This window comes from Mchenga conophoros, linkage group LG3 (genome assembly GCF_057382185.1).
Source record: "Mchenga conophoros isolate Kocher_MC1m ecotype Shallow Benthic linkage group LG3, M_conophoros_male_GT1.1, whole genome shotgun sequence".
NCBI lineage: Eukaryota > Metazoa > Chordata > Actinopteri > Cichliformes > Cichlidae > Mchenga > Mchenga conophoros.
This window is the reverse complement of record NC_140528.1, coordinates 539,715-610,268: the sequence shown is the minus strand read 5'-3', so window position 1 is coordinate 610,268 and position 70,554 is coordinate 539,715. Positions and strand designations below refer to the sequence as shown.

The following is a 70,554-nucleotide window of genomic DNA, read 5'->3' as shown; positions in this document are numbered from 1 at the left end:
AGAGAGATTTGAGTGTATGAAAGACTGCGTTCTTCCATTTGCGCAACATCTCTAAAGTTAGAAATATCCTGTCTCAGAGTGACGCTGAAAAACTAGTTCATGCATTATTACTCCCAGGCTGGACTACTGTAATTCATTATTGTCAGAATGTCCAAAAACTCACTGACAAGCCTTCAGCTAATCCAAAATTCTGCAGCAAGAGTCCTGACAGGGACTAGAAAGAGAGAGCATATTTCTCCTGTTTTGGCTTCCCTTCATTGGCTTCCTGTTAAATCCAGAATTGAATTCAAAATCCTGCTCCTCACATACAAGGTCTTAAATAATCAGGCCCCATCTTATCTTAATGACCTTGTAGTACCATATCACCCTATTAGAGCACTTCGCTCTCACACTGCAGGCCTACTTGTTGTTCCTAGAGTATTTAAAAGTAGAATGGCAGGAAGAGTCCTTCAGTTTTTCAGGCCCCTCTTCTGTGGAACCAGCTTCCAGTTTGGATTCGGGAGACAGACACTATCTCTACTTGTAAGATTAGGCTTCAAACTTTCCTTTTTGCTAAAGCATATAGTTAGGGCTGGACCAGGTGACCCTGAATCCTCCCTTAGTTATGCTGCAATAGACGTAGGCTGCCGGGGATTCCCATGATGCATTGAGTTTTTCCTTTCCAGTCACCTTTCTCACTCACTATGTATTAATAGACCTCTCTGCATTGAATCATATCTGTTATTAACCTCTGTCTCTCTTCCACAGCATGTCTTTATCCTGTCTTCCTTCTCTCACCCCAACCAATCACTGCAGATGGCCCCGCCCCTCTCTTCGCCTGGTTCTGTCTGAGGTTTCTTCCTGTTAAAAGGGAGTTTTCCTTCCCACTGATGCCAAAGTGCTGCTCATAGGGGTCATATGATTGTTGGGTTTTTCTCTGTATCTATGAAGCGCCTTGAGGTGACTTTTGTTGTTGATTTGGCGCTATATAAATAAATTGAATTGAATTAATCAGTGTGGTTTGTTCAGTAGTTGTTGATCAATGGTCATGACAATTTTTATATTAATTATAAAAGGAACTGACCTCACAGTCCATTGTTCATTCATTGGGTTGGTTTCAATTATTGTGCAAATGTACTGTTTATAAGATTGGGGAAACCTGCAGTCAGCTGAGACTGAAGAAGTCACTTTGGATGAGTGACAAAACTGTTACTCGTTACTCAACTGTTACTGAAAATGTTACGTCAAGATGAACAGAATCAGCCTTTGGGATCTATTTACCTGGATGATTGAGCATTCATCAAGACATATTTCATTTCAATGGAGTGTGCTGACAGATCCAGGATCAGTCATGAGCAGTTTGATCTACATACGGATTCAAGTGAAATTGTGAGAATATTGGCCTGTTCCTTTATCAGTGTGTAACAGTGTGTGTATGAGAGCCATGTAATGTCATGTGTGCATGCTGACTGTGCTGCTCTGACCCCCTCCTCCTTTCAGGGTGGAGCCTGCTGGAGTCCGATGGTTGAGACCAAGTCTGAGGAAGTGTAAGTGTGTTTTTAATGGGATTCATGAAAACAAAAGCAGCACACATTCAACCATCTTCATCATGTCAGGAGTCATCATCAAAGTGTCAATCAATGAACAGATGATGGATCAATAACTGCAGCTGGATTGTGTTTGTTCTCTCCATCAGATTCCTGTCAACTCACAATCGACACAAACACAGTGAACACAAACCTCCAACTGTCTGACAACAACACAAAGGTGACATATATGGAGGAGGTTCAGTCATATCCTGATCATCCAGACAGATTTGGTTTTCATCCTCAGCTGCTGTGTAGAAATGGTCTGACTGGTCGCTGTTACTGGGAGGTCGAGTGGAGAGGAGACATTTGTATATCAGTGAGTTACAGAAGCATCAGAAGGAAAGGAGGCAGTGACTGTGTGTTTGGACTCAATGATCAGTCCTGGAGTCTTGAGTTCTCTGATGATGGTCTTTGCTATGTCTGGCATAATAAAAGACAAACATCCATCTCCTCCTCCTCCTCCTCTGTCTCTAACAGAGCAGCAGTGTATGTGGACTGTCCTGCTGGCACTCTGTCCTTCTACAGAGTCTCCTCTGACACTCTAATCCACCTCCACACCTTCAACACCACATTCACTCAAACTCTTTATCCTGGGTTTACAGTCTACCGAGGTTCCTCAGTGTCCCTGTGCTGAGTGGAGTGTAAAGAGTGTCCTCCTGTTAGATAAACACTCTGACTGTTGAACAGATAGTTCAGTCTGTACATGTCTGTCTCTTTTTTTTTTTTTTGTCTCTTGGTTCTCAGCTAAGACGGTCGCACTTTTCTCCTCTCCTTGCCCTTAACTTCCCTGCTTAGCTTCTTATGTCCTTGTCTTGTCTTGTGTTTTTACTTACTTTTCCCTGGAACACTCTCTCACAGTCTGTTCTCTAAAACCTAAAATAGGAATTATGGATTTGTTCAACTGGTCTCTGAATGCAATTGACACCCCTTGTCAACGAGAAGTCTGGGCTCGGGTGAGCCTGACTGCTGAAGATATCTACCTATTCAGACCATTGTAACAGGGTTCTGCTGATCGGAGCTGGCTTGGCCCTGGCTTATCGAAGAATTAAGAAAGCGGAACCCCACAAGGCTGCCCGCTGGGATTGAAATGATGGAACGAGGCGTGAGTTTCTTAATATGGGCTCATTGAGTGCAGCACGGAGAAGATCTTGGAGAGGCTACAGCTGCTGTAAATACTCAGAACAAGACTCTGAGTGAAAAAACTGGATTGCATCTAGCTAGCTCGAATAACACCTTTGAGCGCAAATTCGACCACATCTTGGGGAAGTGCACTGTGGTCGTGAGTTCTCAGAATCGGCTCTTTGAGCAAAAAGAAACGACAACATCACGGAACATAAGTTTGGATAACATCATAGAAAGCTCACGGCTCTCCAACGGGAGATTGAGAGACCAGTGTTGGACTGTTAGAACAGCTTTGAAATTCATATGAGTTGTTCGCACTAAAGTAAAAACCACAATCACTTCATGCGGATACCCCTTTGGCGCCAGCTGCGGCCTCAAGGCTGGAGCTGAACAAAACACCCTGATAACGACTGTGTTTAGACTGTTCCCCCCCATTCCATGCAAGGCCACCTGGGTTGGCTGGAAGACTGTTTACTTTGCCTGGCGGGGCGAAGGACACTGTCTCAGCTGAACTCTGGACACACACACACACACACACACATACACTGATATGCACACACTGATCCCCCTCCTTTCCAAACGCCTTCGATGCTTGTGCCCTACCGGGGAAGATGGCGGTCGACTGGACCAGCACAGATGCTGCAGGACCGGATGCGCTGTCTACACCGGCTCTCTCTTACCCTTTACCTGCCCTGTTGCTTGTCTTGTGTTCTATGGTGTATTGATAGTCATGTGATTTTTGTGCTGAGGTGTTTTTTTTTTCTGTTATCAAAAATGTTCTCCCACTAGGAGCTCAGTCTGAGTGGAGTTTTTTTTCTCTCCTCCTCTTACCTCATGTTATGTATTTTCGTTGTTTTTTTTCCTATCAGCCTACCTCTCTGACATGTCTCCCTAATGTGATGTTTCTGTAAAGTTGGTCAGAAGGTTCCTTTGTAAGTGCGCATGCGCCATTAGCGTGCTGCCTGCTGTAACACTAATTTTCCTTCGGGATTAATAAAGTATTCTGATTCTGATTCTGATTTCACTCACAAACACGTTTTCAGATTCATGGATTCAATCAGTTGATGTTTGCACCACTGATTGCTGGTCAGCTGTTCTCTGATGATCTGATTGATACTGTGAATAACGGGACTCACTGAACTCTGTGACACAGTGAAGATTACAGAGTTTAACTTCAACATCTGACTGACGTCACACAGACAGAAGGATGAACCAGTGAGGCACAGAACACAGTTACTGGAGATACTGGATCAGCTCCATGTGAACCTCTGATGGAGAAGCTGCTGAGCCAGAGAAACATCAGGACATGACAGCAGCTGCACTTATCTAACAACATGTAGCAGAGCTGATCTATGTTAGAGGATCTAATCACAGCAGCTGAAGCCAAAGTCCAACACTGGATACCAGCTGAGCCTGTGCTGAGTGTAGTGTTACAGGAAAAGGGCAGAAACACTGGTAGCTCCCAGTGATGCTGACTGGGGCACAGAGCTGAATGATGCAGCATCAGGACACTGTTTCAGTCTGACTGACAGAGAAACCTGTAGCTGTATCTACATGTGAGGCAGAGGCCACACAAGCAGCTTTCTATGTTTCACAGTGACTGAGATCTTCAGTGGGGGTGGACATGCTCCTGTACAGACCTCTGAGGAGAACCAAGGTGCAGTCAAAGAGTCCAGTCTGTCCTCACAGATGTGAACATGTGCTTTCATCAGGTCTGCTGTCAGCTAGCAGGCTCACATCAGAATCACTGTTCCTGAAAAACACAGTCTGTGTGACATCATCAGTCAGCTGATGGTCCCAGATCTGAATGGTTTCTGTCTCTACTGAGGAAGTCAGAGAATATCACTGAGGTGTGGATCAGGTCTGAGTGAGCTGTGGAGGGACAAGCTTTAAACAGTCCACAGGTCTCACGTCCTGCTCAGTCTGGTAGCAGATACCTCGTATTGTTCCAGATGTGCTGACATCAGCAGCAGCACAGCTGTGTGATACCATGAATCTCAGTTATTGATCCAACACACAGTAAATACAAAGATCAGGATTTCTGGGCGTAATCATTATGAGTCTGAACACATGATCACTGAATGTTAGTCTCCACAATAATAAGCTAACACAAGCAAACACAGCTTTCAGCTCTTATTTTGAAACTGGCTTATTTAGAGAGCTGTGATGTGAGCGTGCCTGGCTCTGAGGCACTTGGGTCAGCCTCTGTTGTTTAGAAGTGTTACAGACTGTGAATGACACAGACCTGTCAGTTTCCATGTTTGTCTGTAACACAGCTCAGGGGCTCCCATGCTGAACGCATCCATCCAGTGTTATTGATCCAGGACTGATACCAGCATTGGGATCAATACTACAACACACAATCACATGTGTCCACGTGATGCAGTTTGAAGAGCAATCAGATGTCTCTGTATGAGGAGGCGGGTCACAGGAGGTTCACAGAAACTCTGCAGCAGCATCATCAGCTCACATGGAAACTTTGATGATTCACTTCTGTGGTGTTTTTACAGAAACACGTCACAAATTAGCTCCACCTGTTTGTGAGCTTTGAGTTTCTTGTCTTCATCCTGGATTCTTGTGTTGCTGTTTTTACACACAGCAGATATTTCCTGGTTGCTTCCTTGATGACCACATGAAGCTTTCTGAAGCTTGGATTGAAAACGCTTCATTACTCAAAGCTTTCCAACACAGGCCTCTGTGCTGCCATCTGGTGGACAAACATGTGAAGTGCAGCGTGAAGCTACAAATGAAACTGCTTCAGCTACGTTTATATATAACATACTATAACCTATATAATGTGGAGATCAGGGAAATTATTTTGTTGCTACTGTTAGTAATCATCATCATTACCATTGCATTAATAATATAATCTACAGCATTGATATTGCATTCAGATGTTAAACATTTTGGTACCCAATTAGCCTTTACTACAGGTGCAGTTATAACCACTTTAAACTGTTGAGTTGAATCTATGATCTTAAATGCTTTTGAATGCTTGTTATAATCTTAAGTGTGTATGGGCTGATTCTGTTGATTCTGAGTCCACTCTGTGCAAAGTCTTGACAGGAAACTGCAGGTTTGCAGAGCGTGCTTTTGCAAAGTGAAACTAAAAGCAGAGTGTAAGTGCAGCTGATTCTGAGGAGCTGTTTGGATGATGCTATTTGAATAACCAGGTTGTTCATTATTATCTTTTATTACTTTTATATTCTTTTATTAAGCTTCTAGTAGAGGTTCTTGATTAAAACATTTATTCAATATACTACATATATAGTTTTAGTAAACTGCTAACACATGTGAGAGTGGCCTCTGTGACTGCGAGCGTTAGTAGGTGAGAGGTGACACAGAGTGCCAAGTGAGGTCGTGACACACACACACACACATAGTAGATACATTCAGTTATAGGTGAGAGGTTAATCATGTTTGCTTGCAACTGCGGGCGTGCAGAAGTGGTATCTTACTGCAGAGCATGGTCTGTGGTTTTGGAGAAGCGGCAGTCAAAAGGTTGACAGGAAACATCTGCATGAAGATAGAGATAATGTTCTTTTCAAACTGTGTTAAAAGTCATTGTGGTTTTGATTTGACGTATGTATGTATGTATCTGTGTGACGTTGAAGGGCGTCATTAAATTCAAACCCCGATGGTATAAAATATCTGTTTATGCTTTGATTAGTCGGAGATCAGCGCTGTCTGCGTACGGCGCTGGTCCCCCCACGCGTGTGTTCATTAAAATCAATTGTTTGACCAAGCTCTTCTTGAACCTTAACAATAACTATATGTATAGTGTATTATGTAGGTTTTAGAGCTGGGGGTAGAACTGCTGATGGCCTGGTTGTTATTTATGTTCCCCATGGTTCACCAGCTCTCACACAACATCAGCACCAATGATCCACGTCCTTATAAACCTCTGAATCAGGTCCTGAAGCAGTGACGTCCTGAGTGAAGACCTCACTGATCACATGACTCTGGTCACCTGGACTCAGTGTTTCTGAAGCAGTGTGCTGGGTTTTTAAAAATACGTGGCTGCTGCCTGATGTTGGGCCCACAGAGGAAGACGACTCACTCGCTCTTCTTCACTTCCTCCTTAAACATGTGGAAGGAGAGCAAAGTGCTGCCAGACTCTTATTTCTGACAGGAACAGAAGAAACCACAGCAACTGGTCCAGTTTCTTCATCTTCATCACAATCTGTTTTATTTCTGATGGTGTCTTCAGTCTGAGGTTTGAAGTTTCCATGTCTGTGTGATGTGTGGTGTGAAGGCTGCTGGTTAAACTGGGACTCACTGTTTAAAGCACTGAGTGCTCATAGAGAGATGCTCCATGAGTCCCAGTACAGACTACAAACATGGTGGAAACTTAGCTTTGATATCCACACACTCTGCACGTCTGTGAGTAACTGTGATGAGATGTGCAGAGATCTGTGTCCAAAAAGGAGAAAGACTGTAAAGACTCTGTGCTTCTAACAGCCTCTGTTAACATATGTGAGGCTGTTTGTTGTTGTTGCCATGGAGCTTTGCACTGTTTGGGTCAGCAGGTCATGTGATCAGGTTTGTTCTGCTGGACGATGGTTCAGTGTCAGGTTTGTTTGCATTCATCAATAAATATCTAAATAAATCAAAGACTCCATGTTTGTTCTTTCATCATGTGACCTCTGCTCATCCATCTCTGTGTGTATCAGGATACATTTGGTTCATAATACACAGAAAAATCAGAGTTATTACCTGTAATAAATGTGAAAAGATTCCTGCAGTGATAACCAGGCAGGACTGAAACACATCCAAGCTGTCACCACGGTAACAGCACCGCCCATCCACAGGTGAGGGGAGGAGCAAAAAGAGGACTTTGACCATTTTATACTAAAAACACTCAACTAATGTTTCTAATATGAAACAAATAAGCCCACATTAATGTGAGCGTTTATTAAATAATAATAATGATGATTTCCTCCTGATCTCATTTCCACAGCAGAGAAAACTGTGTGTATATTGAGGTGGAGGGTGTGGTCTGTGGCTCAGGTGTAGAGTGAGGGTGGGTGCACCACAGCAGCATGCTGGGACTGCTGAGGGTGGAGGAGGGAGTGATGATGACATCAGAGCTGCAGCACAGAGACCAGTGAACACACAGTCTGTTCATCTTTGCATAGATACAATATACAGCACAATATTGAATGACAGACACGCTGTGGGAGCTTCCACAGATACACTGACGTCAGCATCCAGAGTCCTCCTGCTGCTCCCCCTCAGAGCCCCGTGATCAGCACCAACACATTCAGTTAGATGACAGAGTCCAGCTGCAGCTAGAATCAGCTCCCCTCTGTGAACAACAGCACAGCGTCAGTGTTTTCACACTCAGTGAAAGGAGGAAACAGCAGAAGAACACCATGTGTGCTACGTTTCCCAGGACACACTACAAACTGCAACAAATACAGAGCAGCACGTGGAAGGACCTGGAGCTGCATTTACAGAGCTGCAGACAGCGTGATGTCCTGTATGGACAGGTGGAAGGAACCAAGTCCTCAGCTGGAACACTCGTGTTTGTCCACAGACAGGAAACACAGCAGGGAAACTTCCTCACAGAAGTGCAGCTCATGGATAACACACTTCCTGTCAGTCAGAATGAGGCTGCAGCCAAACACAGAAAGGTGTTTTGTCCAGATGAGCCCAGAGAAGAAACACGAGTGTTCACAGACATCAGAAGCTCAGAGAGGTGAAACATGAGGTTGGAGTCCTCGTCAGCATCCAGAAGAGCTGCTGTGAAACCCTGAGTACTCATGACAGACTCTGATGGCACAAACACATCATGATTCAAACAGAAAGACAAACATGGAGCTCCTGATCCTCCTGCATGAGAACAAGCTGACATGAGCGCTGTGTCTGAGAGTGTCTCCCTGTCACAGTGACAATAACACAGCTGCTGCTCACAGTCATTAAACTGACCTGAGGTCAGCTGTGCTCCTTACATATGAACCATGTGACCTCACATCAGTGCTGTGGATGACTGTAGTCATAGAAGAGTAGAGCTGTAGCAGGTGGTGTGAGGAGGAGGTGGTGTATTCTAGTTAACGCAGTACTGAAACACTCCAGCAGAGGGCGCTGTTAAGTCCTTATTGTTTACACAGTTACTGTGTGCAGTTAGACTTCATACATAATCTGCACTTATTCCATCAGACATGCTGTCAGTAAAGGATTGGTTTCTATACATTTCTAACACAAAACCTCTTTCACACTTCTAACATGCACATTTACACAACTAAATGGCAGTATTGATGAAAAGAAACACATTCAACAAATCCATTTAAACCTTAAAACAAACAAAAGGAAGCAATCTCTATGGAACAAACAAACCCCTCCACTTGGTTTGACCTGCTGATGTCATGTGTGACATCAGCAGGACTTTAAAATGAGGAAATGCCGGGCGGGCGTTTCCCCACACCTGACCCTCATGAAGACTGAAAAGACAAACAAAGTAAGAACAAATGACTTAATCTGTAACATAATAAAATGTAAAGAAACATGTAACTGAGTATTCAGCTTCATTTGCAGAATGTTTGATTTGCCAGCAACTGAATGCTTCCACACACAATCCCGGCATAGTGAGTGAAGCAATGTTACTTAACAAATAGCAAAATCATAGCAAATACATAGAAACAGAATAATGTGTTTAATATGCAAAAGAAGAAGAAGTAAACACATATGGGACAAATGGAGACCATTGCAGCTCATCCACCAGTGGGGTAAAAAGAGCAACCAAGAAAGTGGCAGCCTGCACGGCCACAGATGTGCTGGAGGAGCTAGAAGCTCTACCCATGGAGAAACTCCTGGAGAACCTTGCTAAGCCTAACAGGGGACAGGTACTTCTGCCCAACCTGGCAGCCCACAAAGTGAACTCATTTAGGTAAAGATAACCACATGCACCTAACCAGCCTGCACCAGCCTGACATTTCTTCCTCCTAAGTAAAACCAATGGATGGATTGAACTTAGAGTCTCAGCTCAGTTTTCTATTTTTGACCACCTACACCCCAAGATACTCTTTTAAAAAGTGTTGTTTTTCAGATCCCTTTGAAGTTCATAAAGGGCCTGTTCATTTTCATTCAGATGTTTTATTACATAAATGTTACTGTTTTCTTTTGATCTATGCTCCCACTACACTGCACCTCTACAAACAACAATGCCACGGACTGTCAGCTGCTTTTACATGCTGTGAACATGAGTAGGTTTGATCAGAGTTTCAATTATCAAAGAAAAGACAAACTGAGCAAAAAGAAGGAAAAAAGACCAACTTCTTCCCAACTGACAAGAAAAATACTCGTCATGTTTCAATAATAAAGGATCAGGCTCCCCATTTATGACAGCTTGGACCAATAATGTATGTTACACTGATGCTACTGTAGAGACAGGGTCAACATCTCTATTTAAATATAATTAATATACAAAACACAATAAAAGTTATACATGAATTATTCATTATTTTTACTATTGATAAAATTCATGTATACTAATCAAAGTTATACATGAGTAACGACATTATTAATAATGATTAATAATAATAATAATTCTAATGCCAACATGATGACTGTTCATAGCTCCTGCTTTGAAATACTGAACTTAAACATTGACCTGATGAAAGATCACAATTCACAGTGGCCCACTGTCAGAATCATTCTGAATATAAACTCATCGAGTTAATCTGAACCTTTCTCAAATGTGCTGTGAATAAATGCTGCTGCAAGCCACTGTGGGAAAGCTGTGTTATTATCATGGAAACATCTGTGACACATTCACAGAGGACGAGGACACAAAGGGACAACACGCAGAGGCTGTGTTCAAGTCAAAAATCCAAATCTTTAGTCCTAAACAGGCAGTGGTTACAAACAGGAAGACGAGCAGTCCATTAAACAGTCTACAGGGTCAAAACATACAGAGAATTCAAACAGCTATTAAAAACAAATAACTGGACACTGAAAAACTTCAGTGATGTGTGAGGCACCAAAGGGAAGCAGCTGAGTATATTCAATGAATTCTCTTCAAATACAAAGACAGAAACTCCTACAGCAGCATGCAAACTGAGCAGGATACACAAAGATCAGAGATTACAAAAGAAATCAGAAAAGGATTTCAAACTTACTGAGAGCAAGGCCTCTGTTACAAATCTGTCTAATAGAAAACATGCTGTACAGATACAATACGCTCAGTGTTCATGGTCATTTAAAAACTGGCTCTACCTGAACCACTTCAATATTTTATGAAGTCACTGAGTCGACCATTTCTACAGTTTGTTTCCTTCATTGCAGTTAGAGTGCGGCTGGTAAGGATGAAAAACACACACAGAGCGTAAATTGTCTTTGTTAGTAACAAACGTCAGCAAAGAAAAGACAAACACACAAACACTCTCATGATATTCATGAATCATTAGAAAGCATCCAAACATTCTGCTCGTGGACTTTTACCAGTCTTATTTGCACTCGCTCATCTTCATAATCATCCTGATCAATACATGACAGGGGAGGCTTTGAGGTAGGCGGGGCTCTCTGCTGATGTCAGCATGAAAGGCAGGACCAGCGTCTGCCACATGTTGGTGAAACATCACAGTACACTGGCGTGGTTTCCTTTCCAGATGTTGGACGTTTGACACTTCAAACGTTGAGGCCAACAAGAAGACACAGTTTTGGGTCGGGTTGCTGCAGGGTTTCTAACTGAGCAAAAGCAGAAGCACACAGACCAACAGGGATCAGATGCTGAGTGTTAGAGGAACATCTGTGCTGATCACTGAATGCTGCTGTGGTCTTCTTGTTGAAGTTGGCTGGTGGGACAGTCTAATAGTGATATCCTGCCCATCGGAGGAACACTTTTAAAACACATGCAATACTTTGTTTGTATTACAGTCACAGTTTATGTATTTTTGTCCTTTAAAAGTGTTGCTGTACTATAAAGTCCTATAATTTGAGGCTAAAATGGCTCAGAGAGTCTCTCTCTCAGAGGATCTCCTTTGAAAGTGGAGACGGCTTTATCCGCTGATCCACGTCACTTTACCTGGATGTTTTCTTTGAAGCTGGATGAAGACTCCTCTCCCTCACTCCTGCTGCAGCTGTGTGGTCCAGTTGGCCTCTGAGGTCACAGTCAACATCTGTAGCAGAAGAGGGGAAATAAAAGTCCCAGGTCACCAAAACTGGGAGCTTTTCCAAAATAGAGCGTAACTGGACTTTTTCAGCTTACAGGCAGATAGTCGTCTGAAGCTGCAGCTTTTTAGCTTTTTCCAATCTCTGCTCTCGGCTTCTTTGAGAACATGTCTGCTTTCTTGGCATGGGTCTGTCTGCTGTTGGTGAAGAGACTAAATCCACATACTCGCTACTAAGATCTCCTCAAGTAGTCTCAACCAGATTACAGTTTAAGAGTAAATGTCTCCTGAGAGTTTCACCTTGGGGAGATGCTGTCTGGCTAACATGCAATCATGAGCATTAATCTATGAGGTGAAAAAAGTCATTTTAAAAGCTCCAGCCACAAGTTTTTATTTCATCTGTGTTTTGGTCAGAGTCCCATCAGACCTCCAGAATGGTGTCAGAGTGTTTTCTATCCACGTGATGAGCACAGGCCTCAGGTCCAGACCTCCACGGCACCATAGCCTCTTTGAGCTAATAGGTGCAAGAAGGTTTTGTTGGGATAGGAACTGAAGAGGAAACTGACGAGGAAGGCAAGGATCTTCTTCAGCTCCTCCGAGCCGGGACCTCTTTGTGTAGGCCAGCATTGGCCAGGTAGCCCTCCAGCATCGCTGGATGGCCGGACAGTGGAAAACCTAGAGGAGTAGGAGAGAAACAGCAGCTTGGAGCATGTCTTTATACTGTTTAGTTTTTAGAGCCACAGACTTTCTTTTAATGTCATTGTTCAGGATCTATGACTGATTATGTATTTATTGTATTCCTCCATGACTGTGTGACAGCAAGTGGAAAAACCAGCTTCACCTTTGTTGATATGCTTGTAATTTTAATATTGATTAAATGGCCCATGAAATAATAGAAAGCTCATATATGAAAATGTATTTTAAGAAGTAAAATGTTAATCTGAGTACAAAGGAGTACACTCACCTTCTGGTAGATGGAGGTGTAGCGAGCGCTGGTGAACATCCAGGCCTCCTCGTAGAACTGATCACTGATTGGATCCAAAACATCGATGGAGGATCTGTGTAAGCGCTGAGGATCGTCCTGATGGACAGAACAGAAGGAGAGTGAGACAAGTGAAGATATACTAAAACAACACTGTGACATGAACTGAGCCACACACAGTTTGATTCACAGCTGATTGACACATTATTTGACCACGAGCAATCTTTTCTGGTTTGACGCCGTCTTTGTAGCCAGAAACCAGCTCTCTCCTCGGCTTCCTCCACTACACGCTTCCCCCACGCCAGTCTCCTCCGTCACTATAAAGGGGAGAGTCATGAGCTCCATCACCCTCACCTGTGCCGTCCAACGTCCCGCCACCAGCCTCCACTGCAGCAGGCCAGAGACCACACCCCTGCCACAATAAGTAAAAGTATATCCTTGCTGTACCCTTAATGCTAAATGTGCTAAATTAACCGCTGCCTTTGCCCCTTTGGGATTATTCTTATGTCACTGGATGTTGACCTTTGACCTTCACATTAGAGAGATGGGCAGACATAATTAGTGTATGAATTTTAAAGTAACAGGTAATAAAGAGTGTAGCAAATGTAGTCAGGTTTATTACTCTGTATCACACATGAGTGCCCGAGGGAGGCGGGGCTGACTGGGGAGACACAGGAAACAGAGAGACAGGGCTGACTCGACATGAAACGATGAAACGTGGGACACGGGAACAGAAACTAAACACAGGCTGAAATGAACACTGAGGGAGGGAGAACTAAGATTACCGAGAGCCTGATAAATAAGAAGAACAAAAACCAAGAAAAACAAGAGTCAAAGAAAACCAAAAACACAAAGCATTGGGCCAGGACCCACTGCTGTGACATTTATATGTGATAAAAACATTAAAAACTGCTCAGATGTTGAAATCTTTCTACGTATACTTTAGGTTCAGCTCTCCAGCCTGGCATTTGGTTAAGCATGATTCAAACATTTGATTTTGTTTAACTGGTTTTAATTATAGTTACTTTTTGTGAACATTTGTTGCAGCATTTAAAAATACATCATTTATTTTCAAACTTTTATTTGATTTAGAGCATCATATTTGACCAACGTAAATGTTTTAATTTCATATAAAATAACTGAAACAGTGAACTAAATATCTGAAATCTTTCCTTCCTTAAAAGTTATAATCCTACTTAAGTTATAGTGCAAACGCTTAAGCAACAAATATACTTGATGCTAATTAATTAATATTTCCCTTTGATGTTGCAACTATGCGGTCACTTCTGTCTTTAAACAAAATAATATTTTCCAGTTACAGAAATCATAAAGTCCAAACTAAAGTGCTACTGTTGCTATATGCATTTTATATAAATCATGGATGATGGTCCTGACATGAAGGAAGAGAAAGTTACAGGTTGCATCCTTTGACTTTGTCTCCGTGCCTTTGGGCGATTTTCAGAAGGACAGATGTTTCTGTTCAATTCTTAAATCAATTTTTTCAAACACAAACACTATTTTAAAGCTTCTAGAGAGTAAAATATTAATGATAATTATAATAACAATAATAAAAACAAAAGCTCTCAGATCCATCAAACCAAGCAGCAGAAAGAACAATAACTGAAGAGAAAACTTTAACCTTGTAGACTTCATTATGTTCCAGCTGCTCTACAGACGCTGTGACCTCGAACTTAAGCAGGTCGTAACGTATGTGCAGCTCAATAACTTCATAATCAGACCCTGTGGTATTTAGGCAGCAGAACAACTAAGAATAACAACTACAAATAATGTTTTTAGGTTTCTGTTGTACTGCAAGGTTCTGTACAGGAGAACCAAACCAAGAGCAAATATTACGTCTCATTTACACCTGAGCACGAAGAGCCATCAACATTTAGCAAATTGAATCATCTTTGTTTAGATGCAAGAAGAATCATATAGAAATGAAAAAGTAGAAATAGAAATCCAGAGCAAAGATATCCTCTAATTCAGCGTAGCACATGTGCAGCTGCTGCGATTCACGTAAGCATTCGGCTCGTCGCTGTTGCAGATTTTTCTCTCGCTGTTCTGGCTCACAGCGCTGCAAACACAAAAATAAATATCCCCAAAGGTGTGAAAGAGAGCTAATTAGTAAGAGTATTGTTACTCTCCACAGGAGTAGTCCAGCAGTAGAAATCAGTCCAATAACAAGGTGTGTAACATCTAGCAGGGTGACAGAAAAACCCAGGGTAACTTCTAAGGACCTCAACGTCTCTCTCACATTGTGTTTTTAAACATGCTTCCATTTGTCACTTCAGTCTTTACTCTGAAATACAGGAAGAGAAATCATGGCTGAAACATTTTCTCATGAAACCAGGGGTGTGGTCCAACAGTCAGTTTGGTGAGGAAGGTTCCTAACTGAGAGAAGTGACCCAGAAGTATCTGTGTAGCAGCCACAATGAATCCAGATCATGAGCTTTATTAACTGATCAAAGTCTCTTCTTTCATCTTCTGTATCATTCAGTTTGCATTGGTAATGCCCATTATTGTAATGCTTTTTTAAGACCAGCAAAACTTTATTTCACTTTGGGTTAGCTGGGATAAGTGATGGATGGAGGGAATTTTACTTCAGCCACAGAAATCCTAAACAGGAAGGAGGAGCAGAGTTACAGTGGATCACTATCCAGCAGGGAAACAAGGTTTATTTCAATTTCTTGGCCATGAGTGAGATTTACTGAGTGGGCAAATTAGGGAGACGACACCATCAGATCCCGAGCCCTCCATGTGTTAATCAAGAGACGGCTGCTGTGCTACATCCATAAATAATGAATAAATTAGGAGCTAAAGCTGAAAGGACAGTTTATTTGTACCATCTTCACGTGAACACATTCAAGAACATCACAGATGAAGAAACATTAAAAACTTCCACACTACATTGAAGGAAAGTGGGCACCAATAAGCAGAGTTCATCCTTTAACATATAACAAAATTAAAATATTCTCATGCATGATCAACGGTTAATCACGGTACCGGCCGGAGTACCGGGAGCAGTTTGGAAGAACAAGAAGACGCGGAGACTGTTCTAGGTTGTCATTCCAAACTGACTCAAAGTTTATTCTCTGTGCAACAGTTTTATAGGCAGAAGGGTTCGTGTGTCAGCAAGTTTCAAGTTACAAGTTACAACCATATAAGGAAGTTCCCCCTAGCTCTGAAAGGGGCCTTCTATAATCTCAACATACTTTTGACAGGTCCATTAAACACTAGACAGTTAGAATCCTTTAGTGATATAAGTTTGCACATGGTAGAATACTACATGTAGTTATTTGCATTAGGAAATGTTTAACCATATATACCTAAAGGCACGTAATCAATGGTGTGTGATCTTTTAGCAGGCTGCACTGAAGAATGCACTGTCCCACGGCAGGATCAATGCAGCTATGCCTGTTCCAGTTTAAGTGCCTTCTTTACATATAGATGAACTGTTGGATTTTCCAGACTAGCAGGCCAAAGGAAGTTGCCGTGGGGTCACAAGAAGAGGGAATGAAGTTTAAAACAAAGGGCATTGCAGAAACAGGGTCCTTTGTATAATATCATCAAAAACAATATCCTGTAAATGCTAACCGTAGTGCTAAAATTCACAACATACATAAAGCAAGAAAAATAGTTTTTCTTTCAGGTGGTTTCAGAAAAACAGAAACATCAAACATCTCCAAGACTCTCTTTGAAAGAACTAAAAACCTTTGTTCTCATGGTCCAATCATGAGTGAACTCCCCGATGAAGCCTTGTGTGCTAAAACATGTCAGAGTTTCAAAGGTTAAACATGAGTTTCCAAAACGTTTTGCTGGAGAACAATGAACTATTTGACTGAGTTTCAATCATTTACAGATGAGCAAAACCAGGACAGAGAAAAAAGGACAAAACTGACTCAGTAAAACAACAGAAAAGAAGATCCCATGTAGATCTGTATTATGTAGAAGTTCAGCCCAGCAACCAGTTCAGTTCAACACAAGTTTAAATGATTCTATCTGAACTCTGTGGAGCCTGATCTCAAGCTTTTTGAGTCTGACACAGAAACCAGAGGATCTTTCTGTGTCTTCAGATTCACTGTGATCCAGTGATGGGAGTGATTTCAGCCCTGAGTGATCGCGCTGATGTTTGCACAGAGCAGACAATGAGGTGAATGTTTGGGCACATTGGTAACAGTGAAACAGTTTATTAGTAACGTGGGATCGTTTGTGTGCAGAGTATGAACTGAGATTCCTGAAGCTCTTGTCACACTGGTCACAGCTGTAGTTTCCTTCCATGTGTGCACGTTCATGCCTGTTACAAGTACTTGAATGTGAGAAGCTTCTCTCACAGTGTCTGCACTTGTGTGGTTTCTCTCCTGTGTGGACTCGTTTGTGTGTTTTAAGCTGACCTTCAGTGGTGAAGGATGACCCACACTGATCACAGAGGTGCTTTTTAACCCCACTGTGAATCAGTTCATGTCGTTTTAACTCACTTGATGTGGTGAAGCTTCTCCCACATTCTTTGCAGTATTTCCGTTGGTCTCCAGTGTGTCTACGTTGATGTAGTTTTAGGGTCTTTTGCCGACTGAAAGTTTTTCCACAGAGGTCACAATGAAAGTCTTTCCCACCACCACAGTGATGACAGGGTTGAGAACTGGATCCATCTGTGTCGCTCTGCTTCTAAACAAAGACACAAAGACAGTGTAAGTCAGTCCTTCAACATTTGTATCCTGAACGTCGCCTGAAATAAAGAGCATCTCTGCAGACGTCCAACTACATTTGACTGTTTCAGTTAACACACTCAGTTTACTGGCTGCAATAACTACAATACTACCACCATAATACTACAGTAATACTAAAATCATAACTGAAAGGAAAATCTGAATAATCACTCAGAGCTGCTTTTCCATGCAGTAGAATTGCTAACATGCTAACACAGTTTAATGAGCAGAGTTGTTCCAAACAGTCAGGCTAAAATGACAAGATAACAATATAAATACATACCTCACAGTAGCTGCACTTGTAGAGTCTCTTTCTGGTGTGGATCTGTTGGTGTCGTCTCAGGTGATGTGGAGCTTTAAAAGTCTTCTCACACAGGTCACATTGATAAGGTCTCTCCTCAGTGTGGGTAAACATGTGTCGTTGTAAGTCTGCGTCTGTTGTAAAGTATTTGCCACACTGTTCACAGCAGTACACATCATGTCTGGTGTGAATGCGTAGGTGTTCATTTCGGTGCCCTCTCTGGCTGAAAGTTTTTCCACAGATGTCACAGCTGTATGGCTTAATTCCAGAGTGGGTAACTAGATGCCTCTGTAAGCTGCTACTGTGAGGAAAAGCTCTGCCACACTGATCACAGCTGTATGCCTTAATTCCAGAGTGGGTAACTAGATGACTCTGTAAGTGGCTACTTTGAGTAAAAGCTCTGCCACACTGATCACAGCTGTACGCTTTAACTCCACTGTGGATGAGTTGGTGTTTTTTTAGGGAAACCTTGAAGGAAAAAGACTTTCCACACAAGTCACAGCTGAACGGTCTCTCTCCAGTGTGGATGACCTGATGCTGTTTTAGTGAAGCCTTCAGAGTAAACTCCATCCCACACTCGTCACAGCTGTATGCCTTAATTCCAGAGTGGGTAACTAGATGACTCTGTAAGCTGCTACTTTGAGTAAAAGCTCTGCCACACTGATCACAGCTGTATGGCTTAATTCCAGAGTGGGTAACTAGATGCCTCTGTAAGCTGCTACTTTGAGTAAAAGCTCTGCCACACTGATCACAGCTGTATGGCTTAATTCCAGAGTGGGTAACTAGATGACTCTGTAAGTGGCTACTGCGAGTAAAAGCTCTGCCACACTGATCACAGCTGTATGGCTTAATTCCAGAGTGGGTAACTAGATGCCTCTGTAAGTTGCTACTGTGAGTAAAAGCTCTGCCACACTGATCACAGCTGTACGCTTTAACTCCACTGTGGATGAGTTGGTGTTTTTTTAGGGAATCCTTCATGGAAAAAGACTTTCCACACAAGTCACAGCTGAACGGGCTCTCTCCAGTGTGGATGACCTGATGCTGTTTTAGTGAAGCCTTCACAGTAAACTCCATCCCACACTCGTCACAGCTGTATGCCTTAATTCCAGAGTGGGTAACTAGATGACTCTGTAAGTGGCTACTTTGAGTAAAAGCTCTGCCACACTGATCACAGCTGTACGCTTTAACTCCACTGTGGATGAGTTGGTGTGTTTTTAGGGAACCCTTCAAGGAAAAAGACTTTCCACACAAGTCACAGCTGAACGGTCTCTCTCCAGTGTGGATGACCTGATGCTGTTTTAGTTTAGCCCTCACAGTAAAACCCTTCCCACACTCGTCACAGGTGTGTTTTTTCTCTCCCTTTCTTCTGTGAGGTTTGTCGGCCTCCTGAGAGCGCTGACTTCTGGCTCCATGTTGGTCCTGCAGTGACAGAGATACAAACAGAGGCAGTGAGTGAAATGCAGTCGTGGAACAAACTCAACCTTCAAACTCCATTAACACTAGTTTTAAACCTGAAGGTGGAGCGTGGCACCAAACACCTTAAAGGTCTCTTATCCCCACCTGCTGGTAGTTCTAACACATTACATCCAACCTGCTGTTAAAGATAATTCATGACTGTTCAAACACTAAAATCATGCACACACACACACACACACACACACACACAATTTTATAATTTAGATTATTTTGTTGTTTCCTATTACATATTTCTATAATTTGTATAGATTTATACAGAATTATTCAGTGATAATAAATCCTATGTTTGTTTATTCTAAAGGAACCCCGTTAGCTTCCACAACAGATGTTGCTCGTCTTCCGTCAACAGTGTTGGGGAGTAACGGAATACATGTACCGCCGTTACGTATTTAAAATACAAAATATGAGTAACTGTATTCCATTACAGTTACCGATTAAAAAGGTGGTATTCAGAATACAGTTACATGGTTGAAATAAATTGATTACACTGCGGTACTTTCCTGTTTCATTTTGTCGCGGGTCAGGACTGTTTGGGTTTTGTTTGACAGCTGTTGTTCCAGGCGGCAGCGTTACGGTTGCCATGGTTACAGGGCAACGCTCTCTCTCTCTGCGACTGTGTGTTTCCTGGGTGAGAGAGCACCTTTTCGTTGTTGTTGTTGTTGTGCTAAGCTAAAAGGCAGAATGCTACAAGCATAGCTCTAAAGAATGTAGCATCATGGGCAGTGTAGTCCGTGTTGCAGGGAGAATGGACTGCCATACACGTTATGGGTCTGTGAGCGAGGAGGGAGAAAAAGGGGAGTGGAAAGGTACGAGTTGTCATTGAGGAAAAATGGGAGCTGGAGGCATGTAAATATAATAATAACCACTGCAGCCAAGAAGAGTGCCTGACGAGCCCAGCTGTAAGTAAGCTATTAAGACTCGACTGTAAACCGTGTTCGTGTTTTCCTCCGAAACAATAAGTTCCGTTGGAGCAGTCTTTCAACGCCTCTCTCTGTCTCTCGCAAGAAAAGTTGACCCACACAACAAAGTAAAGCTATTTTTCGGCTACGAGCCGACAGGGACCCCGCCGTATTAGTCAGAGGTCCCTTTACTACAGTTCGGAGTCGCGGACCTTCAGTAATAGTAATAAATCACACAGCAATAGTACATTCACGTTGTTGTAAAAAGCATGATAATATATTAAGTAATCCAAAGTATTCAGAATACGTTACTGTCATTGAGTAACGTAACGGAATACATTTTGGGGCATGTAATCTGTATTCTGTAATGGAATACATTTTAAAAGTAACCTTCCCAACACTGTCCGTCAAATACTCACATAAAATATTACACAATAAAGTGGATTCAAGATATCCACATAATTTCACTCTTACATCCACAGTGAGGTTTCACAATTGTTCAAATATAAGCAATCAATAATAATAATAATAATAATAATAATATCAATAACATTGAGGCACATTACACAAATTTCAAAAACAAATCATGTCTTACAATATTTACAACAACTAAAGCTCTGTAAATCGGCTTTTAAGTGTTCATTGAAGTTTTGAATAATTCTCTAATTTTTTAAGGCAACTTATTCCACTTAAAAGTTGCTCTAAATGTAACAGTTTTACAAAACGTTACTTTTAACTCGAGCATTTACTAAGTTGCAGTTTGTTGAAAACTGTGTAATATGATGATGTATTTCATCTGGATACTGCAGCTGAGCAGAATAAATGTGGTGTGTTTAACAGAATTGCTTTCTTTAGAACTACAAGTAAGCCATAGAATATTTTAGCCTGTACAGGAAGCCAAGAAAGGTTATTATGCATTTTATCAATATTAGTATAGTATGAACATCTTCACACTAATCTGGACGCCTTATTCTGGACTAACTGAAGTCTGTTAAGATCTGCCTTATTAGCTGCTGACCAAATGATTGAACAATACTCCAGATGAGACATTACTAGTGCATTAATGACATCTTTCATAATGAAGAAGTGATACACAAAGAGCATTTCATAGCCATAGCTATGCCTTGTCGGCAGAGTTATGTGACATTAGTGATGTTTGTACTTTCAGCGTTAACTTGGTTTTAAAGCCTTTAAAATATACGCCGTTCAATAGTCGACCTTCATCTGACAGAGAATGTGATGATTTTGTGGATAATTAAAGTCAGTCATATATCCACAAACACAACAAGCTGAAAGTCAGTGATGCTGCTCGGTTTGCAGTCCTGAACATCACGGCACAAGCAGGATCCACTGCACTGTTAATGTTAGCTGTGTTATATTGCTGCCTCTGTTCGGCGCACTTTAACGTGTGTTTGAACGAGCTGACGGTTCACTCGTTAAGCTGAAAGAAAGATGCTTTAATCACAGCAGTCACACATGTGTCCACTGCACCATCTGGAACTCTTCTTGTTTACACTCGTAATAACACAAACACTAAATCCTGCTTCTCTGGTGCTGTTGTGTAGCAGTGTGTACACCTGAGACTGTCACCTGTCTGTCTGTCCTGCACTCTCTCTCTGTTTCTTTCTCTCTGATTGTGGAATAAAAGTATGAACATGTGTTTATAAGTTACACTTGTGTTTGAATCCTGCAGCTTATCACGCATTTGATTTCCATGTGTGACGACTGCAAGTGTCCAGAGTGAGGACAGACTGAGGGACCCACTGCTGCACATCATCTGTGAGGCTTTGCAGCCCTGATGATCCACCAGGACAAACTCAGCAGTGTGTGAGGAAGAGGAGGAGGAAGAGCCAGCAGCAGCTGACAGATGGAGAGAATAGACAGACTGTTCCCTGTTTGTGAAGGACTGCTAGGAAAGTTTAACATAACTGTCTGTGCTGAATCAGTCTTATTAGGTAATGTTCAAATAATGTGATCATCCCAGTGTTTTCAGTGTGGGAGAAAGTACTCAGGGCCTTCAAGTTACACACTATGAAAGGCAGCAACAAGTTTAATGTTCAGAAACCTAAAGTCTGTATCAGCAGCAGAATGGAGCTAAAAATAAATGTTGGTTTCAGTTCTATGAAGCTTTGAGTATTTTGGATCAGTAGCTGCTGTGTTTGTTGCATCATATTGCTGTAACTGTTTATATGCTTTATATATTCTGAGCTAAGTTGATCTATAGTGTTACATCATATTCTATAAGGATGTTATGTGTTTGTAGACTTTCTGCCCAGTTTGACCCATTTAGCAGAAGTCAGCCTGTTTAAGGCTCTGATATCTATTCTGTGTGACTTAAACCAGGTATGACATGGTCTGATTTTCTCACCCAATAAAGGAATATTTCATATATCAGTCTACTCTTCATTCTATCAGACACAGTTATCACATGTTACGTTTCGGTGTTGTCAGTGTGTTGTTTTTGGCGTGACTGTTATGTGTTTCCTGCTTTACTTTGAAAGTCTGTGTTATCTTAGGGTGTTCAGTTTACTTTTCCTTGTCTTGTCAGGTCTAATTTGCCCCAGCTGTGTTTCCCTCCTGTGGTCCATCCCTGATTGCTCCTTCTATGTATTTAAGCCTTGTGTTTCAGTGTGTCATGGTCGCGATCTCCCCCGTGTTGTAAATAGTTTGGTGTTTTGTTGTAAATAAATAGTTTGTTGTAAATAGATTTGTCGATACTTTCGTTTCGGGATTTTGGTGGTGAGCTTTAGTGGGTTTTTTTTGTGTGTGTGTTTTTTTTTTCTTTATTTTTACTTTTTTCGTGTTGCACTCCGGTTGCCTAGGCCGGGGTGTAACATATGGGGGCTCGTCCGGGATTGCCTTCGCTGGGGGGTCCGGGGACCGCCCCAGCCTTTGTCGTCGCTGGAGGGTCCGTGGGACCGCTCCAGCCTTCATCCGCCTTTGCTGGAGGGTCAGTGGGACCGCTCCAGCCTTCATCATCTTCGTCTGCCTTCGCTTCAGCTGTCCGTCTCCGCTGGAGGGTCCGAGGGACCGCTCCAGCCTTCATCCGCCTTCGCTGGAGGGTCCGTGGGACCGCTCAAGCCTTCGTCGTCTGCTGGAGGGTCAGTGGGACCGCTCCAGCCTTCATCGGCTTCGTCTGTCTGGATCAAACTTTTCACTTGGTGTTAAATGTTTGATTTTTGGGTGGGGGGAACTGTTACGTTTCGGTGTTGTCAGTGTGTTGTTTTTGGCGTGACTGTTATGCGTTTCCTGCTTTACTTTGAAAGTCTGTGTTATCTTAGTGTGTTCAGTTTACTTTTCCTTGTCTCGTCAGGTCTAATTTGCCCCAGCTGTGTTTCCCTCCTGTGGTCCATCCCCTGATTGCTCCTTCTATGTATTTAAGCCTTGTGTTTCAGTGTGTCATGGTCGCGATCTCCCCCGTGTTGTAAATAGTTTGGTGTTTTGTTGTAAATAAATAGTTTGTTGTAAATAGATTTGTCGATACTTTCATTTCGGGATTTTGGTGGTGAGCTTTAGTGGGGTTTTTTTGTGTGTTTTTTTTTTTCTTTATTTTTACTTTTTTCGTGTTGCACTCCGGTTGCCTAGGCCGGGGTGTAACATCACAGCTCGTACATTTGCTTTTTACACATGTATGTAAGCACTGAGCCAAATTTAGTAATGCCAACAATATAATAACTATAATATTGAACATATTATATTTACATTACCACAGTGAGATGACTTTAGTCTCATGAACAACATCAGCTAATTGTTATTTACAGCTAATCTTAAACGACTGTTCAGCACAGAAATGAAGCCCAACAGTCCTGTGGTCTCAGCCTCAGATACTCATCAAATCACACAGAGCTCATGTAGAAACAAATGAACTAAATATGTTCTCCTTCATTTCTGTCAAACAAAGCTGTATGAAACGTTCCAGCTGTTAGTATCATGGTTGCTAGGCAACCTGGGCAGCGCGACGGAGGCTAGACGTCCCATTTCACGAGCCTACGAGCCTCGCACTTCGGCCTTAGCGTCTTTGAGTACGCGGCCCTTGAGGACTTTTAAGCTGCAGAACCTGAATCGGGATACAGCCATGATGATCTCAGCCTCGTGCTCGCCAACATTCTCACCTGAGTTAAGAAGACGATCACTGAAATGGTCTCAGCAGGTCCTTTGATGACAGCAATGAAATGCAGTGGTAAGGCTTTTTGGGGATTAAGTTCGTTTTCATGGCAAAGAAGGACGATGCAGTTCATCTGATCACTCCTCATAACATTCTGGAGTGCAGGCAAAATGCTATTATAAAAACTTAAGCAGCAACTTCTCCAGGTTCCAATATTTATGCAATTCTCAAACCTTTTGGCCACGACTCTATAACCTCTTCTGAAGTTTAGTGGATATTATACATGGTTATGCTCAGGATGTGTCGGCCAGTTTCCACTGGAAACGCCTTTTGGTTAAACTGTCAGCGAGGAATTTGCATTTGCACTGTTACATTTTTATATAACTTTAATGCACATAAACAACAGCTGCTTGTTTCAGTGAAAATACATTGATGGGTTTTTAATAAAGTTGTGCAGCTGTAAAGTATTTTGTCTGGTGTCAATTCTATCGTCAGCTACATCGTTATGGCAAATGTTCAAATGTATATGGTGATAAATATCTTTGGTCATATGGTCCTGCTCTGTCTGTCACCTTCTGTGTTGAGCTCATTGTTTCCTCTGTAGTGACTGAGCTGAGTCCAAGTAGCTGAAAATGTTCCTCTGCTGCTCCGTCAGACTCTCCTCCTCCTGCTGATCAGCTGGGACACAAAACAGATCTTTGTTAGGCTCCACACTGCACTGAAGAGTCAAAGTGTCTCATATGTTCATCTGACAAGTAAAAGAACACATTTTTGTTTCCCGAGGTGGGCAACTTGTTGGAAACAAACACAAAAGGTTTGAGCACTGATACCTGCCATTGCTGCCATTGAAAGATGCAACGCCAGCAATGTGGATTGTCAAGACTCAAACCAATCATCAAGCAAAGACAACAGGGATCATTTGTTTCCGTTATTTAGCATTCACAGCATTTGTAGTTGCCTTCTGTGCAGGGGAAGTCCACGCACACTGTGTGGTACCGCCATCCGCAGAAGGTGCACTCAACCTCTGTAAGAGAAACGAGATTGTCTGAGACTGAAATGATATTCACTAAAGAAGTGGTGATTTGTAAAACTTCACATTTTGATCCGGGACGTACTCTGCATGAAAACAAGCGCTCACTCTTCCTGCTCAACAAATGACAAGGGCGGAGCCTTATACCACGTGATACAGAAGCTGTGCCGTGTGATGCTAAAATTAGCAGGGAAACAACAACGGAGAGCACGTCAGGGATGACGAGAAAGTGACAGGAGAAAATCCGTCCCGGTCAACCACCCAAACATCAATAACGGGAACCTTATACAGCGCTTCCCTATACACGTCGAACTCCCGCAGGCACAAAGACATTACGGAGGCTATCACTTATCACCTGACCAAAGATATGGCTCCATTAACACTGTGCAAAACGAGGGATTTAGGAAAACCGATCAACACCCTAGACAAACGCTACACAGTGCCGTCCCGCAACTATTTTTCTATTGTTGCACTACCTGCTCTGTACACGCAGCGTCGAGCAACGGTGGAGACGGAATTTCAAGCAGGACAACATTTTGCTGCAACAACAAAACGTGAGACATTTGTTGTTTTATGTTTATTTATTGTTATGAGAGAATCATGATCTCAATTCTAAGCCAAAAAATCATGATTCTCATTTTATGCAAAATCGTGCAGCCCTAACATTAACACAAAACTATTGTTTCACCAGAGAAACACACATGAAGAGAGAGAGAGAGAGACAATAACAGCTACCAAACAGTCGTCATAATTCGTCACACAATGAGAAAAGGACAAATCAACAAGTAACAATGACTAATTAATATTAAAATCTGTAACATAATGTATTGTTTGGAGTTTAGTCTGATTGGTTCAGGATGAGCTGCCATTATCCAATCACACGTCTGCTTACCTGCATCTTTTCTCTTTTTTCTAACCTGAGCACCTGATGGCTTTGAACTTTTGTTGTCCATCTTCCATTGGTTTGAATTTTGCGCTCCAGTACAAACCCGAGGATCAGCACAATTAACCTAACAGATCTACACCTTAGTTCACAGATTCACTTTGTCTAAGGTTGATTTCTGGGATTTCACACAACCCAGGATTCAGATCGTGAATCCATGATGGGCTTGGATTTACATCATCATAAATGAAATGTGCTCTACTTGGAAGCAGCCGGCCCCGCCCCTTTTGACGGGTTGTGTGAGACTTTAAATCATCAAACTGTAAATTATAAATTTAAATTGTTATTGATCCTTTACCCAGAGTCCTAAAGTGTAGATTTATTTCTTACTCTTCTTATATTTATTGTTTGTTTACTTGCACCGCTGTAACTGCAGCCTCGTCGTCTCGTCTCTCTATATGCTGGACTGTCTGTAGCGGAGATGACAATAAAGTTTACTTTGACTTCAGCAGTGCGCAGGCGCACCGAGGGCTCTCGCGCTCACTTTATAGAATTTAGAAAAAACATCGGTGCAGATTATAAGTCTGTATCATAATATCTGTTTGTTGTGTTGTTTTTATTTTGTTTTGCGAGTTGGTTATTAGATGCCGCTCCAGCCAGCCAGAGACTCCCCGCCGCCCCGCCCTCTCCTCCCTGTGCCGCCAGCAGCAGGCGCACCTCGCAAACGGAGGGCGCCCTTACTCCCAGCAAATGGCTGATAGAAAACCGATCGGTGCCTACGAATTTCCCAGTATGCGCTGGCATGACGTCGGGGAAGCATGGGTACGACCGATTCTTTTATTTTTTTCTTGCCCGTGATGCCCCCCCCCCACCACGATGCATTCTATTGGTTTGCACACTTACACACACCCAGCTGTGGTTTCCTGTTTTGCTGGACTCTGGAGAGCCCCGCCTTTAACGCTCTTCTCTCACAGGAGAGCAACAGAAAACTTGGAAAAACTCCAGATTGACTGAACTCAGTTCAAAGTTACCTTGACACCTTTAGATGTGAGAGGTAGTGATGGTCCGCTTGAAGCTGACGTGTGTCAGAAAGATCAACGCGCTGCTTCAGAAGCACCGTGTCGAGGCTTGATTCGTTTGGCCAGAGTCACGTGATCAGTGACGTATGAAGCTTCGTTTAGAACGTACCTTTTTAAAATCGAACTTTATTGAAACACAATGAGTATACAACATACAAACAGATGAAGTTTACAAAAGAACAGAACATGAACATACAGAACCAGGAGTAAAAAAATGATGATATGAGTAGGCGAAAAAAATCAACATATTGTAACATGCAGTGGAGATGAAGCCAGCCGCAGAGGTGTGCAGGTGGATAGCGAATGAGCAACAGCTTCTGACTTTCCAAAAAGTACTCATTTATTTACAATATCAAAAATAAAAGTGCTACCTCTACCACACATTACTAAAGAGCACACTAGTCCGCGTACACACGGGAGCATCCATTACAAGAGGAGTGCGAAGAAGAACAAAAAGGGGGTGACACCAGTTGTGAGACAGGAGGCGCCGCCATGTGGTGATACACTGCATTACAATAGCAACTGTTACATAGTCCCCCCCTGGTGAGAAAAAGGCTGTCCTCAGCCGTACACAGCTGAAAAAGCACACACCACACCTAACAGTACCCTATACATAGAGGTTACAGCTAAGATTGGTGCACACACACACAGGGCAAAAGACCATTTAAAAATGAAATTGGTGAAAATAAGACAAATATGTACAGTGGAAAATCAGTTTTCTTAGTTTTTTTCACTTTTTTCTTTTGTTCTTTTTTTTTTCTAAGTAAATGCCAAGAATGAACCTTAACGCACGAAAGAGCCATAAAACTGGATTAAGTAGAGCAAACAGAAACATCTACATATCATGACTCAAAGTAGCAATGCAACAAGACAGCATCAAACAGATTTAACCAAAACATTTCACTTCAGATCAAGCCTGGTTGTGTGAAAATCATTAGTCCATCTTTTGTTGCTCCAGCCAGACGTAACTCTGGGGCAACGTCTGGGCCTGAGATTGTAATGTCCACCAGCAGCTGGGTGCTGGACAGATCTGGGTGAAACACTCTCTGGAACAGCGCCCACACCAGAAGAAGAGTCAATGTCCGGTAAATCAAAGGGGAATGGCTTAGAGTCAATGTCAGTGTCTGCAGGGGGGCCAGGGTGGGCCTGAGAGTCAGAGTTCCGACCCTCTGCGGTCTCTCTCTCAGCAGGCAATGAAACAGAATGTTCTTTGGAAGTGAGAGAGTCCCAGGTATGGAACGGTTGCATGTTCACAACATGATAAACACCTGCATCCACACCGGAGTCCACCCAAGTGAGCCTGTAATTAACATCACTGAGTCTCTGAGATACACACAATGGTCCCTGAAACAGTGGTGCAAGTTTAGCAGTAAAGTTAGACTGAGCGTCTGACCTGGGGTGCGTCTTAACTCTCACAAGGTCACCAACACGAAACGTGGCATGTCGATGTCTCAAGTCATAGTAATGTTTTTGTCTGTCATGGCTATAGTCCAAAGCTGCTTTGGCGTGGTTGTGAGCTTCCTGCAGGGAGGCTCTCAAAGTCTCAGGGTAAGGCACACCCGGTTCATCAACACCTGCTGTAGAAGGCTGAGTGATAAGGTCAAGCGGGGTGTCTAACTCACGACTATAAAGCATCATGGCAGGAGTCATACCTGTACTGTCATGGGGGGCGGTGCGCAGAGCAAAGCAAATCTGAGGGAGAAACTTGTCCCATGATGTGTGCTTATCACCTACATAAGCGCGGATTGCAGTTTTCAGAGTCCGGTTGACGCGTTCAGTAGCATTTGTCTGAGGGTGATATGCCGTAGTGAGTCTGTGCACCGAGCCTAAGGCAGAAACAACCTGTTCAAAAAGCTCACTCACAAAAGGAGACCCTCTGTCAGAAATGAGGTAAGTGGGTGTACCACGCCTAGCAAAAATGTCAGTGACGAATTTACCAGCTGCTACCTGAGATGTAGCTTCTTTGACAGCACTGGCTTCAACCCATTTAGTCAAATAGTCAACAAACACGATCAAATAAGCATTACCAGTGGGGGTGCGGGGAAGTGGCCCAACAAAATCCACACCCACATACTCCCAGGAGTTCTGGGGGACAATGGGAACCAAAAGACCGGCTGCTTTTTCTGACTTGGCTTGGTGAGTTGGCACACTGAGCATGAAATCACATAGCGTTTCACATCAGCTGCCATTTTGGGCCAGAAAAACCTAAAACGCAGTCTAGCCAATGTCTTAGAAACACCCAAGTGACCTGCTGTGGGGTGGTCATGGTAATAGTCCAGCAAGGTGCCTCTCATGGAAGTAGGGGCAAACAGTTTCAGCTCTTTCAAAGGGTGCAAAGCACATGTGAACTTGGGTTCTCTGTGATACAAAAGAGTCATACACAACATACTGTAACAAGGTGGCATTGTCCGAGCTGTTCAGAGAGTCTGCTTCAATGTCTCTGAGGAGTGGACCTGTGACATGATCGTCTAACTGCAGCTGTCTCAATTGTGAACGGTCAGCCAGAATGACGGGGGGCAGAGTACGAATGTCCAGGCTGCCCATAACAGCATGATCTGGTAAAAGATCAGTTGGCCTGTCACAGGTCAGAGGCAAAGGGTTGCGTGACAGTGCGTCGGGAACTTTGTTCTGTGCACCAGGTTTGTGCACTATTGTGAAATCAAAGTCCTGCAAACGAAGTGACCAGCGGGCGAGTCGGCCCGTTGGGTTTTGACGAGACATGAGCCACCTGAGACTGTTGTGGTCAGTGAAGATAGTAACATGAACACCTTCAACATATGGGCGGAAGTGTTCCACAGCCCATATCACAGCGAGGCACTCCTTATCTGAAGTGCAGTAGGGGAGTTAAGCTTTGTGAAGGGAGCGACTAGCAAAAGCCACAACGTACTCACGACCCTTGTCATCCTTTTGCATCAACACTGCCCCAAGACCAATGTCACATGCATCGGCGTGAATGGAAAAGGGACGGTTGAAGTCTGGAAATGACAGGATCGGGGCTGATGTGACATGATCCTTCAAAGTGTCCATGGCCCTTCGACAGCTGTCGTCCCAGTGGAAAGCATTGTCCTTTCTGGTGATGGCGTGAAGAGGTTCGGCATGGCGGGGATAGTTCTGAATGAAGCGTCGATAATAGCCAGTCAAGCCAAGGAACTGACGGACGTGTTTCACTGAGGTTGGGGTATCAAACTCCTTAACCGCCTTTACTTTGTCCGGATCGGGCTTAACACCTGATGATGTGATGCGGTATCCGAGAAAGGTGAATTCATCGAGGCAGAATTGGCACTTTTTGAGCTTCAATGACAAGCCAGCAGCCTGGAGTCTTCCCAGCACCTCCTCAAGATCCACTAAGTGCTCTTCAAAGGTAGGTGAGGTGATAACAATGTCATCCAGGTAGACTGCGCGCGTTTTGTAAATGAGGCCAGCAAGCACAGAGTTCATGAGTCTCTGAAAAGTTGCAGGTGCGTTGCAGAGCCCAAAGGGCAGCACCCGAAACTGGAAGAGACCGCAGTGAGAGATGAAGGCAGTTTTAGGCTTCGAGTCCTCTGCTACAGCAACCTGCCAATAGCCTCGCGCTAAGTCCAATGTCGAGACAAACTTTCCTCTTAACAGAAAGTCCAAAGACTCATCTACACGAGGCAGGGGATAAGAGTCTTTTCGGGTAACTTGGTTGAGCCCTCGAAAGTCCACACAAAACCTTGGTTCCGTGGCCGCTCTATTTACAATGACTACAGGAGCTGCCCAAGGGCTTGTGGAAGGTTCAATGATGTTGTCCTTCAACATTTGTTGCACCTGTTCTTCAATCACACGTTTCTTAGCAGGTGACGTGCGATAGGGTGGGAGTTTGACAGGTGTTGCATTGCCAGTCTCTATGGCGTGCTCAGTGAGAGCCATTCGACCAAGTTGACCATCAAACAAGGAGCTAAACTTGCTGAGCAGATTTAGTAAAGCATCCTTGTTGTTCTCTGAGAGACTTGCTTCAGACAGTTTGGCTGTTAAGTCTGAGCGAACCAAGTCCAAAGACATCAGTGTTCCAGGTGAATGTGAGTAATCATTTTGAAGGTCCTCTTCATTGTCTGCAAGTGGGCAGGGGATGTCCTCAATGTAGACTGTTCTAGTGGGAATGTGAATAGAAACAGAAGCTCTTGCCATAAAATCCATTCCCAGAATGAAAGGAGAGGACAAATCTGGTATTATGGCAAAACGCTGGTAAAAGTTCTTGTTCATGAATCCAATATTGAGACAAATAACACCAACAGGGATACAGGGAGCATTATTGGCGAGGTTAACTGCAGGACCATTCCACTCACTTGTGTTTCTAGGGTAAGAGTCATTTACTTGAATGAGATCTGTTCGTACAGCCGAGAGGGAAGCACCCGTGTCGAGGGTAGCATCCACAGATGAAGCATTGAAGTTCACTTTCGTTCTTAGTGGGGTATTCCAGTGGACTTGTGAAAAATTGTCTTCCAAGTGTCCAAGACTGTGTCCACCCTGTAGTGAATCGGGCGTGTGAGGCTCCGTTAGTAACTGGGGGAAGGTTGGCCTCTGTGAAATGTCCTCCCCCCCCTGTAGTTTCCCGAATGCCTGTATTGTGGCTGGGATGTGGTGCTGACCTTTTCATGGCCAGGATCAGAGGGGCCAGAGTGCTGGCAATGGCTGGACTGGGCCATGCCTAGCGGTGTTCGAGGCTCGTTGTGGCAAATGAGGTTGGGTGTTACAGTTTGGGCAGGTGCGTGTAGTGAACCCTGGCTGAGAGCATTTGAAGCAGTAAGGTTCAGGCTTATAGTTGTCTTTGCTACATAAAGCAGGCTGTGGTCTTTGTGGTCCAAGCACTGAGTGAAGCTCATGAGCGCGTAGCAGCAGGTCCATTACAGAAGTGACATTAGCGCCATACAGGGCAACTCTGTATTTTTCGAGAGCATGTTTACTAATTAGGTCAATTCTGTCTTTTTCAGGTGGGGGGCTCTTCAGTTTGTCAAACTCACTCAACATGTGGGCGACAAAGGTTGGGAGCGGCTCGTCCTGAGCCTGAACACGATCCAAAATTCCTCTCAGGATGCGTTCTTGGTTGTCGGAGGGCAGAAAAACTGTCTTAAACAGTTGACAGAATTGAGCCCATGATGTGATGTGGGAGCTCAGTGCCTTGAACCATTTCCCGGGCTCTTTTGCAAGAAAGTGTGGCAGTTCGTTTAGCAATTGCCCATCAGTTAGGTTCAATGAGGCTTTGTATGTGCCAACTGCATTTAACCAGTCCTCAGGTTGCACTTTTCCGTCCCCAGCATACACAGGAGGCTCCAGCTTTGCGTGATGTAAAGCTGCCGCAATCACTCTGGAAGTGCTGCTGAGTTCAAGTGAGTGAGATGGGAGGAAAGGATTTGTAGGTTGAAATGGGTTGCTGGGCAGGAACGGATTGGTACTGTTGGTGGGTTCAGTTTTGTCCATCACATGAACATGAGGTGTCGATGTGGCCATTGGGAAAACAGGAGACTGTGGGACTGCAGGAGGGGGAGAGTTTCCTGTTGTGAGTTGGTCCCACTGCCTTAGTAAACTCTGCTGTATGTTCAGTGAGTCACGTAAACAATCACTAAGCTTATTCACCTCAGTTCTTAACTCCACCACTTGTTGGCTAAGGCTAGGAGTCACATTTTCAACTATCTGGCACATAGGTAACGAGGTAAGTTCCATGTCTGAGTCAGAGTCGTCTGGGCAATGTGCCATTGCGATTTCAAAAAAATTAAGCCGCTCCAGGGCACAGCACAGTTATTGATATAGCAGTAAAAGAGTCAGTTAGGTCAGACTAGAAAGACAAAACTGCAAAAATGCGTTCAAGATTAAATTTAGAAAAACCACATATAAAATTTCGCCCAACAAATGAAATTAGACTGGAGTGATCAGAACCATGTTATTACAATAGCATGTCTGCAACACTAGAGCTCAATGCAAGATTAGTTTTAAGTCGTTTTGTTATACTGAGCCGAAGACCAGCACCAACGGTTGTAGTCAGCCAAGCTATCACTTACATGTGCTACAGTCAGTCTCAGCAGAGGTAAAGGGGAATGAAAAGCCAGCAGAAATGTTCATGTCCAGGCTCTCCACAGAAGAATTAATCCTTAGAAGACGAAACCAACAACAAATAACAAATCCACGGAGTCCATTCGCGTCGCGGAGTCAGCTTCTCTCTTTTTCTTTCTCCCAAGCGGAGCAGCAGCACACCACGGTATCCAGAAATTAGTCGGGTCCCACCTGAGCTGAGGCTGCGGCCATGGCTGGAGAAAACGTCCGAGCGTCCGCAAAACTGGGGGGATTTCCGAGACAGTTCACGTGCTAGAAGAGAAGAATCCTCGGCGGGATGCAAAAATCGTCTGAAGTCCAAGGGGAAAAAGTTCGGGCACCAGTTGTAACGTGCAGTGGAGATGAAGCCAGCCGCGGAGGTGTGCAGATGGATAGCGAATGAGCAACAGCTTCTGACTTTCCAAAAAGTACTCATTTATTTACAATATCAAAAATAAAAGTGCTACCTCTACCACACATTACTAAAGAGCACACTAGTCCGCGTACACACGGGAGCATCCATTACAGGAGGAGTGCGAAGAAGAACAAAAAGGGGGTGACACCAGTTGTGAGACAGGAGGCGCCGCCATGTGGTGATACACTGCATTACAATAGCAACTGTTACAATATAAATATTGTTCTGAGAGGCTTTTTGTTGGTTGAGTCTGAAATTGATTGTATGTACAATTCATATCCTTATAAAACGGCAGAAATATGGTGTTTTATTAATAAACTTACATTTATGGATATAAAATAGCTAAAAGTATTAACAATTTTTTTTTATAAAAAAACATTTATCATTCTTCCTGGGGAACTTAAAGAAAAAGAATAAAACATTTTCCCATCGTAAAGAAAACTCCCTTAAACTATAGACAATAACAAAACTGCTAAATTCTTCCAGAATCTCTGTGTAGAGGAACCAAAAGAGATGTGCCACAGTTTCTGGATGATCCCCACAGAAAGTTCAATTAGTATTTATGTCTCTTTTAAATGTTACCATATAGTGACTGGCTGGGTAACATTTATGAAGAATTTTATATGAGATTTCCTTCACCTTGTTCACAATTAGATATTTATGGGATCATCCAGACTGTCTTCCAGGTGATATCTGGAACATGTCGGTTCCAGTAAGATATTCTATATATGGGAGAGACATGATATCTTCTTGGAATAAACTACGTATTCTCTTATTGCTGTTACCAAGTTCCTGTGAAAAGCAGATTTTTCCCACTGCTGACTCAGCTGGATCAGGGAGAGTGACTGAGGCAGATATTGAGCTGTCAGTGTTTTTATATAACATTAAAGTCCCTGAGGGTATGGCACCAAGCACCATTGAGAATTCCCCAACACTGTTTGACAAGTTTGACGAGCATCTTGACTTTTGGTCTTTGGATATTAACAGTCCTGGATATGTGACTTCTTGTTTAACAGAAATGTTACAGAGAGCATTTGCAGTGCAGCTTTTAATTGCTAGTAATTCAAATTTTTTTAGATTTCGACATAAAGCAGATGCCTCAGAGAAATCACTAATAACACTAAGGGCTGGACGGATTTGATTTGCATTCTTCAAGAAGAGTGTGGTGTCATCAGCTAGCTGGCTGATGATGAGCTCCTTATCAGCTGTGCTGATTCCTTGTATAACAGGTCAAATCTCGGGGTGGAGTCTTAATCGTTTTAATTGAGCTATTGCCATTCGTGTACAAGGTTTTGATAGCTTTACAGAAAAATGCCAAATTTTTCCAAAGAGTGGAAAATAAATTGATGTTCAATTGTATCAAAAGCCTTTTAAAAATCCAGGAAGAGAATGAAGCTATAGTCAGATACCAAATCAGAGTAATCAAGTAGATCTAAAACCAGTCTCATGTTCTTAGAAAGGTGTCTGTTTCTCATAAAGCCTGATTGTGTCTCATCGATAATTGTGTCCAAGAACTCTTTCATTCTGTTAGCAAGTACTAAAGCCATAATCTCATAGTCATCATTGAGCAGACAGATGGGTCTCCAATTATCAATAAGAAGTAAGTCTTTGTTTGGCTTTGGAATAAGTGTTATGAGACCCTGAGTAAGAGTAGGAGGGAGGATGTTATTCTCTACACTTCCTATGAAAAGCTGCAGTAAGAACGGCGCCGGGAGATTAGAAAATGATTCATAAAACTCTGCAGTTAAACCATCTGTGCCGGGAGATTTGTTGGCCTTAAGTGCAGAAATAGGATTACAAACGTCCTCCACAGTCAGAGGGCTGTCACAGTGACTTCTATCTTCCACAACAATAGTTTTTAGGTTTTTAATATTATTGAGAAACAGCGTTGAGACATATATACATTAGGGGTGCAACGATACACAAAATTCACGGTTCGGTTCGATACTTTGGTGTCACGGTTCGATATTTTTTCGATACAAAAAAATGTTCATGCATTTTTAATTTGTCATTTATTAAAATTATAAATATATATTTTAACTCAAAAGTACAGTTTTTAAATTTAACCCTAACCCTTGTGCGTGTTTTTTATTTTGACAGCGAATACGCACCTGTGGACCACTTATGTGCAGCCCTGGTTATATAGCTCGTCATATTGCAGCCACAGAAATTCTTTTGTCCATGAAACCATAAAGCTGCACTTTATAGTCTGATTTGTCATAACTTCTCCGTTTTGTGGTAAGCTTTTCTTTGGCTGTCACTTCTTCACCCTGACCTGTCTTATTTGGCTCAGCAGAACTAAAATAATATAAAATATATATCATATATCCTGCTGCTTTTACACACGCACTCAGCGATTCTCTGCGCGATCAACCTCTCATATGTTTAAGCTGCGGGAGATTTCACTTGTCATGTTTGCATAGTAAGCTAACGATTAATAAGACGATGTCAGAGGAATTGGTGCACAAATTATCATCACTCACAGATCAGTTCTGTCGCTCTCTATACACAGTTCGCGCGATTGCAAAGTGAAAGCAAAAAAACAAGCGCAAATTCAAACGCGATTTCAATATGTCACATATTGACAGTGGCTCACCGATGCCAATGACATAATTACCCAGCTACATTTCTGAAAGAATGCAAAAGCATTGACATATATTTTTCCTTCCTACAATAGCCCGACGGGCAGGGCAGAGATAGATTTTGGTACCCCGACTGAAAAAATCGCTAGCCCCGGGACGTCGGGCTAGCGATATTGCGAGCCCTGTATCTGATTGAGGAATCACTCATCTTGGAAAAGAGAGTTTATTACAGAAAAATGTCTCTTTCCAAAATAAAAGCTATACTATCCGCTTCTTCTGGGCTATATTCTCAGCAGCATATTAAACATATCAGGTCTCCATAAGGAGAATCATGTGCTAACAGCCGTCTAAATGACTCGGCTAAAGTTTGTAGCATGCGTGCTTGTTGTTTTTGTCTTTGCACTAGGATGATGTCGGCGTAAATGTGCAGTCATATTCGTTGTGTTCCCACTAGTGCTTTCAGATTAATCTCGTTGAAATAACCTTAACGCCACAACACGGCAAATCTCCGTTAACGAGCTACCGCCGATCGTCCCGTGCATGGGGCTAGACGGCCAACACTGTTAACCAGCTAACTGCGCTAACACACTAGTTCACACCAATGTAATTGAACATTGCATGGCACATCCAACATACTGTTTTACCTGAGTCCATGACTCGCTTACCTTCAGGGTCATACGTCACATGAAAACCAAAAATAATTCCAAACGCCAGATCTGAATGAGGGTGGGGGAGGTCCACTTCTGTCTCGCTAGCTTGCCCTGCGCTCTTCCTTCTGACCATGCTGTCTGTGTTGAGCGCTCAGTGAATCTGCGTTCGACTACTCCGCCTAGGCTGTACTCTCGAGCCTAGGCGGAGTAGTCGAACGCAGATTCACTGAGCGCTCAACACAGACAGCATCGTCAGAAGGAAAGTTGATAAAATAAATTACAAATTTTGTATTGTTCGATACATATGCGTACCGAACCGAAAGCACTGTATCGAACGGTTCAATATCGATACGAATATCGTTGCACCCCTTATATATATATATATATATATATATATATATATATATATATATATATATATATATATATATATACATACAGTGGGGCAAAAAAGTATTTAGTCAGCCACCGATTGTGCAAGTTCCCCCACTTAAAATGATGACAGAGGTCAGTAATTTGCACCAGAGGTACACTTCAACTGTGAGAGACAGAATGTGAAAAAAAAATCCATGAATTCACATGGTAGGATTTGTAAAGAATTTATTCGTAAATCAGGGTGGAAAATAAGTATTTGGTCACCTCAAACAAGGAAAATCTCTGGCTCTCACAGACCTGTAACGTCTTCTGTAATAAGCTTTTCTGTCCCCCACTCGTTACCTGTATGAATGGCACCTGTTTGAACTCATCATCTGTATAAAAGACACCTGTCCACAGCCTCAAACAGTCAGACTCCAAACTCCGCCATGGCCAAGACCAAAGAGCTTTCGAAGGACACCAGGAAAAGTATTGTAGACCTGCACCAGACTGGGAAGAGTGAATCTACAATAGGCAAGCAGCTTGGTGTGAAAAAATCAACTGTGGGAGCAATCATCAGAAAATGGAAGACATACAAGACCACTGATAATCTCCCTCGATCTGGGGCTCCACGCAAGATCTCATCCCGTGGGGTCAAAATGATCATGAGAACGGTGAGCAAAGATCCCAGAACCACACGGGGGGACCTGGTGAATGACCTGCAGAGAGCTGGGACCAAAGTAACAAAGGTCACCATCAGTAACACACTACAACGGCAGGGAATCAAATCCCGCAGTGCCAGACGTGTTCCGCTGCTGAAGCCAGTGCATGTCCAGGCCCGTCTGAAGTTTGCCAGAGAGCACATGGATGATACAGCAGAGGATTGGGAGAATGTCATGTGGTCAGATGAAACCAAAGTAGAACTTTTTGGTATAAACTCAACTCGTCGTGTTTGGAGGACGAAGAATACTGAGTTGCATCCCAAGAACACCGTACCTACTGTGAAGCATGGGGGTGGAAACATCATGCTATGGGGCTGTTTTTCTGCCAAGGGGACAGGACGACTGATCCGTGTTAAGGACAGAATGAATGGGGCCATGTATCGTGAGATTTTGAGCCAAAACCTCCTTCCATCAGTGAGAACTTTGAAGATGAAACGAATCTGGGTCTTCCAACATGACAATGATCCAGAACACACTGCCCGGGCAACAAAGGAGTGGCTCCGTAAGAAGCATTTGAAAGTCCTGGAGTGGCCTAGCCAGTCTCCAGACCTCAACCCCATAGAAAATCTGTGGCGGGAGTTGATAGTCCGTGTTGCTCGGCGACAGCCCCAAAACATCACTGCTCTCGAGAAGATCTGCATGGAGGAATGGGCCAAAATACCAGCTACTGTGTGTGCAAACCTGGTAAAGACCTATAGTAAACGTTTGACCTCTGTTATTGCCAACAAAGGTTATGTTACAAAGTATTGAGTTGTATTTTTGTTATTGACCAAATACTTATTTTCCACCCTGATTTACGAATAAATTCTTTACAAATCCTACCATGTGGATTCATGGATTTTTTTTTCACATTCTGTCTCTCACAGTTGAAGTGTACCTCTGGTGCAAATTACTGACCTCTGTCATCATTTTAGGTGGGGGAACTTGCACAATCTGTGACTGACTAAATACTTTTTTGCCCCACTGTATATATATATATTCTACTTTTCTAAATGATTGACTATTTCAATGGAGAACCTAAATGACACGGACCCGTGTTTGTTATTACATATCTCTATTTTGAATGTGACAAGTCTATCATTCCTTGTTATTCATAGGTATTAACAGAGTTTTTGGCCTTTTTTCCCTCTATAAAAGCTAATTGACTCTTTACAGTGGCCTGCTATGGTTCATAATAACATGTTCAGTCATGAGTGAAATCAAAGCTTTTCTTCACTTTAGCATTTAACATTCCCAACAATATAATGTGATACCTTAATTAAAACACAGCTACTAAAACACAATTTTCTTAATGCAAACATCAGTGACTCAACATTAGCAACCAAAGGGTTCAGTCTGCAGCTCACACTCATGTGAAGCTACAGCCTCCCCCTTTAGTCTCTGTCATCCTTCTGCTCCTGCACAAACAAAGCAAGACAAAACATCCACCCTTCTTCTACAGGCTGGGTGAATTGTTGTGGACATTCACTAATCCTAAAGTCGGCACCGTTTTTGTCTCAGTGTCAAGTCAGTTAAATTTTTAGTCGTCAGTCCGTCACAGTCCAGTCACATGCATACATCCACACACATTCATACCAGATATTGCTGATAATGGAGTCTCACGCGCAGCCTATTCGAGCCTCCATCACCAGCAAGATGACGTCATCATTTTAAAGGAAAACAGCTCCTTGTTTTTGGACTGAATTGACTCGCTGCAATCCTTTTAGGCTCAGGACTTCTCATGTGATCAATGTCACATATCAGTGAATTTCTCCCAAGCCCATTATAATCATGGAGAAAAACACTTTGCCACTGTTTCCAGTAAGAATATTTTATAGAGCTTTAAAGTTCAACCTCTCAGGTCTGGATTAAAGAGCTGATTTGTTAAATCGGGAACTCACAAAATACCAAAATATCACCACCGGTGGATCACACCTCTCAGATGTTCTTATCTCAGTGCACTGTAACAAAAGCACAAACAAACGCAACCAATAAAATACTAATAAAGTAACAAATACTGGGGCCCATTGCAAACATGTCCAAGCATAAAACCATCTTTCTCTCTCTTAGAGAAAGAAAACAATCCAAACCTCACTGATAAAATCAACCTAGTGTCAAGCAAAACCCAAAAATCAACCAAAACTTCACCAGAAAGTTTTTCTCCCTCCCGGGACAATATTGTGCAGGAATACAGGCACCGTAACTCCTTTTGCACTGACAAAAACATGTTGGATTTACTTGATTCAATAGTGGACACTGGTTGCACACAAAGGTTTTGCTTTGGCAGAAACTTAAACAACTGGCTGATTGGGACCCACGCCCAGTTTCCCACCTTGGCTCAGGCGATTAGAGGATCATCAGGGGGTCCTTTTGTCCCTCTGTGGGGGGTCACTCCCACTAGGTTTATATCTGGGACTCTCCACCATTTGACCTTAGAACTGAAGAAGCTTCTCGGATGAGAGGTGAAACGTCTTCAAGCAACTTAAAGAAGTCCAGACGCTTTTCTTTGCAAGCTCCTTTGACTTAAACAACTGAGTTAAATCAACACAACCTTTTCATATTCAGTAAAGCTGCATGTTGTGTTCATAAAACACGATTGAAACATGTTCAGATGGAGTAAGTTGAGCTCCTGGAACATTTTAATCCTTCAATTGAAATTGAATGGGTCTACAACAACTACCATCCTCCTATCTCTATCCTGGTTGCAGCAGGGCTGGGAAATAACCCTGAAGTGATAGGTTACCAGGCAGGGTACACCCTGGACAGCTCACCAGTCTATCAGATAGAAACACACAGCCGTTTACATTCATGGATAATTTAGCCCAGGACCTTCTTACTGTGGAGCAACAGCACTAACCAGCATGCCAACAATGGAGGAAATACAGGAAAGCTATGATTTCCTGTATTTGAGGCAGAATTATTTTGTTCTTGCCCTTGACAGGTTAATCCACAATAAATAGCAACAGCATGCATGTGGTGTGTGTGTCGTTGTCTGCCTCTTATAACTCCAGTGATTTTCCTGTAGTTTGAAATCTTATGCGGTGTTGACACAATAATTTGTTGTAAACCAGGAAATTCCCAACTGTGGTAGAAAGCACAGCTTAGCCTTAGCAAATGTTCAAAGAAAAGTCGTCACTTCCTGATAAATATTGTCACACTGGGGTTTTTGCAAATGATATCAGTGAGCACTGTGTGGCAGCTGGAGTCAGACAACTGAAGCTCCCACAATCAAGACCACAAACAGCTTTCAAAGGAGATTTGAAGCTTTTCTGGCAGCAAGCTTCATGATTTATGGGACTGGAACTGGAACAGAAACTACCTGATCACCAATGGTGAGCTGGCATGGAATTATTTTTATGACATTTTATCAAAGTTATAAATAAGCATGCCCATTAACACATAGTGAGTGAGCATGTTGTCTTCCCACGCAGTGAACAGCGGATGCTAATGTTTTTGTCACTTTTTACAGAGTCAAACTCAAAGTAAGGTCAGTGCTTCCACGCTTTAAACGCTGCACGCTCACACTCTCTCCACACTCGATAGATTATCCATTGTTCATCTGCACACAGCTGCGGTTTTAGTAACGCAGTAACGCAGCGTGCTTAAGGGAAAGTAACAGTAATCTAATTACCTTTTTTGCAATAGTAATCCCTCACTTTACTCGTTTCTTGAAAAAAGTAATCGGATTACTGCCCATCTCTGGTTGGAGCTGTGCACTTGTGGGTTCCACCTTGTGTACACGTTTATCTTTGCTGTGTGTACTTGTACCTCTGAGTGGAAGCTGAACTCTTGAGTTCGAGTATCGAAGCATCAGCTGTGACGTTAAAGTCCAAACAGCTCGTTCATTTGACGTGCAAATGAACGAAGGTAACGCCGTTTTCATGTGGATGTGTCACTGAGACACTTTCCACATCCACAGCTCACAAAATGGGAAAACTATAGAAGTATAACAATGAAGAAGTTACTATGTTACGGGTCCCAAGGATGAAGACCTCGATGACAAATATGTTACCTGTAAAAGCAGGTGAAGAGCAGAGTAAGGAAGACACGATGCGTCTCTGCTTTCCTCCAGAACGTGTCTGAGTCTGATTTATTTCACACAAATAAATGCTACAAAACACTAAACATGAGCTTTCAATATGCTGTTCAGCTGGTTCCTCATTCACATCAATTACATTTACTTATTTCACAACATCAGTGAAATATACTCTTTTTAACTGGTTCAGTTTCTCAAGTTCACACTTCTTTCCATAACAGCTACATCCTTTTATCATATCAATAAACACATCACATTGTCTTCTGCAGTGTCTTACTGGCTAAACAGTTCTATTCAATAACAGCATTGGTAAATACATTACATTTGTTCCCTCCAGTAATTTACTGGCAAAATCACTATTTAGTGCATCATGAAACACAGCTTGTTGAATCAACCCATGAATGCCTCTGTTAGCTACACAGAGTTGCTCAGAGTGCTTGTGTTACACTAGCTAATCTACTCAGTCACTTTAACAGAACTATTAACATTCACATCTCACAGAACTGATTTGATTGGAGCATTACAACACGTTTGCACAGAGCATAGGAGCGCACTGACTCTGCTTCACGAGCGCTCCACCTAACGAGCGGGCTCGCGGTGCGGTCGCGCGGGACACTCCTCTGGTTTTCTCCCGTGTTTACATATAAATAACTTTGGCGGACCGCCTTAACTCTCCCATTCACATTAACGTGGGTAACCATGGTGACAATAAACAACATTTTCGGTGCGAGCACCGTGTACCGACCTGTAAAAGCAGGTGAAGAGCAGAGTAAGGAAGACACGATGCGTCTCTGCTTTCCTCCAGAACGTGTCTGAGGAAGCAGCGGAAGGTGGGCTCCACTTACTGCTCCCCGAAACCCCGGAGCAAGCACCAAAGTTCCGCCCTCACTGCTTTCTAACATAAAATGAATCCCTGTTACATGGATTTTCTATCCTCTTAAAGAAACTGAAAATAAATACATATAGCAATGAAAAATGTCCCGTTACATGAGTGTTTTACACAAAATAATATTCATGTGGTCATTCCCTCACAGGGGTGCCACAACTACACTGCTGTTTTGACAGAGACACAGTGTGTTTATCTAACTTGGCTGAAGCCAAAGTTCTCCAGACAAATTCAGTCTGTTTCTGCCAAGTGTGAACTCACTGGATGAGCGCCAGATACACAGAATCAAAAAGGGATAAATTACTTTTCTTATGTCATGTTCCCGTCACAAACTGGCTCAAGGAGAGGGGAAGCAGGAGTCCACAGATGAAATGTTCCTATAAATAAAGTGGAATTTATTCAAACTTTACCAAAACTTCAACACATCAAATACAAGCAGTTCAGCAGGGAGTGGATGTGTGTTGCATGTGCCAGGTGGATGCAGAGAGAGGCCAGGGCCACGTTCAAACCTGAACACGCTGCACAGTGTTTTGTTCCATTTGTTAGGGATGAATGAAATGCTTCCTTGAAAGGATGTGTGCAGTCACCAGTGGGCGTGGAAGCATGTGCGCCCTCATTTGGTGGGTGTGCAAGAAAAGTCATCCTGTCACACAGCAATGCCTACATAAATCACACCACTCTGCTTAAAATAATAATGTTTAGTGAAGCAGGTGAAGCAAAGGGCTGCTTTTAATAGGCTGGGAGACCCAGGTGTGCTGCTTTAGCTGCTGAGCCTCTTATGACAGAACAGCGGAGAGTGGTAAGAAGGGAGGAGGGGGTCTGGCTGTGTTTGTGAACGATAGATGGTGTAACTCTGGGCATTTCTCTATCAAAGAGACGCTATGCTGTAAGGACATTGAGCTGCTAGCGGTTAGCATGAGACCGTACTATCTACCACGAGAGTTTACACACGTGATTATGATAGCTGTGTATGTCCCGCCCTCTGCTAACGCTGCAGCAGCCTGTGAGGTCCTGCACACTGTAACCAGCAGACTCCAAACACAGCACCCTCAGGCCCTTTTCCTGATCTCTGGGGACTTTAAAGATGATGTAACCATTTAATTATGGTTACATAATTAATTATGTAATTAATTATGCAAAATGCAAAACGCTCAGCTGTGTCTCCAATCAAAGCTCTGTAACTTCAGAGGTGATGTTCATATGTTGACTAATGGTTTTCTTTCATTTTTGATGTACTGCAGAATATTTGTATAAAATCCAGGCCAGGAAAATCTCCTTCATGTGTTTCTGTGTTTTGTCTTCAGCTACGTTGACACAAAGGCCTCTGCTGTGACGCTCACACCTTTGATAAAGTCTGGAGAGTGTCAGCTTCCTGTTTATAGATACAAAAATATGTAATGTTGTGAACTCTGGCCGCAGCGGCGCAAGAAAAAGGAGAATTACGGGAAGCACTCACAACAGGTAAAATCAAAATAACAAAGTAAAGTAGGATAAAATAAAAACAACAAAAGAACAACACAATATACTTCCCCGTACTGTTACTGCTAACCTCTGTTAACCTAGTAACTCTTACCTTCTAACTGACAGCTGGTCAATAAACGAGCTCCATAAACGCTCCATATTCACCTTTACATGGAATATAAAGGGAAAAGAAGAAACACAGTGCTGTGTCAGCGTTAGACATATAGATATATCCTTGCTTTTAATACATTTGAAGGTGGGTGGGAGAGGTGCTTCTCCGCGTAGTCTACGGTCTCTTTGGGATCGGTAAAGCTTTTCCTCACATCACCATGGGTCACTAACAGCTTTGCAGGGTATAGCAGTCTGTACCTGACGCCGGTCATCCCACGTAGTCTTCCTCTCATATTTGCAAATGCGGCTCTGCGTTTCCAACAGAGGGAGGGAAATCTGGGAGGATGTTTATTTTAAAAACCCTTATACATCAGGTTCTTGTTCTCTGCAGCTTTCAGCAGAATTTCCTCACCAATGTGGTAGTAGTGCAATCTCAAGATGATGGGCCGAGGAAGATGACTTTGTTTGGGACGCTGGCGATTCACTCTATGTGCTCGATCGATGAGTGGCTTCTCCTCGAGAGATAGCGCCTCCGCCAACAGGTGTGAACCAACTCAGTCATCTTGGGTCCCTCTGTGCCTTCTGGTATTCCTGCAGTTCTTAAATTATTCCTCCTGGAGTGCCTCAAGAGCTCCACATCTCTCATCTAACTTCTTTACCTCCGCAGACAAACGCTCCACAGTGGCCTGGAGAGTGGCGATGGTGTCAGAGTGGTTCGAGGCACAGTCCTGCAGTTCAGTCAAAGTGTTATCATGCCTGGCCACGTCGCTTTTTATGTCCGAAATTGAGGGCTGGATGCTCTGGTTCAAGGATGATATCTCGCCTCCTATGGTGGTAGAAATCTCTAATATGCAAGTGTCCAGTGCTAGTTAGTTAGTTCTAGTTCTAGTGGTTAGTGGGGCTTTATTTGATGATTCTAGTGTGTGTTACATTGTTGTCATATTGTTGAGTCGCAGAGCTGTACAGTGTTACAGTTTCTGTAGAGTCTGGTATAAGGAACTCAGATCCCTCTGTGAATAATGTTCACTGAAACTGATCTGTAGTTAATGAACTAGTCAGGATTTACACTAGAGAATGTTTCTGCCATTACATGGCCTGTATTTGTAGAGCGCTTTACTCGTCCCTAAGGACCCCAAAGTGCTTTACACATCCAGTCATCCACCCATTCACACACTGGTGATGGCAAGCTTGTAGCCACAGCCACCCTGGGGCGCACCGACAGAGGCGAGGCTGCCGGACACTGGTGCCACCGGGCCCTCTGACCACCACCAGTAGGCAACGGGTGAAGTGTCTCGCCCAAGGACACAACGACCGAGACTGTCCAAGCCGGGGCTCGAACCTTCCGATTACAAGACGAGCTGCCAACTCTTGAGCCACGATCGGCCCACATATTGTTGTCTTTTGTTGCAGACACCAAGTGTTGAGATCCTGTCTCAACCTCCTACATTCTTCCAGCAGGTTACACATTATTTTTTGTATTTGGAATCAAATATATGTGTCAGTTGGGCCTAGTGCAGGGGTCAGCAACCTTTAACACCCAAAGAGCCTTTTGGACCCGGTTTCCACGCAAAGGGTCAGGGTTCGGGAAAACACTGGGAGCCGCAAATACTTTGTGACATCTAAAATGAAGATAACACTGTGTATATTGTTTTTACCTTTATGCTTTGTGTGAACAACTACAGTGTGTTGCTTATGAAATCCATGAAGTGCTACAGAGAAAATTACATTTGATTTATGTAATGAACACATTTTGAGCTCTTAAAGAAATATAACAAAGGAAAGCTGAACTACAATGATCCATGTAGCAAACACAAACTGTTATATCGCCTTTGGGCTTTTGGAGCCTTGACCTGACTTTTAAAAAATAATTGGAAAAAAGCTCTATGCTGCTACAAAATGAAAAATAGATGTTTGCAAAATTCTGCCCAAGTATGTATTTTACCTGGTTACTGCGTGTGGCGGGCGTGGTCTGCAGCGCCGCTGCAGGGGAGGCGGACGCACCTGAGCGGCACCCGCAATCACGCCTTAACGTCTGTGCTCTCTCTGCTGTTGTTGGTGTGTGTCGGGCTGTGAGCTGCAAAGCTACAGCCGGCTGTGTGCGCACAGCAACCGTGTGTGTAAAGTGGTCAATAAAGAGATGCTGAAAAGCGCGTTCATGCAAACATCGTCGGGTCTGCCGTGATATGTTTACAACGGGACTTCTGCTCCTGAACCTCTGCGCACAGCGTCTGCAGGTCGGGGCTGTACGAAGTCACTTTATCTCTACAGGACTGTAAGCTGTCGTCTGTGAGGCGTGAGCGTGTTTGTTTGAACACAGTTCACGGTGGAGAACAGCTGCTGACATAATGTGGATCCCAAGATCCATAACTGGCCTACCTGGGGCTGAAAGTCTCCATAAATGCAGGCGTTTCGGCGGCTACACCGGCTTCCACGAGTGTGACGCTTATTTTGAGAAAATAATAGAATATAAATGTATTTTTATATTCCAATATCACAATAATCTTCCAATGTAGAACTACAAATTAAAAAAGAACTAACATAAATCAAATCCACTTCAGCTAAATACTTCTCATTTATTTCCATCTTACATGCTGTGACTGCAGCCATTCCCACATCTCTGTGAATGGGACTCATGGACATGGATCAGTGGTTGTTGATCAATGGTCCTGAGAATCTGCATAATTAAGATGAAGGAACGGAGCTCCCAGCCCATCGTTCCTGCAGCTGCTTTCAGTCTTTATGCAAATGTCCTGTTTGTAAGACTGAAACCTGCAGCTGAGACTGAAGACGTCACCTGATGATGACGACACGTTTCTCCCACAAAACGCTGCGTCCAGATGAACAGAAGCAACAGACTCACTTTCCTGGATGATTGAGATGCATCAAGACTTCATTGTGTGTTACTTCTCATTCAGCACAGACACATTATTCCTGTTAGGTCATGTCAGCTGTCACTCAGTACAAGCACAACTGTGAACAACACAAACTTCTCTTCAATGTGTCACAGAAACACTAAGTGTGAGAGCCTGTATGACACACAGGACAGACTGTAAGCTCTGCTGGCTGCACAGCACTTTGTAGCAGTTTTCCAACATGTCCTCCACCCGTGATGTCAGTGGTGGGACCCCAGTCACAGCACTCAGCACCACCTCCTTTAAATGGATTTTATAGCAGTTCCTCCCGTTACTCGGTGCAACGCTTCTTAAATGTGTTTTTGCAGGATAAAACACAGCAGGTGGTGTAGAGAGGACGTCAGCTGACGGAGCAGAGGGAGGCAGACTGTGGATAAATGACAGAGTGAGAGGAGAGCAACCATGACAGAAGCACAGGTGTGGCAGATAGAAGTGGCTTTATAGACACTTATTGTCAGTCCTCGTGCATGCTGTGGAAATAAGTGTCTGTGTCATGAGGTGACATGTGAGCTTACTTTGGTCAATAAAGCTGAACGACCAGTTTTCACTTTGCTTGTTACGCTTGTTTAGTGACGTCTGGGTTTCTGTGGAGCCCGAATTTTGATGAGTTCTGGTGAAATCATCTGAGATCATCTGAGCATCGGTATATATATATATATATATACACACATATACATATATGTGTGTATATATATATATATATATATACACACATATACATATATGTGTGTATATATATATATATATATATATATATATATATATATATATATATATATATATATATATATATATATACACACAGTCTCAGTTCCCCCAGCTTTCACTGCAATCCTCAAAGCCCTTCTGGACACGCTGGGAAACCCCTTCCTTACCCCCACTGTAACAAACAAAAGTCACAGTTCTATTACTTTTATCAGAGTTAAAATAAAAATGTGATTTATGTTAGCTGGCTTCATTTAGCAAACAGATATTTCTGTTTATACAGATACAGATATTAATACAGATATATTTTACGCATAATTTACCTCCTTTTTTTTCCTAGATGGGAAGTCTATCCAGTCACATTACAGTAATGCTAACACCCCTTTTGGTCGTCTCTCCTTACCTTCCAGCATTCATAAATCTGTTGACCTTCTTTGTCTGAGACCAACCACTACAATGCATCATCACCTATTTGTATTGGTAACTTACTTTACAACCTATTTTAATGGTTGCAAAGTAAGTTACTTGTGCTGTATGCAATTTTAGATACACAGAAAGTCTTCACATACTATATATGGCTGTCATAGTGTCCTTATCAAGGGCAGTTCTTCACTCTGCGCCGATGTCCGTTTTGCTCTGTCCTCCTATAAAAAGCATGAACATTTGAGTGTTTGACTAGTTTTAGATTTCCAAAAATTTGATATTTGTACAACTAAACATTTGAACTACAATTATATGCTATTGAGCGATACTTTTATGGGTAATTTTCGGTAAAGAAACTGGTGACAGAGTTGTAGGCTTTTTAAAGTACTATTAGCTAACCATTTGAACTGACTTTCAAAGCTGATTACCTTTTAAATTGCTGTGGATCAAAACCTCCAGTGGGAAGGCGGCCATTAGAAGAACACGCACCATTGAACCTGAAAATAACAAAAACAAACAAAAAACAGAACAATATATAAGAGTCCGGTAGGGTAATAAATCTCTTCTGAAGCAATATAGTTATTTTGGGTGAAAAACAAACATTCCTCTAAAATATATATACTGACATCAGCAATCAACATCATGATTGTAATTATTTCCTTTTTAGTACATCTACTGCTGTTTGCATGTGTCAAGCACTACGACTGTATCTATGCATATAAATTCACCATATATATCCAGCAAAAATGTTTTGTTATAGTCAAAAGGAAAACAAACAAAGGCATTCAATCAGAGGTGAGAAATTAATTGGGAATATGAATTATAGGTGAACTATTCTTTACCTACTAGCAATCAAGCTTCTTTAACCAAGAAGCTTGAAATATTTGAATGTAAAATAAAATAAATAAATAAATAATAATAAAAATAACATGATGTAATTAAAATGCACAACTTACATTAAGGAAATCTGCATTTGTATCCACAGGCTAAAAGTAAAACAGTAAATGTGTTAGTGATAGTACAGGTATTTTGTAAAAAAAAAAAAAAAGAGGCAGTAACTGTGACGCTTCTAGTGGGATGCTAAATGCAGAGATTTATATTTACAGTATAATACTGCATGTACGTACGGGTAGCTGTGTTGTGAACTGTAACTGAATATTAGAGAATCTCAGAGAAATTAAATGTATTTATTTTTTGAATTTATCAATCATAAAACTGTGTGTTTGAAGGCCTGTTACGATAACGACTTTTTGTTGGTCGGTATATTGCCCCATAAACAATTGCGACAAGTTATGTCATTGTCATTTTAAGACCATTTTATGTCTTTGAATGTATAATCATAATATAACACCATAATAATGCAAGATCTACACACTTTCAATTGACAAACCAACATCTAATTCTTAAAGTATTTAGATCATTGAAATTAGGAATCAAAATATTAGATACCTTAAAAACTTGAATAAATAGTAAGTTTTCTAACAAATAGAAAACAATGTTATTTAATGTTATTGTTTTGTTATCATTATATTTTATTTTTGTAAATATAATGGCACATAGATTACATCATCAACAATTATTGAGGTCATGTACATGTACTGTGTGTTAAGTCGATATATCGATTATTGTGATAGGCCTACTGTTTTGGTATCATAACGAGCTTGTCAAACATGCATGACCACTAAACAATGTCTAAGCAGTAGTATTGGTCTGAATGACAACAAACATAACTAGTGTTTTGGAAAATCTGTTAGAAAACAGTTATTTCAATAATTATGATTAGCATGTGACACAGACACTGCATAAAAAACTACAACAACAAATACTTACTTTAGGAGGATGGGGGAGGGCAGCATGAGGTTGAGACTTTGACATCTGTAAGAAACAAATTCATGTATTACAAACAAGTCACTTAAAAATACATTAATGTGGCAGACTGTTCCCTGTTCAGATGCAGTGTATAAGTACAATCAGGGGCTGTCACAACAATGGGGTGGGGCCAAGTGGCTGCAACCCTAGGTACAATGTGCAGGTATTATATAATTACATATAATATATGTGAATAAAGCAAGAATCTGTTTAGGTTAGTCACTGTGCTGACTGATGCTTGCTAGGTTTATATGATTGCAAACTGCACAAAAACAACAACAGCAACAACATTAATGACAATGACAAACAAAATTACTTACATTTATGTAAATCTCACATTAGGAAGATCTGCATTCGATTTCATGGGCTGAAATAAATAGGCAGAAACATTACTGCTAAAAAAATAAAAAACAAAAACTCTAAAAAGCCTAAAAATGACTTAAAAAGCAAGGAAATGTGGAACATTGTAATTAGCGAACATTAATAAAGCATAACTGTTCTTTGTTTCTAACCTTGGTAAGTACTCTGTAGCCAGAAGGAGAGGTAGGATTTCTGTGAAAGCCAAATTAAATGTGAATAGGCTTTGATAGTTATTGAGAAGGCAGAATAATAAGAAAAGGCAAAAGTACGTCACAATATAATTAATTAAGTTACATATTTTGATTACCAAATTATGGAAGCGTGGAGCTGCCACCCAGGCAAAAGAAAAATAGAGCTGTATCACGTTATGACGTGAAATGTTTATTGTTCTAACATTATGCTTTTCATGTTTGTATAATACAGTGGTTCTTAACCTTGTTGGAGGTACCGAACCCCACCAGTTTCATATGCGCATTCATTGAACCCCTCTTTAGTGAAAAATAAAGTGTGTTTTTTTTTTCAAATTAGACGTAGATATGTTTTTTACTGGTGCACAAAATGAGCCGTGCACGTCACAGCGGAGGCTCTGCCGAACCCCTGAGACCAACTCACCGAACCCCTAGGGTTCGATCGAACCCAGGTTAAGAACCACTGGTATAATATAATATCACATTATTATAATATACATAATTGTCACGTTCGCACAATATTGTACGGACGTGATAATTATGTACATTTTTCGTACAATGTTGTTCAAACATGTTGTTCAAACATGATAGTATATTGTTAGAACGATAAACTTTTCACGTTATAACGTGATATACTTATATTTCTCTTTTGCCTGGGTGGCAGCTCTACGCTTCCGTTCCAAATACACGAGAATAAAGTAATATTATATGGGAAAAGGCACCTGCTAGCTTGATGATGGAGGCTTCTTAGACTGGCCACCCGCCTTGGCTTCTTGTCGCCACTCCATGAAATAAAGGTCCGTTTCCTCCATGCCGGCTAATTATTCATCCTCATTAAAATCTCGTATATGTTCAGTTGGCAGAATTGAGAATTTTACATCTTCCAACCACTTAATTAACGCGAACATAATCGGCTTGTTTCTTCCCGTCTCCTGTATCCGGCCGTTCCTCTCGCTGTCAGATTTCGCGCCTCAGAGACGTCGTTATTTTTCAAAAAAAGAAGAAAGAAAGAAAGAAAGAAACAGCAACAACTACTAAAGAGAGTTTTTGCACGTTCATTGCACATTTGTGGGAATGTTTAAATATTTAATTTTTATTAATTACTTTTCATTAGATCTTTATTTTTTAAACCACCGTGGCAATGCACATGCGCATACACTCCTGCACGCAAAGGGCTTTGGAGTTGACGTAATGTCGCAATGCATTGTGGGAGCGCAGCACCATCTTGGCAGGTCACGAATCAAAACAAGTTTGCTACGAACCATTCTGAAACGTAGCTCAAAAGAAAATGACGGTATAGAGACAGATTCTGTCCAGATGCAAAGAGACGGTACTTGATTGTTGAAATGTGGACCCGTATGAAATATAGCCGTGGAGTAGAAACCCTGAAGACCAAACCGCTATTGACTTAGCATGATCTACTCTCATACCTTGTCTGTGGAGTCAGAGCATACATGGCGCACCAATTTCGCAATTATAAATCTCTGGAGGCGCACATCCAATTCACCAAGGACTGGGTACAAGATTTGGTTATTTTTAAGCCTCCACGTTGTGAGTACGCCGTCATTCAAGCAAAGGTAAGTCAGCTTGAGTACTGCGAGTAAAATGCGTTTGATTCCCCCCAACATTCAAATTAGTGCTAGCAAAAATTCATTCGTGAGGGGGAAATTACAGTGAGAACATGTAGAGGCTCTGTTAGAGGGATAACATAGTGAGTTCAGTGCATTGATGTGACATTGTCCTGAAGGATTTAGTTATTCTTTATGGTTAAAGAAATTGCCCTAATTAATTCATATTTATTATAAATAATCCTAATTACACATCTTGCTTCCTTGTTTGTGTCCTGTGTCACTAAAAATACATTCTGTTTTAGTTTTATACATTGATTAATGACCTGCAGAATCTGCTTGTCATATTAGGTGTCCATAGTTGTCACTTAAAGTCGAACTTTATGTTTTCTCCCTCTTGAAAGTGATTACATCCTTGCATTACATACTTTAGGTTCATTTTTTGCTGATAGGTTTCTAAAAAGAAACATGCAGATTTAGAATATAACATGCAGCGTTCTATAGATGGATACATAAAAACACTTTATTTGTTACATTTATGATAAATGGATTTGAAAGTAAATAAAACACATTTGTGTCGGCCTTGGCTCATAGTTCTTGTCTTTAAATGAACTTTGTCTGTGTGTGTTTCAGGTCCTGCACTCTTAAAGACTGAATTGCAGCATTGCAGCCACAGGTCATTGTGAGCATCACAGGGAAGGTTGAAGCCGCCCACTGCAGCTGTATGGCTAGAGTCGTGGAGACTTGCAGCCATGTCACTGCTCTTCTGTTTAATGTAGAAGCAACAGTGAGGATCTGTGGCACAAGGACTGTTACAGATGAACCTGCATACTGGGGTTTTGCTGGGTAATATGACCAAGATACAGCCAGAGGTTGGCCATAAGATAGACTTCTCCTCTTCAGCTGCCCAAAAAAAAAGGTTCTTGATCAAAACATAGACAGACCATCTGTAGTGACAGGTAAAAGAAGCCATCCTCAAAAAAAGAAAAGTTCCACCTGCTACTGTGGAGGAGTTGGATCAACTGATGGGACAATATTTTTCCAAGCATAGTTCTGTTCTGAATAACCCATAATGTTTTAATTTAGGGGGCCATGTAAATACTTTGCATTTACTGAATATGTACTTACTAAATACCACTGTTCAAAAGTTGAATAAAGAAACAAAGAAATGTTTGCCTATTTTTAATTAAAAGCACTTTGTCGAACATCACATCAGTTACAATGTAGAAAAAATGTTATGTATAGTTTACAAATGACAAAATGTTCACATAAAATCATGACAGCATTTGTATAATATCACCCACTACTAGCATTCTGTAATTTACTGTCTCTTTTGAAAACTTATCACTTATCACATGGAGAAACCTTTGGAATGCAAGCATGCTGATCCACACAGGTATGCACACAGGTGTACACATGGGTATTCACAGACGCGGACTACAGCTTTCTTGGCTGCTGCCTCAAAGCACACTGTGCGCTGTCTATCCTGCGTGCTGCACAATATCGTTTATTATTTAGTAACTATTGATATCTATGGCTAGCTAGTTTATTGTGATGGTGCTTTTTTTTTCTATTATTATGTTGCTCTTTGTTGTTTGCTGTCTCCTCTGTTTGTTTGTTTTTCTCCATACAGGTGACCCAGGAGTTTTTTTTTGTTGTTTGTTTTTTTTTCTCTCTTCCCCCCCTTCTCACCGTCTCTTCCCCCCTTTGGTTTTCTTTCTTTCTCTCCCTCTCTTTCTTTCATTCTTTCCCCCTGTCCCTGTCCCACAGTTATGTCTGTCCCGTTTGCAACTGAAAATAAAATAAATTCATAATTATAATAAAGGTCAATCAAATGGACCAATATGGCAAGGCCATGATGAGCCACTTGGTAAAATAAATCCACTTGCCATCTTTCTTGGCCTCAAGACAACAATTCTGATGGCTATAGATCCAAACGGGACAAAAAAAAATAAAAAAATAAAGTAGTCTCAGAATAGTGAATTAAACCAACATTTATTGTTGATTTTTTTTTTAACAAGAAAAACATTTTTCAACTGAATAAAAACAATGCCAATAACCAAAATAAATAGAAGCGTACATGAAAACTACACAGTCCTCACCTTTCTGTCTGATTTTTTTAAGGAAAACAGTTTTTCATTCCACTAAAAACAGGACAAACCCACCAGCATGAACATTAAATAAACTATTACAATTGTAAAACAAAACTCATTTACAAAATGTAATAATTATCAGTGGGTCCCAGGAAATAGAATGTGACATGGGATTTAGATTTCCGTTACCAGGATGGTCGGGTTCAGCGTAGTCTTTATCACCACCTGTCAAAGACACATCATCAATATTCATGTTTGCTCAGGTTATTCACTTGTTCACATCTGTCTGAGATCATTCATACTGTTGTATGGATGTGTGTACAGTATGTATATAATTATCAGCTATGTAAAAGATATCTCTGTTCTTACCTAGTTGGAAGTCCTCCATTCAAACTCAGAGAGCCGCTGGAGGAAGGTGGTGATCCGAGGGCTGATTCTTGTAACCTTCCTCTTTACGACACGACCTGTCTTGCGGCTTGTACCAAGTTTTGCAGGGCATTTTGTTCCCATGTCTGGATTGATCCTCACAAAGAACCTTTTAACGGAAAAAAGGCTGCTTTAATTTCAAAATTAAAACATACGTTACAAGCAATCACCTATATGTTTCTGCAACTGTAAAAAGAGAAGGTGAAAAAAAAAAAAAGAAGAGAAAAAAGGAAAAAAAAAAAAAAAAAAAGAAAACTTATCACTACATAAACAGCACAAGACTTAAGAGTATTTAACAAGAGCATTTTTCCCTGGTTTTACTACCACACTGGGGCACATGTTCACCAAAACGCAGCAAACCTTTGCCATCTTATCCAGGAAGGTCACCTTTTTACCCACACATGGAAGAAGTAATCTGATTGGCATGGTGGTATGTAGCATGTAGTTTGAAGCAGGGATTTCGTAGTGCCCCATGTGTAGTGTTGGAACCCAGTCAGGATTTGTTTCATTCATTTCATAGGCTGGTTTGTTGCAATAATGCCAAATAATTAGCAACTCTATAAATAGAAGGTAGTTCTGCATGTTTGTTCTAAGTTTGTGCTATGATCTCAGAGCGCATTGAAAATAAAATTAACAGGCTATAAATAATAATATGAACTTATTTAGAACTTACCTGAATGAAAATACTGGAGCACACCAACAGATATCTGTGGCTGGTAGAGAACTGAATATCAGCTCGTCTCGCAGCTGCTATCCAGGCTAGACGCCTTCTTTTGGTAACATCCAACACATAAGCTCCCTCATGATGCTTCCAGGTGAGGAAACAATGAAAAGAGAGCCTGTTTTCAAGCTTATTCCTTTGTCGGTAGTGCAATCTAACATTACAACCGACCACACAGCAAGCATTTGTTTGGCCTGCTAATATGGCGCCTTGACCAAAAATCCTGGCTACGCCCCATCCCGTAAGATCACGCTCCAGAGCCCTATTAACGTACGGATCTAGAAAGAAGACGCTGCATTTTTAACTCTGAGGGAGATGGAGAATGAGCCTATTTCCAAAACAGTGGAGTGTGTTCCTTTAAGTACTAAATTGTATATATTGTCAAAAACTAAAGTGTACATAGCAGTTGTTGTATCTTGTTTACTGTATCACTGACAGATAATTTCAAAGTCAATGAACGCTACATTATAGTGAGATATTGTGTAATGTGAAATACTGTAAGCAAATGAATAAACAACCTAATTCGTGATAGACCTTTGACTCTGTTTTGTTTGAATCCAACTGTTTTTTGCAGATGTGCATAAAACATGTTACTTTTAGTATTGTTATCATTATCATCATTATTGCACTAAATATATTTTAAATAAAGGATACTTTGATATACATTCTACTGTAAGGTTGGAAATGTATTTTCTTCACCCTAAAATATGTTTTGAAATGTATTTTGGTTTCAAAGAAATATATTTTCAATTTCAAAAATATATTTTTTTGGAGCATCACAAATACAAAATATATTTACCATATATTTGAAATATATTTTGGCCAGGAAAAATGTATTTTTTTACCGTATGGGTTTGCTGCTGCTGACTTTGAAAATCACACCAAACATGGAATCAAATATATCGACTCGGCTTAGACTACAGAGAAGCTCGGCACTGCTCACAAAACTCAACACAAAAGGCTTTTTAAAGACAACAATCACTTTGACAGACACACAAACACGACTGAGTACAGAGCAGCTGCTGGTTTGAAGCCACAGAAATGTCCAAATGTTTAAACACACTGCAGCGTTGCAGCCGTGATGCATTTGTGCTGCTAAGGCCACACACATCAGCTGCCTTACATTTTAGTACCAGTTCATCTCTGACCATGGCAGCACAGTCTTTCCAGTACAGTGATGTTGGTGGGGACAGTGGGACTGATTGTTCATTGGCTGTAAGCCGGTCACATGGACGTTTAACTGGTGCTTTGATTGCTCTGTAGTCTGTTGTGCCTGTGAGCTGCTCCTAAAATGAGACAGATTATAATTGTCACCATTCTGTTAATGACTCTTATTATGTGCGCTCTCCTCCACTGTCACACTAAACACATTAAACCTTTATTTTTGTGTAAAGTCAGGATTTATTGGCTCTTCTTAAAAGCGTCATGAAGTGCAAAACTCAGCAAACATTATACAAAAGTAGATTTAGAAGCTGAACTGAAAACATTTAAAGTGACAGTCAGCACAAATCCAGCTGACATCTCCATCCAACCCAAGTCTTCATTTAAAGTCATTATAACTGTGACACACGTTTGTTACAGTATTAATCCTGCCTGATGCTGCAGGGCCAACATCATGAAACAGGCTCAGCATTTATTTCCATTATGAAACTTTATCATTAAAAACAAACCATTGTTCTGCAGTCGTCCCAGGACTGTCGGTCAAACGTTCTCTCCACATGTTTAAGGCTGAGCTCACTTTATCGTCTGCCTGAAGGAGGAAAGCAGATGTTACTAAACATCACAATAAAACATATGAAATGGGTGCACATGAGGAACGTCTGCACTGTTAAAGCCATGCAAACATCTTCACACATGAAGCAGCAACACCTCTCAGTTTAGCAGCAGCTGGTAAAAGCCACAGTGATCCTGGAGCCTCCCTGAAGGACTCGTTCATCAGTAACTGTCAGGAGGACGATTAAACCTTCTGCACACGTCCTGTAGTTACACACTCGGGAGGAAAGACGACGTCCTCGCTCTGCAACATGATCTGTGTTTCATCCAGGACGCTCAAACACAGACTGGTTTCCAAATATTAGACGCACTGGTTCTTCATGCGTTTCTACCTGAGCACTCAGAGTCATTTCTACAACAGGCCTCCTTCACCTGCTGGTGCCTCTGTTTCTGTGTTTGGCTGTTTCCATCAGTGCCTGATGTTTGTGATCTTTGATCTGTTCTGAAGTCTCTCTTTGTAACACAAATGTTGTTTGGCTTCTTTTGCAAACAAGGCAAAAGAACTTTAATGGATTCATTTGCTGATCTTACTGTTCTGATGCAAAGCCGTCCTTTCAACGCTTTAGAAAGAAAACCAAACAATGTTTTTAAAACTTTCCCAAAATGTAAAAGCTATTAAAACCATAAACTTCTGCTCCTTGATCATGTGATTCTTCTTCTAGACTGTCTGTAATTGTTATTGCTGATTGTCAATAAAGTTGTTTTTTATAAGTTATGTTGTAAAGGAAGCTTGTGGCGAGGGAGGAGGGGCGACTAAAAGCAGGTTCATATAGTGGGAAAGTCCTCAGGTCATGTGAGGATATTTACTGATGCGTCAACACTGTCAGATAAAAGAACGGCTGCTGCATTTGTTCTCCCACAAATAAGTTTGGTGATGAGTAAAAGAATTACAGATGATGTGGCAGTTTATACTGGGAGCTGGTAGTGATGTTACTGGCTTGAACTGGGTGGAGGACGCACTAATATGGAGGTATGTGGTTTGCTGGGACTCTAGCAGCGTGCTAGTGAGCACAGGTGATATGTCTTCAGACTCTAGGCAACATATTGTTTTTGATATACTTCATTTACTGTATAGAATCAAACACAGAGGGATAGAAGTGGATTTCTTATGGCTCCCTGTGAATATCGGTGTTGGAACAGGACGATAAGTTTAAAAAGGTGCAGCAAGAAGAAGTCGTGCAGGTTTGACTATAAAATACAGTGAAAGTGAGGTGAAGAGTATAATGAAGGTAAAGATGAAGGACGAGTGGCAGGCACACTGGGACAGAGACGGGAAAGGCAGATATTATTATACAGAAAACAGTCGTGTAGAAGAAGCTGCAGCAGAGACCAGGATGGAATCTGGAGAGTCAGAGTTGGTCACACAGGCTTGAATAGCACACTTAAAAAGGTAAACATGACACAGGAAGTGTGACTTCTGTGGACCAGAGGAGACGTTTGACGGGTTGTTAGCGTCGTCAGGATGCTGGATGGAAACGCTGTGCCTGATAGGATGATTACAGGCTGGACTTTGTCTTCCTGTTACAGATGGATCCAGGCCCTGGATGACTGCTGGACACACATGACCCACACTAGGCTGCCTTCATCCATCCTTTCCTCCTTCACTGAGACTCAGAGTCAGCATGTATGTATTTATCAGTGATTTGAATCCTTTCATTACAGAGTGAAGTTAAAGTAGACGTGTGAACACACTAATAAACACAAAGGGACACAACTACTACTCCATGATGGAAAGCTGAAGTATTACACAGCTTTATGAACCTCCTGTTATCCTGGTAGACGAGTACAGCAATAAATCTTTTACTTGAACATCTTCTGGCTCCAATAAGCTTTGAAATGTGACCATGAAGTTAGAGACACACTGACTGAAACCCACAGCTGTGACTGTGGATCACATCCACACACAGTGTAGCTGCTGTCTCTGTGTGAGCCTTTGCACTGCTGCTCGCAGCACCGTTATATCACTCAGCGCTCGCTGCTGTTATTGAATCCACTTTTTACTGTCCGTGCAATCAAGCTCCTCTGCAGAGCTAGAAAATATCTTCGAACCAGTTTATGTGTTAGGGGATCCTTTGCAGCTGTGACTGTTGCCTCTGTTTTTGTCCTTTGGTTCCTGGGAGCCTTTTACATTTCCATCAGCAACAAATATCTGAACAGGCTTTATTGTAGGAAATACAGGATTAAATAGTTGTCATTATTTATTAGATGTTGTTAAAGATGATCAGATGCTTGTTTAGTTTAATGCTGTGGCTTCAGTCAGCATCACTGCGCTGTATAGTTTTATTTTTCTGATCCTTCTGTTAAAGTTGCTGAATAAAAGCTGGTTGGTCTGCACCTCACCGCTGCCTCGAGCCTCCTTCTTTAAAGCAGCAGAGGCTCTTCATTCAGGTATCACAGCTCGAGTTGTTCTGCAGGAGACCCAGAGTACTGTCCTTGGTCCATAATGACATTAACTTTGATTCATGTCAACATGAAGCCTGAACGTCTGTGATGAACACACTATCAGCATCACTGACATATTTCATCATTTAAAAACACTTCCTGTCACCGTGGTGGTTACAGTGACATCATGCAGTTTGTGCTTTGACCTCCAGAGGGCGACAAATCAGCACAGACAGAGAGCTCCATTCAAACTTTGCTGCCATCAGGAATAATTCTTCAAATATAATCATCAGTGTTTGAGCAGTTATGATATCAGGGACAATCTAGACATGTGTGACAATACTGAACATGTCACATGACACACCTCAAACATCATGTGATCCACTCTCAGTCTGCACTTTCAGTCATGACTTCATGAATTTATGATCAGTTTACTCCTGAAATATTCAAATGCTGCAGGGTGAAGAACAACAAAGTGCTGACACATGTTTGTGTTTCAAACAAGAAAACCAGCAGAAATAAATCATCTTTGGACAACATGACAGAGATTAGTGAGTTTCCAAGTTGCACTTGAATGCAGCACAGACAGATTCTGATGTTCGTGGTTGTAAACGTGTCCTCAAACGCCGCTCTGACTCTTTCCTTCCTGCTCAAAGTTCCTCTTTTCTGAACTTGGTGTTTGTGCCTGACGCTGATCGTCTCCGTGTGGAGCTCCGTGTGAAGGTAACGTTAGCAGTGTGTAATGTTTCCTGGCTAACATCAGCTGTGTGCAGCTCAGTTCCAGCACAAATCTGCCGCTCCATAGTTCACGGTAACGGACTCATGAGGTCGACCGTTAAACGCTCTCCCGCCATTTTGTCTGTGTGCGCGGATGTGTACGTTTTTGTTACCACTGTCATCTCATCAATAGCCTATTTGTAAAAGATCTCTGTTCATAGTTTAGTTGGATTTTAAAACTCTGTAGTTGGACAGTTTTATTTTGGACTGATGCTAAAATTCTTGCTGATTGTTTCTGTCGAGGTTTTGTACTTGACATCCGCCATTTTGGATGTGATAAGCTGTAGAGAGTGCGTCCAAAAAGAGAAACCAGAAAGAGAACCTGTTTTATTAATAACCTCTTGCAAATAGAAGAATATGAAAAAAACAACAACAAATAGGATAAAACCTTTAAATTACTTGAATTTTTAAAATCACCATCATCTGTTAACACAAATTTGATCATTTCAAATTTTTGTTTTCATTTTCTCTTCCCAGTTACTTCTTTCTCATTCTCTTCATTCTCCTTGTCACCTTACGTCTCACTCCTTAACTGAAGTTATAGTTCTAACATAAGAAGTCCCACCAACGTCCTTTATTTAATCTCTGTGTTGTCACAGTTATTATCATCAGATCAGACATGAGACCCAGACAACAACATAAGTTTACAAGCTAACATCATGTCAGCTAACATTAGACGATAGCATCATAAACTTTAAATTACTTTGCCTCTGATCAACAGTTTGATTACATTCTCACATCACAAGTTTATTTGCTAAGTGTGAGTCCGCCCACATTAGATCCACTTTTCAGCAGGTGGAATAATTTGTAGTATATAGGTAATACATCAACAATGCTGCCGTGGCTAAGTTAGGAATATTTATAATGTCATTTCCAAAACTTGCATATGATCTGCAATTTGTAGCAGATCTACTGACTGTCACAGAGCAGCTGGAGCAGTCTCGAATGCAGGTCAGTCCACTGCTGCCCCCTGTGGCCAAGTGCCATAGCTACTGCTGGATGAACTCGTGACACATCTGCACCTGTTTCTATGAACACATTGAGTCTGAGTGGCTGCACTTACACTGGTGCATTCAACATATTGAAAGATGGCAGCAATGTGGATTGTCAAGACTCAAACCAACCGTTGAGCAAAGACAGCAGCATCACTTGTTTCTGTTTGTTATACAGCCAGATTTACTCGTGACACACATGTGCAGCTGCTTTATCACCTATTCTGAATTTGTTTCAAGCACAATACATTTGTTACACATGTTGGGATATTGTGTTTGTTTTAAATGTTATATACCTGTGTGGTATGTGACTTGTGTTGCCATGACGCCAGGTCTCTCTTGGAAATGAGATTTTTAATCTCAATGAGATTTTTTTTTACCTGGATAAATAAAGGACTAATTTGTAACTTTCAGTGTTTTCCGGTCTTCCAAAAGAAAAAAAACCTTCAACTACATGACATGCAGTTGTGTATTTGTTTTCACCTTATCATACACTTGAAGTTTTACAAATCACCACTTCTTTAGTGAATATCATTTCAGTCTCAGACAATCTCGTTTCTCTTACAGAGGTTGAATGCACCTTCTGCGGATGGCGGTACCACACAGTGTGCGTGGACTTCCCCTGCACAGAAGGCAACTACAAATGCTGTGAATGCTAAATAAACAGAAACAAATGATCCCTGTTGTCTTTGCTTGATGATTGGTTTGAGTCTTGACAATCCACATTGCTGGCGTTGCATCTTTCAATGGCAGCAATGGCAGGTATCAGTGCTCAAACCTTTTGTGTTTGTTTCCAACAAGTTGCCCACCTCGGGAAACAAAAATGTGTTCTTTTACTTGTCAGATGAACATATGAGCCACTTTGACTCTTCAGTGCAGTGTGGAGCCTAACAAAGATCTGTTTTGTGTCCCAGCTGATCAGCAGGAGGAGGAGAGTCTGACGGAGCAGCAGAGGAACATTTTCAGCTACTTGGACTCAGCTCAGCCACTACAGAGGAAACAATGAGCTCAACACAGAAGGTGACAGACAGAGCAGGACCATATGACCAAAGATATTTATCACCATATACATTTGAACATTTGCCATAACGATGTAGCTGACGATAGAATTGACACCAGACAAAATACTTTACAGCTGCACAACTTTATTAAAAAGCCATCAATGTATTTTCACTGAAACAAGCAGCTGTTGTTTATGTGCATTAAAGTTATATAAAAATGTAACAGTGCAAATGCAAATTGCTCGCTGACAGTTTAACCAAAAGGCGTTTCCAGTGGAAACTGGCCGACACATCCTGAGCATAACCATGTATAATATCCACTAAACTTCAGAAGAGGTTATACAGTCGTGGCCAAAAGGTTTGAGAATTGCATAAATATTGGAACCTGGAGAAGTTGCTGCTTAAGTTTTTATAATAGCATTTTGCCTGCACTCCAGAATGTTATGAGGAGTGATCAGATGAACTGCATCGTCCTTCTTTGCCATGAAAACGAACTTAATCCCCAAAAAGCCTTACCACTGCATTTCATTGCTGTCATCAAAGGACCTGCTGAGACCATTTCAGTGATCGTCTTCTTAACTCAGGTGAGAATGTTGGCGAGCACGAGGCTGGAGATCATCATGGCTGTATCCCGATTCAGGTTCTGCAGCTTTAAAGTCCTCAAGGGCCGCGTACTCAAAGGCCGCTAAGGCCGAAGTGCGAGGCTCGTAGGCTCGTGAAATGGGACGTCTAGCCTCCGTCGCGCTGCCCAGGTTGCCTAGCAACCATGATACTAACAGCTGGAAACGTTTCATACAGCTTTGTTTGACAGAAATGAAGGAGAACATATTTAGTTCATTTGTTTCTACATGAGCTCTGTGTGATTTGATGAGTATCTGAGGCTGAGACCACAGGACTGTGAAACATGATTGTTGGGCTTCATTTCTGTGCTGAACAGTCGTTTAAGATTAGCTGTAAATAACAATTAGCTGATGTTGTTCATGAGACTAAAGTCATCTCACTGTGGTAATGTAAATATAATATGGCCAATATTATAGTTATTATATTAATCACTTCACTCACAGACAAGTATCTGTGACAGTGTGTATACAGATGTATCATATATAAGGGACAAATATTGTTCATTTAATATGTTGGTACTAAATGTGGCTCAATGCTTACATATATGTGTAAAAAGCAAATGTAGGAGCTGTGATAACTGTGTCTGATAGAATGAAGAGTAGACCGATATATGAAATATTCCTTTATTGGGTGAGAAAATCAGACCATGTCATAACTGCTTTAAGTCACACAGAATAGATATCAGAGCCTTAAACAGGCTGACTTCTGCTAAATGGGTCAAACTGGGCAGAAAGTCTACAAACACATAACATCCTTATAGAATATGATGTAACACTATAGATCAACTTAGCTCAGAATACATAAAGCATATAAACAGTTACAGCAATATGATGCAACAAACACAGCAGCTACTGATCCAAAATACTCAAAGCTTCATAGAACTGAAACCAACATTTATTTTTAGCTCCATCCTGCTGCTGATACATACTTTAGGTTTCTGAACATTACACTTGTTGCTGCCTTTCATAGTGTGTAACTTGAAGGCCCTGAGTACTCTGAGTACTTTCTCCCACACTGGAAACACTGGGATGATCACATTATTTGAACATTACCTAATAAGACTGATTCAGCACAGTTATGTTAAACTTTCCTAGCAGTCCTTCACAAACAGGGAACAGTCTGTCTATTCTCTCCATCTGTCAGCTGCTGCTGGCTCTTCCTCCTCCTCTTCCTCACACACTGTTGAGTTTGTCCTGGTGGATCATCAGGGCTGCAAAGCCTCACAGATGATGTGCAGCAGTGGCTCCCTCAGTCTGTCCTCACTCTGGACACTTGCAGTCGTCACACATGGAAATCAAATGTGTGATAAGCTGCAGGATTCAAACACAAGTGTAACTTATAAACACATGTTCATACTTTTATTCCACAATCAGAGAGAAAGAAACAGAGAGAGAGTGCAGGACAGACAGACAGGTGACAGTCTCAGGTGTACACACTGCTACACAACAGCACCAGAGAAGCAGGATTTAGTGTTTGTGTTATTACGAGTGTAAACAAGAAGAGTTCCAGATGGTGCAGTGGACACATGTGTGACTGCTGTGATTAAAGCATCTTTCTTTCAGCTTAACGAGTGAACCGTCAGCTCGTTCAAACACACGTTAAAGTGCGTTTGGCTCGACACCACCGAACAGAGGCAGCAATATAACACAGCTCACATTAACAGTGCAGTGAATCCTGCTTGTGCCGTGATGTTCAGGGCTGCAAACCGAGCAGCATCACTGACTTTCAGCTTGTTGTGTTTGTGGATATATGACTGACTTTAATTATCCACAAAATCATCACATTCTCTGTCAGATTAAGGTCGACTATTGAACGGCGTATATTTTAAAGGCTTTAAAACCAAGTTAACGCTGAAAGTACAAACATCACTAATGTCACATAACTCTGCCGACAAGGCATAGCTATGGCTATGAAATGCTCTTTGTGTATCACTTCTTCATTATGAAAGATGTCATTAATGCACTAGTAATGTCTCATCTGGAGTATTGTTCAATCATTTGGTCAGCAGCTAATAAGACAGATCTTAACAGACTTCAGTTAGTCCAGAATAAGGCGTCCAGATTAGTGTGAAGATGTTCATACTATACTAATATTGATAACATGCATAATAACCTTTCTTGGCTTCCTGTACAGGCTAAAATATTCTATGGCTTACTTGTAGTTCTAAAGAAAGCAATTCTGTTAAACACACCACATTTATTCTGCTCAGCTGCAGTATCCAGATGAAATACATCATCATATTACACAGTTTTCAACAAGCTGCAATTTAGTAAATGCTCGAGTTAAAAGTAACGTTTTGTAAAACTGTTACATTTAGAGCAACTTTTAAGTGGAATAAGTTGCCTTAAAAAAATTAGAGAATTATTCAAAACTTCAATGAACACTTAAAAGCCGATTTACAGAGCTTTTAGTTGTTGTAAATATTGTAAGACATGATTTGTTTTTGAAATTTGTGTAATGTGCCTCAATGTTATTGATATTATTATTATTATTATTATTATTATTATTGATTGCTTATATTTGAACAATTGTGAAACCTCACTGTGGATGTAAGAGTGAAATTATGTGGATATCTTGAATCCACTTTATTGTGTAATATTTTATGTGAGTATTTGACGGAAGACGAGCAACATCTGTTGTGGAAGCTAACGGGGTTCCTTTAGAATAAACAAACATAGGATTTATTATCACTGAATAATTCTGTATAAATCTATACAAATTATAGAAATATGTAATAGGAAACAACAAAATAATCTAAATTATAAAATAATGTGTGTGTGTGTGTGTGTGTGTGTGTGTGTGTGTGTGTGTGTGTGTGTGTGTGTGTGTGTGTGTGTGTACAATCAGGAGGGATGGGCATGATTTTAGTGTTTGAACAGTCATGAATTATCTTTAACAGCAGGTTGGATGTAATGTGTTAGAACTACCAGCAGGTGGGGATAAGAGACCTTTAAGGTGTTTGGTGCCACGCTCCACCTTCAGGTTTAAAACTAGTGTTAATGGAGTTTGAAGGTTGAGTTTGTTCCACGACTGCATTTCACTCACTGCCTCTGTTTGTATCTCTGTCACTGCAGGACCAACATGGAGCCAGAAGTCAGCGCTCTCAGGAGGCCGACAAACCTCACAGAAGAAAGGGAGAGAAAAAACACACCTGTGACGAGTGTGGGAAGGGTTTTACTCTGAGGGCTAAACTAAAACGGCATCAGGTCATCCACACTGGAGAGAGACCGTTCAGCTGTGACTTGTGTGGCAGAGCTTTTACTCACAGTAGCAACTTACAGAGGCATCTAGTTACCCACTCTGGAATTAAGGCATACAGCTGTGACGAGTGTGGGAAGGGTTTTACTGAGAAGGCTTCACTAAAACAGCATCAGGTCATCCACACTGGAGAGAGACCGTTCAGCTGTGACTTGTGTGGAAAGTCTTTTTCCTTAAAGGGTTACCTAAAAAAACACCAACTCATCCACAGTGGAGTTAAAGCGTACAGCTGTGATCAGTGTGGCAGAGCTTTTACTCACAGTAGCAACTTGCAGAGGCATCTAGTTACCCACTCTGGAATTAAGGCATACAGCTGTGACGAGTGTGGGAAGGGTTTTACTGTGAGGGCTAAACTAAAACAGCATCAGGTCATCCACACTGGAGAGAGACCGTTCAGCTGTGACTTGTGTGGAAAGTCTTTTTCCTTAAAGGGTTACCTAAAAAAACACCAACTCATCCACAGTGGAGTTAAAGCGTACAGCTGTGATCAGTGTGGCAGAGCTTTTACTCACAGTAGCCACTTACAGAGGCATCTAGTTACCCACTCTGGAATTAAGGCATACAGCTGTGACATCTGTGGAAAAACTTTCAGCCAGAGAGGGAGCCGAAATACACACCTACGCATTCACACCAGACATGATGTGTACTGCTGTGAACAGTGTGGCAAATACTTTACAACAGACGCACAGTTACAACGACACATGTTTACCCACACTGAGGAGAGACCTTATCGATGTGACCTGTGTGAGAAGACTTTTAAAACTCCACAGCACCTGAGAGAACACCAACAGATCCACACCAGAAAGAGACTCTACAAGTGCAGCTACTGTGAGGTATGTATTTATATTGTTATCTTGTCATTTTAGCCTGACTGTTTGGAACAACTCTGCTCATTAAACTGTGTTAGCATGTTAGCAATTCTACTGCATGGAAAAGCAGCTCTGAGTGATTATTCAGATTTTCCTTTCAGTTATGATTTTAGTATTACTGTAGTATTATGGTGGTAGTATTGTAGTTATTGCAGCCCAGTAAACTGAGTGTGTTAACTGAAACAGTCAAATGTAGTTGGACGTCTGCAGAGATACTCTTTATTTCAGGCGACGTTCAGGATACAAATGTTGAAGGACTGACTTACACTGTCTTTGTGTCTTTGTTTAGAAGCAGAGCGACACAGATGGATCCAGTTCTCAACCCTGTCATCACTGTGGTGGTGGGAAAGACTTTCATTGTGACCTCTGTGGAAAAACTTTCAGTCAGCAAATTACCCTAAAAGTACATCAACGTAGACACACTGGAGACAAACTGAAATACTGCAAAGAATGTGGGAGAAGCTTCACCACACCAAGTGAGTTAAAACGACATGAACTGATTCACAGTGGGGTTAAAAAGCACCTCTGTGATCAGTGTGGGTCATCCTTCACCACTGCAAGGGACCTTAAATCACACAAACGAGTCCACACAGGAGAGAAACCACACAAGTGCAGACACTGTGACAGAAGCTTCTCACAGTCAGGTCATCGTAACATTCATGAACGTACACACATGGAAGGAAACTACAGCTGTGACCAGTGTGACAAGAGCTTCAGGAATCTCAGTTCATACTCTGCACACAAACGATCCCACGTTACTAATAAACTGTTTCACTGTTACCAATGTGCCCAAACATTCACCTCATTGTCTGCTCTGTGCAAACATCAGCGCGATCACTCAGGGCTGAAATCACTCCCATCACTGGATCACAGTGAATCTGAAGACACAGAAAGATCCTCTGGTTTCTGTGTCAGACTCAAAAAGCTTGAGATCAGGCTCCACAGAGTTCAGATAGAATCATTTAAACTTGTGTTGAACTGAACTGGTTGCTGGGCTGAACTTCTACATAATACAGATCTACATGGGATCTTCTTTTCTGTTGTTTTACTGAGTCAGTTTTGTCCTTTTTTCTCTGTCCTGGTTTTGCTCGTCTGTAAATGATTGAAACTCAGTCAAATAGTTCATTGTTCTCCAGCAAAACGTTTTGGAAACTCATGTTTAACCTTTAAAACTCTGACATGTTTTAGCACACAAGGCTTCATCGGGGAGTTCACTCATGATTGGACCATGAGAACAAAGGTTTTTAGTTCTTTCAAAGAGAGTCTTGGAGATGTTTGATGTTTCTGTTTTTCTGAAACCAACTGAAAGAAAAACTATTTTTCTTGCTTTATGTAGTGTGGAAGTTTTTAATGTTTCTTCATCTGTGATGTTCTTGAATGTGTTCACGTGAAAATGGTACAAATAAACTGTCCTTTCAGCTTTAGCTCCTAATTTATTCATTATTTATGGATGTAGCACAGCAGCAGTCTCTTGATTAACACATGGAGGGCTCGGGATCTGATGGTGTCGTCTCCCTAATTTGCCCACTCAGTAAATCTCACTCATGGCCAAGAAATTGAAATAAACCTTGTTTCCCTGCTGGATAGTGATCCACTGTAACTCTGCTCCTCCTTCCTGTTTAGGATTTCTGTGGCTGAAGTAAAATTCCCTCCATCCATCACTTATCCCAGCTAACCCAAAGTGAAATAAAGTTTTGCTCGTCTTAAAAAAGCGTTACAATAATGGGCATTACCAATGCAAACTAAATGATACAGAAGATGAAAGAAGAGACTTTGATCAGTTAATAAAGCTCATGATCTGGATTCATTGTGGCTGCTACACAGATACTTCTGGGTCACTTCTCTCAGTTAGGAACCTTCCTCACCAAACTGACTGTTGGACCACACCCCTGGTTTCATGAGAAATTGTTTCAGCCATGATTTCTCTTCCTGTATTTCAGAGTAAAGACTGAAGTGACAAATGGAAGCATGTTTAAAAAACACAATGTGAGAGAGACGTTGAGGTCCTTAGAAGTTACCCTGGGTTTTTCTGTCACCCTGCTAGATGTTACACACCTTGTTATTGGACTGATTTCTACTGCTGGACTACTCCTGCGGAGAGTAACAATACTCTTACTAATTAGCTCCCTTTCACACCTTTGGGGATATTTATTTCTGTGTTTGCAGCGCTGTGAGCCAGAACAGCGAGAGAAAAATCTGCAACAGCGACGAGCCGAATGCTTACGTGAATCGCAGCAGCTGCACATGTGCTACGCTGAATTAGAGGATATCTTTGCTCTGGATTTCTATTTCTACTTTTTCATTTCTATATGATTCTTCTTGCATCTAAACAAAGATGATTCAATTTGCTAAATGTTGATGGCTCTTCGTGCTCAGGTGTAAATGAGACGTAATATTTGCTCTTGGTTTGGTTCTCCTGTACAGAACCTTGCAGTACAACAGAAACCTAAAAACATTATTTGTAGTTGTTATTCTTAGTTGTTCTGCTGCCTAAATACCACAGGGTCTGATTATGAAGTTATTGAGCTGCACATACGTTACGACCTGCTTAAGTTCGAGGTCACAGCGTCTGTAGAGCAGCTGGAACATAATGAAGTCTACAAGGTTAAAGTTTTCTCTTCAGTTATTGTTCTTTCTGCTGCTTGGTTTGATGGATCTGAGAGCTTTTGTTTTTATTATTGTTATTATAATTATCATTAATATTTTACTCTCTAGAAGCTTTAAAATAGTGTTTGTGTTTGAAAAAATTGATTTAAGAATTGAACAGAAACATCTGTCCTTCTGAAAATCGCCCAAAGGCACGGAGACAAAGTCAAAGGATGCAACCTGTAACTTTCTCTTCCTTCATGTCAGGACCATCATCCATGATTTATATAAAATGCATATAGCAACAGTAGCACTTTAGTTTGGACTTTATGATTTCTGTAAACTGGAAAATATTATTTTGTTTAAAGACAGAAGTGACCGCATAGTTGCAACATCAAAGGGAAATATTAATTAATTAGCATCAAGTATATTTGTTGCTTAAGCGTTTGCACTATAACTTAAGTAGGATTATAACTTTTAAGGAAGGAAAGATTTCAGATATTTAGTTCACTGTTTCAGTTATTT

At 41.6% G+C, this 70,554-nt stretch overlaps 1 protein-coding gene and 3 long non-coding RNA genes across 5 annotated transcripts; 1 reads left to right on the top strand and 3 right to left on the bottom strand.

Moving 5' to 3' along the window:
- Positions 1 to 11,321: 11,321 nt before the first annotated feature.
- LOC146576921 (uncharacterized) lies at positions 11,322 to 25,296 on the bottom strand. The gene is made up of 4 exons (XR_014891615.1): positions 25,228 to 25,296; positions 24,842 to 24,947; positions 11,716 to 11,809; positions 11,322 to 11,374 (listed from the first exon to the last, which is right to left on the bottom strand). It is a non-coding gene; the product is annotated as an uncharacterized LOC146576921 (long non-coding RNA).
- Positions 25,297 to 31,885: 6,589 nt separating this feature from the next.
- Positions 31,886 to 32,976, bottom strand: LOC146576920 (uncharacterized). The gene has a single exon (XM_085269395.1). The coding sequence runs from the start codon at positions 32,974 to 32,976 to the stop codon at positions 31,888 to 31,890; it is 1,089 nt and encodes a 362-aa protein (XP_085125521.1). The 3' UTR covers positions 31,886 to 31,887.
- Positions 32,977 to 48,245: 15,269 nt separating this feature from the next.
- LOC146576919 (uncharacterized) lies at positions 48,246 to 51,947 on the bottom strand. Of its 2 annotated transcripts, XR_014891614.1 has the most exons (8): positions 51,685 to 51,947; positions 50,927 to 50,966; positions 50,735 to 50,781; positions 50,376 to 50,420; positions 49,502 to 49,531; positions 48,974 to 49,042; positions 48,692 to 48,766; positions 48,246 to 48,297 (listed from the first exon to the last, which is right to left on the bottom strand). It is a non-coding gene; the product is annotated as an uncharacterized LOC146576919 (long non-coding RNA). The 2 variants fall into 2 exon arrangements; XR_014891613.1 differs by lacking the exon at positions 51,685 to 51,947 and having other exon boundaries at positions 50,927 to 51,664.
- Positions 51,948 to 60,500: 8,553 nt separating this feature from the next.
- On the top strand, positions 60,501 to 66,837 carry LOC146576918 (uncharacterized). Its single transcript, XR_014889128.1, has 3 exons — positions 60,501 to 60,648; positions 62,609 to 62,714; positions 66,391 to 66,837. It is a non-coding gene; the product is annotated as an uncharacterized LOC146576918 (long non-coding RNA).
- Positions 66,838 to 70,554: the final 3,717 nt, after the last annotated feature.

Coding starts and splice junctions, on each gene's coding strand:
- LOC146576920 (XM_085269395.1), bottom strand. CDS start 32,976: ATGGCACATTGCCCAGACGACTCTGACTCAGACATGGAACTTACCTCG.